We start from the raw sequence: 72089 nt of genomic DNA on the forward strand, positions 1-72089 counted from the left end.
TGGTTTCGTAAGTGTCTAGGGATGTCAATAACCTAGATCAAAAGAATGGGATTCCTTGAATTATGAAAAGATGAGTCCTTTTGTACCATGATGATATCATTGGTGTGGAGCTTGAATGAAAATGAAGGTCTAACTCATTTGGGAAAAGTGATCTTGAAAGAGATGAACTATTATAAGGTTGAAGAAATTTTATCATACAGTATTTATTGGTTAATTGTAGTTTTTTATTCATCATTCATTTTCCCACAAGATAATAGTCTTGACAATCTTTCTGCTTAATATTAACCACCCACAATGTGTTAGGTCTTGGTGAGAGCATTCAAAATACGATCCCTAACATAAGGAGCTCACATCCCAAGACTCACTTTAAAAATGATCTTCCTTATACATATGGACCTACTTTATCTACTTTATTGTGTGTGTGTGTGTGTGTGTGTGTGTGTGTGTGTGTGTGTGTGTAAGTAATCACTACACCCAACGTGGGGCTCAAACTCACCACTCTGAAGTCAAGAGTCAGCATGCTCTGCCAACTGAGCCAGCCAGGTGCCCCTATTGTGTTTTTTTTTCTTTTTAAAGGTTTTATTTACTTATTCGACAGAGAGAGATCGCCGGAGCAGGAACACAAGCAGGGGGAGTGGGAGAGGGAGAAGGAGGCTTCCCACTGAGCAGGGAGCCCGATGCAGGGCTCGATCCCAGGTCCCTGGGACCATGACCAGAGCTGAAGGCAGATACTTAATGACTGGGCCACCCAGGTGCCCTGCCCCTACTGTTTTTTATCTTCTTTCTTCTTTTTTCCATAATAGGTATGTGAATCTCTTAAACTGGTCATTTAAGAAAACTTGATATGTTGATTGGTGAAACTGCCAGCATGTGAGTTTGAATCCTGACTCTGCCATTTATTTGAAAAATGACCCTGAGTAAGTCCCATAATCTTGCTGAACCTCAGTTTCCTCATCTATAAAGTGATAAACCTAGGATATTTATCTCCTAAGCCCGTGAGGATTAAAAATGTGAAGTAGGTGGTACACAGTAAAGGCCCCAAAATGTTCTCTCTTTTGGTAGATTAAGAAAAAATAAGAAATATGGTTATCGAGGTATATTTTTAAAAAAGTAGGGAAGATGAAGTATGAAGGGGGTTAAGTATACCTAGTCAATGTCAACCAGAATGTTTCTGAAATATGATAGTGATTATGTAAGTAGAACAGACTTGAAGATTTTTGAAATGCAGTGTGAACAGGTTAAAGAGATCCAGGGGGGTACGTAAGAGGAGGGTCACAATCATAGCAACAAAGGTTATGCCAAAGAGACGTGGATTTAGGTGTAACTATAAAAACGCCACCTTTTTAGATGAAAATGGTTGAGTATTGGCAGTTTCATATGGTCCACTTAACAGATACTCAGGAGGGAACAAAAGCAGAAAGGGCAGTCCTTCAGGTGTGGTGCAGTTAACCAGGGCTGTCGCTATTTTTAATACAGAATGGCTAGGCTCTTGCAGATGTGAATCAAGCATTATTTAGTAGCCTCTTCTCTTTGTAGAGAAAAAGGGGATTGAAGAAGGGTGAAAATTCATGTCATTGGGTGTAGAAGTCTTTTAGGCCCTTTGACATTCATGTTTCCAAAGGATTTAAGAAAACGTTACAGAAACACATCGAAGATAAAAAAAATGTGAGGAAACTGAGAAGGGAAAATACAGTAACACCCAGATCTCCTACTGTGATGGCAACAGTGGCTAGCACAGAGCTTCCTTCATGAAATCATCTTTGGAAGGAAGAAAGTATAAATGATATCTGGCATGGTGCTTCCCTTCCTGAGAGGCAACTGCAGTTCTGGATTCTTATGTAGTGTGCCAGTAGTTGCCATTGAGTCTGACTTCGACTGAGAAAACAGCTATCTTTTAATTAACACAAGCTGTACTTCAAGATTTGACTACAGTACTGGAAATAACTAAGAAAAGGTGTTCTGTCCAGAGACTATCTCCATCCTCAGCCTTAAGATCTTGCATGACAATCACTCTTTTAAGTGGGGTCTGAGAGGGTCCTCTGAATCTGATTCGTAGTAGTAATACTTTTGGTATACATATCTCTTAAAAGCATTGTATTAAAAGCAGAATAGTTAGCTCTGGTAGGTTATTTTCTTTTCAGAAAGACTAGATGAAGTGTTTTTGCATCTTGTCAGAATGGTCTATGGACCAAAGAAGTTTGAAAATGATTTCTTCATTACAATTAAGTGGTATCAATGAGGAAATAAATTCCTGTGGCCAAATACTTTGCTCTCTATGGGTGGCTGGACTAAGACTTTATAAAAGGGGCACGGAGATAGTATTTTAAGACCCATAAAACACATCGCCACTCCTGGAAACAAACAGCTGAAAATGCCCGAAATCTCTCTTCTAGGGACAGAGCGATCCTCTATCCAACATATCCATGCCAGAAAAATGATAATACTGTGCCTTCCCTTTCTCTCCCACTTGTTTTTACTTCTGTCCTCTTCAAGCCTCCCATTCCTCACCATCCCCATCAGCTTATTCCATGCTTTAATGTTCCTTTAAAATTTAAGTGTAAAATAGTACAGCATTTATACTACTTACCTTTTAAAGTTATTCTTCTATTTAAATAGGAGATCTAAGTTCTTACTATTAGGCAATATCAACCCCATTCTTGGATCCAGAATTTCAAGCCTAGTTTTTTTTTTTTTGCATGTTTATGGATTTTAGGTCATTTCCCTGGGAAGTTCTGTCTTTTGTAAAATTAAATGCCAAATAACCACACAGTTTTTGATCCTATGAGCATAGATCACAAGAATTGAGATGCAGATTTATTTAGTGTCTCACAAATGGGCTAAGAATTCTTTTTAGTTAGCACACACAAAATCTAGTTCAGTTGCTTGGACTTATCGACCCCATCCCCCAGCACAACTTTATCACACAGAATACAATAATCACAATAATTGAAACGCGAATTCTTGAGTCAGCTAATAAACAGGGTTATTGTGGACAATGTTTTCGCTTCTTGAATTTAAACTTTATTGGCAATTAGATCTAAAGGTAATAGGCAGAAATGTCTCTTAGTTGGCAAAACACACACACACACACACACACACACACACACACACACACACACACACAGCCTGAGCATTCCTCCCGGGTGACAGCAAGGTATCAAGGATGAAAAGGGCAAAGGAGTGTTAAACTAATATGTGAAACGAGATTTTAAAGAATAAGTAAAACGTTACAAGAAAAAAATAACTTCGCTGGGAATCACTATTTAAAAAATGTTGGCAATTGTTGATGGGCTTTTTCAGTTGTTGACTTGTTACCAAGACGATCAAGAAGCCGGGAATAATATATGTTTGAGCAGCAAAATGATTGAGTGGATTAAAAAAAAAATTCTGCCCTTTAAATATATATACTCGCCCTGTATTAAATGAAATATAAATGCCCGCTTTGGTGCCACTGGCTAGAATGAAAGCTCTCCTCCAGTAAGCGAGGTGAACTGAGATTTTTGTTTTAAGTGCCTGCCTCCAGGGTACGTACAAGTGGGAGACGGGTTGGAAACCTGGGGCTAAGGGGGATGGGAACGAGATGGCTCTGACTGTGAATCTAAGAGCTGAATGTGTGAGACAGAAAATCCTCCTCCAGCCTCGGAGGGGGTGTCTCCCCCAATACCAGCTCCCTCCCCCCCGGGCTCGTGGGGCGGGTCTGGTTTGCTCAGTAGCTGCAGCGGCCGTAGCAGCAGCCCCGGGGCTGAGCGGCAGCGGCCTCCTGGCAGCGCAGGGAAGCGGCGGCTCCGAGAGCGTGAGGCCCTGGGGAGATCCCGCGGAGGCTGCCGTCGGGATGGAGGAAGCGTCGAGTGGAACCGGAGCCGCCGGGGATGGATTTCCTCCCCAGCCCAGCTCCTTACAGCTTGGCTGGGCCTGCTCCAAGCACCTGCGAGGTGGAAGAGGCCTGCGTCTAAGGCCTGACAGCTGCAGCCGGCGAACGAGGCGGGCACAGCGGGGTAACAGTTGAGCCGTAGCCGCTCTCAGGAACCTACGCCGCCACGGCCGCTTATTGTCTCTCCCCTTCCACCCGGGGGCAAACAGGAAGCGCGCCGGCTGGCCGAGCGACGGACGGGTATTCGGGCCAATGAGCGTTGGCAACGGAGAGCGTGGTGGCGAATGAGCGCGGAGAAGAGAGGCGGGACTTCCGGGCGGGCTGTCACCCTCTTCCCCCCTTTTGGGCTGGAGGCTCCACCTTTTGTGTTTCCCGCACAGTCAATCAAAATAGGAAAAAAAAATCCCCGGACCGCTCCGGCCGTGTCCGCCGCCGCTTCCCGCATCCTCTCCCGCCGCCGCCGCCTTCGCTCCTCACCATGTGTAAGGCGGCGGGGAGCCCCGCCTGAGGTGCCCTAAACACACTATGACCGGTACGTAAAGCCGAGAGAGAGCAACCCTTGCTGCCGCCGCCGCTGCCGCCGCCGCCGACCACAGCCAGCCCGGGGCCGCCGCCGCCGGCTCCCGGCCCCCTGTGTGCGACCGAGTGTCTGTGAGAGGCAGAAAGCCGCACTCCCCTCCGCCTCCCTCCCCTCCCGGCCAGCCACCGTCCACCCCTTAAGCCCCAGCAACGCCGTGTCCCTGCCGGGCCCTGGGGCGGGCGGCCCGGTCCGCCGGGAGCGCATCCCCCCGTGTGCGGGCGCGGGCGGCGGGCGGGCGTGTGTGAGTGACTGACGGTGCGAGAGGAGCGAGCGCGAGTGAGAGCGAGCGGCGCGAAGGGAAAGGGGAGGAGAGGAGAGGGGGCAGGGGCAGCGCGGGGAGGAGGAGGAGGAGGGAAAGAGGAGGAGGAGGAGGGTTACAGGCAGCGGCGGGCGGGGGCAGCAGCAGGAGGGGAGGAGGGATCCGCCGCCGCCGCCGCCGGGGGGCGGGTGGGGGAGGGGAAGGGGACTCGGTCCGGGCTTTCGGAGTAATTTCGCCTCGGCCCGCGGGCCCCCTCCCTCTCCTCCACCCGCCTTCCTCCCCACCCCCACCCCCCCGCGCTGTGCCTGCAGCTCCCGAAAAGCCCGTGAAACAAGAGGAAATGGCTGCCTTGGACGTGGACAGTGGCGGCGGCGGCGGCGGCAGCGGCGGCGGCGGCCACGGCGAGTATCTGCAGCAGCAGCAGCAGCACGGAAACGGCGCGGTGGCGGCGGCGGCGGCGGCCCAGGTGAGGAGCGGCTGAGCCACGGCCCGGCTCCCCCCTAGCGCCGCTTTCTCCTCCCCTCGCCTCTCCCCTCCCTCCGCGGCTCTCTCCTCCCCTCCCCCCGCCCCGGGAGCTGCCCGCCCGAGGCGCCAACGCTCCGACCCCGCCCGCGCTCCCCCTCCCGCCGCCTTTTTGTGAGTGTGTGTGTGAGTGTGTGTGTATGAGAGTGTGAGCGTGCGAGCGTGTGCACCCTCCCGGGGGTGGGTTCCGGGCGGAAGGTGGAGGCCCGGCGCGCCGCCCGCCGCCCGCCTTCCCGCGGACGGTGGAGTCGGTGTGCGTGCGAGCGGGAGGACGCGAGCCGGAGTCGAGCAGGAGGAGGAGGAGGAGGAGGAGAGCGCGGGCTGGCGCTCGCCCGGGCTCAGCCTGCGAGGACCGAGGCGCACTTCCTGTGCGAGCGGCGGCCCGGCCCTAACCGCCACCCCCTCCCCCTGTCTCCCTCTCTGAACCCGCCCATCGGGGGTAGGACACTCAGCCGTCACCGCTCGCCCTGCTGGCCGCTACCTGCAGCAAGATAGGGCCGCCATCGCCGGGCGACGACGAGGAGGAGGCGGCTGCCGCAGCCGGGGCCCCCGCCGCCGCCGCCGGAGCGGTAAGTCTCGCGCGCGCGGCCCGCCCCCGCCAAGGCCCTGCGCCCGCCATCCCGGGCCTGCGGCGCGCCCGCCAGCCCGAAAGGCCTCCCCGGCGCCCGCGCCTTCCGCGATACGGACGGATCGCGCAGCTGGGGCGCCCTTTCGGGCTCTTTCGCATGCCCGTGTGGATCAGAGGCCAGCCCAGGCTTTCTCTAAATTGTCACTGCGGCGCCTCGATCCAAATTCACTACAAAATGAAGTCAGAGAGGGCGGGGGTAGAGGACTCCAAAATGGATGTTTGAGCAATTCATATCAGTGCTGAAAACTCCTTCGCTGAACACTACAAAATTTTCAAGCACAGCCTATCGGCCATAGATAGTATCAACTACAGGGGCAGTGTCTTTAAGTCTTTAGTTTCTAGTATTTTTGAACCTGGAGCTTTTTCTGCTGGAACTTACTAGAGCTTACTGATTTAAATCGCAAATTGCTAAAAAGAAACCAAAAAAGGAATGAAGGTTTATTCTTTGAATTACCCTTTTGTATGCAGCAGTGAATACTTTGTGAGTGCTTTTTTAATGGCCATTCTAAATTGTTGAATTTTAGTTTTTGCAGACTTAAATTTGCAGGAATTTTTCATTAAGTGGAGTAAGTGAAACATTCAATTAGCGGCCGTTGAAATTGGCGAAGTTACTTAGATGATACTTTGGCTTTTGAAATTGAATATGAAATACCAGCGTTAGAAACAAAACTACATGTAAGGAATTGTATTTACATGCATACTAACGTATACTGTACTTACAGTTGAATTTGGTTGGCAAAGCTGTATTTTCATTTTATTACGATTACTGGTCTGATAAGGTGTGGGTTTCTGTAGTGTTTTTAGTTTGGGGGCGGGGGGAGGAGCTGGTCAGTGTGTTGTATGAGAGCTTAATACAAATTAGCTAGACACAATTTTTAAGACTGTTAATTGTGATTTTTATCTGTTTGAATCGTTGCTGTTGTGTTAAACATGTAGGTAGATTCACTTACTAAAATACTAAAAAGCTCCCCCAGTCGTTTTAGGTTTCTTTTGAGGTGGCTTATAGGAAGTGATTTGTGTAGTGGTATTTTGACTGGTCACTATAGACAAAAAAGTATGGTATTTGGCATAGTCTGCAAGAAATTCTTAGTATGTCTAGACACCAAAAGTGAAGCTAATGTTAAGCTGTATTGTTAAATATTGTATTTGTAATTTTAGTGCTTCAAATGATACTGTAGAGGGGTGTGAATAGCTTTAATGTCAAAAATATTCTGGGTTTTGTGCTTTTGTAAGCTGATTAAAATGTAAAAGCATAAAATTATGTTCGTGAGAAGCATGGTTACTTCTAAACAAACTTACGGATTGATAAGCCTTTTTATGAATTATCTGTCTAGCCCCACAGTGCCAAAACAAATGGTTTAACCTTAAAAAACCACTGCACAAGTAAAATTGCAAAGCATATTGCTTCTTCTTGTTTTTTACAGTATTTTCAATTACAACGAAAAACTTCTTGTGACTGCAACTTACCTAGTTTATGTGGCTCACTGATGGGGGAGGGGAGGAGTGAAGGAGGAAGTTATGGGTGAAAAATATGTATATGTACTTGTATATGATGTGAATCTCAGCCTTGGCAATAGAACACTGTCTCTGGTCTTATCCTGCTGTGGTCATATACTTGTAGGGAGGTTGTTTCCATGCCTCTTCAACTCCTCCTCTCAGCTACCAAATCTCTACTGACATCACATTTCCCGCCAGATGAACATGAACTAGAATCAGTAGGAGCACTTTTTTCTTTGTATGTTTGGTACGCATGCATAAAGTTTTTCACTGAGTAGAATTAGTAAGACTGGCTTGAATATGTTTGCCTTAGCAAGTGGCAAAATTAGTTTTCCAGTTTAAAAGTGAATTTCAGGCATGTACATCTCAGAAAATGAAAGAATTTAAGTGATTTTTATGGGCATTTTTTTCTATTTAAGAATGTGCTTAGATAATCTTACTGTAATCACTCAGTTACTGGGAATCAGAGGTCTGTAGAGAGCTTTTTTGTAGCTGTGATTTTTTTTTTAATTTTATTTTGTGATAATTTTATATATATAGAAAAGTTGCAGAGATAGAACTGAGAGTTACCGTATGCTCTTCACCCAGCTTCCCCTAATGTTAGTATAACCATAGTGCATTTGTCAAAACTAGGAAACTAACAGTTATACACTATTAACTAAACTACAGACTTTACTCTCATTTCACTTTTTTCCCCCACTAATGCCCATTTTCTGTTCCAGGATCTAATCTAGGGTACCGCATTGCATATGGTATTGTTGTGTTTAAAATCAAATAGAAATATACACATAAAATTCAAGTTTGTGCTTGTTTAGTTTAGTATTTTAAGATTAATAGGGCATTGAAAAGCCAGTCACCTGCCCTGGAGATTTGTTTTAGGTGTTTTGAATTTAGAATTTGTTATATTATGGTATGGGTTCTTTCTGGATCCTGGCCAAGAATGGTTATCCCCAGTGTAGTGCTGAATAGGTCTAATCATAAACCATTCTCACCTATAATGTCCCACAGCATGGACTCCCACAGTTGGTTTGGTGGCAGGTCTCTTTTTTCTACTTTACTATTAGAAGTTGTATAGTTAATTTTAGTAATAAACCAGGAAATATAAGATGTAGACCTTCATGCAATATAAGTTTGTCCAATCTGTATTGATGTGAATTTCTGGGTTGTTAATTTTGCTTAGTCCATTTGTACTTTAGTTTAAATTGTAATCAGTTAGCTGGGTAATTGTTTTTATTTGAAATTGGTTTTGAGTTCTTCAGTGTTCCTTGAAGATTTTAAGAAACTTGAGTATTTGCCTAAGAGTGGTTCTTAGTTTGTTTCCACCTTAGCTTCATACTTGTTTTTGTTTCCAGTAACACTCTGCCCTTGCCTGTTTCTGGCTTTCAAAAAGCCATTTGTGGGAACTGAGAAGTTATTAATCCTTTCTGAATGCTATGCAATAAGTGGTATGAATTTTTCTTTTTTTCCTTTCCACAGGTATTATCTGAGAAGATAGCCTCTTTTTTTTTTTCCCCCATTCAACTGCCCCTCCCCCCCTCCATTTTTATGCCTGGTTGCACTGGAGAATGCCCTTGTAATGAATTGCTATAGCAACGTCCCAGGGCTACTCTTGGTTTTGGTCCTTTTTACCTTGTGATTATGTGTTTATGTACAGAGGGAGACTCAAGAGTACCTTCAGTTACAACTTTTTACAATAATGCCAACTTCCATGTCAGATGATGTCTTGTTAGTTGTCTAAAAAGAATATTAGAATTATTGAGAGAAACACTGCTAGATTTTTCTTGAGGGTTAGCTGAACCAAATACTAGTTCTTGCTGGGTTATGTGTTTTTATGTCTCTCTTCTTTTGTTTCTATAGTGTTTCCAATAGCCTAACAACAGACATTTTTACAACTGTTCTTTGGTCTCAGATGATTTTCTAATTCATATTTTTTTGTGGTGTACTGCTGATAAAATTTCTCTTACATGGGCTTAGTAAAGTTCTGTAGTTTGGAAATTTGGGGGGCTTATTGTGGAATTATGGAAATAAATAGGTTTAAAATTGGTGTGTAAAGTTTTTCATAGAAGACTAATTATCTCAAGGTCAGTTTTATTGATCAGTTCTATCATTTTCTTTGCGATGATTTTAAAGTAAATACTTTAACTATTCATTCAATAAATATTTACTGATCTTTATGCCAGGAATTGTACTAGGCATTCAGATCATCCTCTGTCCTCATAATCTTACTAATCATAATGTTACCTTAGGATTGTATAGTGCTTTATAGTTCGTAAAGCATAACACTTTTGGTTCTTATGACCCCGCAAGGTAATAATTTTCCCACTTTCAACATAAAATTGAGTCCTGTTCTAAATCACACACAATTCCACAATTCTAGCTAGGACTAGAAGTCATTTCTGAGTTCTTTCCTTTCTAGTGTAATGTACTCCCCTCCCCCAAGCATAATGGTAGCTTAAAAATCATGAAGGTCTAATAGTTTTCTGACTCGATGTTTTCTCTCCGATTCCATTAAAACATTTAATACTTAATAAATTTTTTAAAACAGTAAATTTATTTCATTTAAAAGATCCTCTTTGTTGCCTGTCTTTCTTCTTAAATTATTTGTTGCTGGTTTTCCTCCCTCTGGGTTTGTGCTTCATAAATATTTCTTGTATATCCGTTTCACCTTAGGTTTATTCAGAAAAGTTCAAATACATCATGCTGTCTTAGGTTTGGGGATTTCCCTTCAATTAATGGCCTGCATTGTTGGGAAAAGTGGTACCACAGTTTATTTTTATTTAACTTCCGGAGAGGGGTCCTTGGGTAGTACTTACTCAGATTTGTCATTTGAGTAGCTGTATTTATTTTCACGGAATTTCTTGAATAAAAAGCTGTTCACTGATGGTTGAAAATCTGTCCTTACTACAATTTTGTAAAAAGTAATACTTAAAATGCCACAAATTTCACTTTTTTTTTGAGGATGAAAAAGGATAAAATGCCAGTATTGTAAAATAATCTGTACCCAAGATACTGTATTCTTTGGTATAAGTTGAATAATTGTAAATTTAGTGCTGGTCAAAAAAAAAAAAATGCAACAGTCAATTCTCCAGAGGTAAACAACAACCTTAGGAAAATAAAGATTGGATGTTAGGCATTATATTTTAGTGTAGATTTCACTATAAAGTATAGATGTAAATGTCTTTATTTAAAATGCCAAGAGACTGAAATGAAACATGAATTATTGCTCTGATATTGGGAAAGATGACTTAGACTTCTAATTCCTGTACCAGATAGAAGTTGAAGAATGACATGGAACTTTAATGACTGGTCTTTATTTTAGTAATTTAAGTTTGATAAGTTTAAATGTTTGTATTTAAAAGATGGTTATTTTAGTTCAAGACTATACATTTGTACTGGGTTCCACTCTTTATCTGTCTTTAGTCTCTTCCGGCTTTCTTTCAGTCTCCTTCACTGGGCCTTAGTTATCTTTATAAAACACAGACCTGATTGCACCACTCACTTGCTTAAAAACCTTTTATAGCTTTCATTTACTATCTGTAGGATGAAGTCCAAACTCCTTAGCAGGATCTACAAAGCCATTAACTACAGGCCTTGATAAAATGTCTAGTCTTGTTCCCCATTACTTTTCTCTATGAATATGAGCCTTTTCTGGATCCTCTCTTGAACTCCAAACTACACATTCTTTAGAGTTTCCTTTTGTCTGTGGCTGTTGTTTTTATACCTTTATGAATGCCTCTGTCTCTCTTTCCTAGCTGCCTATGGTGAAGTCATAAATTTTATTCTAAGATTACTTTAAATATCTCTTGTGTGAGATCTTTTTTTTTTTTCCCCATCTTCTGTGTTCCCAAAAAGCGTTTTGCACCACTGTTCACATAGTAGTAGCATGTATGTGTATGTCTGCTTGGATAAATTGGGAACCATTTGAAATAGAGATTGTTTATTTCATGGGCTTACTCATATGCTTATTTCAACTTGGCAGATATGCTCGAATCTCTTGAATCATTAAACTGTGGTTCATCCATTGAAATAATGCTTTTCAACTACGTATCTGCATGAAAATTACGTAGTTTCCTTAAGAAACTCTTAAAATCTTCTGGTTTTATAATGGTTGTATTTTGTGGAATGGATCATACTGAGAGAACAGTGTATGTCTTAACCTTTTTGTGTGGTCATATACCTCCTTTGAGAATATGATGAAACCTTAGATTATCCCTCTGTCTCCCAATTGTACTTTCTCAAAAAGTTGCTATGTTCATTTAGAGGATTCATAGATCCCTTGAAGCCCAGGTGTGGGTCCTATGTTGAGAATGCTGGGCTAGATACGCTTATGTTTTCATTGTCTAGTGATACACAGAGTCACAGGAAATTGCATATAGATCTAGAAGGAAGTGGCATAGGAATGGCTTTATTTTGAGGGTGAGTAATTCATATAGGATCTCATTCCCCCTATCTTTACCCTTGGTCTTAGTGGGAGACAAGCTTAGTATAGAAGCCAGGCTTCTGGAGTTAGACTTGGCCTAGTTTTAAAAATCCTGTCTTGGCCATTTGAGACCTGTGTGATTTTTGTTTCTCAATTATTTCATTTGTGAAATGAGGATAGTGATAACACCTACCTTACAGGATTGTTGTAAGGAGTAGATGATATAATCTTATAAATCATTATCATAGAACTTGGCATTAAGAGAATGGCTCCATTGTGAGACATTACTTTATTCCCTTAAAAAATGTTATTCTTTGACATTGATGTGTAAGATTTTATTGCTTTCTGCTTTCCTTTGTTGGTATTTTTCCACTATTGCCTAATCCATAAAATACGAGGATGATAACTGAGAATTCTGTCACATTACAGAATGCACAATGGATATGTCTTACTGCAAACATAAATAGTAGTAGGTAAAACCATCGTCTATGTCCTCCAGCTTTTAGAGTCTAGAAAAACCTTTCAGATGGAGTGACTTTGCCATGTGGTCACAGGGCAATAATCTTAACTCATTAAAAATTTTTAAGGTCTCTTTTTATTTTTTTCTTGGTAGTTCATGGGAAAAGTAAAGAATTTGATGGCTTGCTAATGGAATAGCCTTAGCCAAGAGTTTACTCTGGAGGACATTAATGCATGCCATAAAAGAGTAGCTTTAATAGTTTGACTTAAGGTTTACAGCAATAATACACAAATCTTAACTTTTCTAACTCAGATGACTTGATAACACTGTACTGGTTATGTTTGTTTTTTGTATACAAATATAATGTACCTAATTAGTGATATATATTTTTAGTAGGTTATATGTATTTTTTTTTTTTTAACTCTTCAGTGTTTGAGATCTTTGGTTTGAGCTGTCCATAATCTTTCCTAGCCACTTATACTTTTATTGATTTAACTGTATGGGTTAGAGATCATAGGTGAGGAATTAGAAGACCAGTTCGTAAAACAAAGATTACTCTGATTGAAATTTTTTTCCTGTTCAAATAGCATGGGTTATCTTTGCAGTAACTAACAAAACTGGAAATAATGATTATTGTAGTTTATATAGTACTGCTTCAGTATTTGAAGTCTGCTGTGTTATTAAGAGAACTTTTAATTTCAGGTAGAATTTCTGTCAGTTTTTAGATTTTTTTTTGAGGACTGGTTTAAATATGCCACAAATATATATCACATAACATTTTTTGTTTTCTTTATCCAGACAGGTGATTTGGCTTCTGCACAGTTAGGAGGAGCACCAAACCGATGGGAGGTTCTGTCAGCCACACCTACAACTATAAAAGATGAAGCTGGTAATCTAGTACAGATTCCAAGTGCTGCTACTTCGAGTGGGCAGTATGTCCTTCCCCTTCAGAATTTGCAGAATCAACAAATATTTTCAGTTGCACCAGGATCAGATTCGTCAAATGGTACAGTGTCCAATGTTCAATATCAAGTAATACCACAGATTCAGTCAACAGATGGTCAGCAGGTTCAGATTGGTTTCACAGGCTCTTCAGATAATGGGGGTATAAATCAAGAAAGTGGCCAAATTCAGATCATTCCTGGCTCTAATCAAACCTTGCTTGCCTCTGGAACACCTCCTGCTAATATCCAGAATCTCATACCACAGACTGGTCAAGTCCAGGTTCAGGGAGTTGCAATTGGTGGTTCATCTTTTCCTGGCCAAACCCAAGTAGTTGCTAATGTGCCTCTTGGTCTGCCAGGAAATATTACCTTTGTACCAATCAATAGTGTCGATCTAGATTCTTTGGGACTCTCGGGCAGTTCTCAGACAATGACTGCAGGCATTAATGCCGATGGACATTTGATAAACACAGGACAAGCTATGGATAGTTCAGACAATTCAGAAAGGACTGGTGAGCGGGTTTCTCCTGATATTAATGAAACTAATACTGATACAGATTTATTTGTGCCAACATCATCTTCATCACAGTTGCCTGTTACTATAGATAGTACAGGTATATTACAACAAAATACAAATAGCTTGACTGCTTCTAGTGGGCAAGTCCATTCTTCAGATCTTCAGGGAAATTATATCCAGTCGCCTATTTCTGAAGAGACACAGGCTCAAAATATTCAGGTTTCTACAGCACAGCCTGTTGTACAACATCTACAACTTCCAGAGTCTCAGCAGCCAACCAGTCAAGCCCAAATTGTGCAAGGCATTACACCACAGACAATCCATGGTGTGCAAGCCAGTGGTCAGAATATATCACAACAGGCTTTGCAGAATCTTCAGTTGCAGCTGAATCCTGGAACCTTTTTAATTCAGGCACAGACAGTGACCCCTTCTGGACAGATAACTTGGCAAACATTTCAAGTACAAGGGGTCCAGAACTTGCAGAATTTGCAAATACAGAATACTGCTGCCCAACAAATAACTTTGACGCCTGTTCAGACACTCACGCTTGGTCAAGTTGCAGCAGGTGGAGCCTTGACTTCAACTCCAGTTAGTCTAAGCACTGGTCAGTTGCCAAATCTACAGACAGTTACAGTAAACTCTATAGATTCTACTGGTATACAGCTACACCCAGGAGAGAATGCTGACAGTCCTGCAGGTGAGTCTTAAGTCTTGTCATGCCATAGATAAGTGATTTGTTGACATGCAGGGGTATTTTTTGCTTTAAGGTGTTTTCAGTATCTATCTTTAAAGGTGATGATACATTTCCCTTTGTTTGTATGAAAAGTAGACATCAAGGTGTCTTCCAGATTGTTCTTTGAAGTTTTGAAGTCAAGAATTCATTTCTTATTATGCCATAAATTATGTTTGTAGTTTTTCTTTAATTTTATATCTGTTTTCACATCTGATTGGTATTATTAAGCATTACAAAATTTTCTTTGGCAAGTAAGGTGTCTTGGTTGTGCTTCTTGTGATCTAAATTAAATATTTTTGCATTATATTTGTCTGGGGAGTCAGGTTGGCATGGTGAAAACATGGCACTGGGAGCCAAGACCATTTATGTTGTCTCACCCACTAGCTAACTGTGTGACTGTGGCCAGATTATGTTTTCTCTTGCAAACTCGGTTGTCTCATTATATAAAATGGGGTTATTGGACTAGGTAACTATATCCTAGGGTACCTTCCAGACTTAAAATTCTTTGAGTCTGTGATAGTTTATTCTTCCAAGTGTGTAGTGAGTATTAACTGTGCTAGTTATATTGTCATTGATAGTATGGGTAGAAATTTCAGAAGTCTGCTCTTTCACTGTTGGCAGAAATTAAATAATACAGTTTAAAAGAGATGGTATCGTCATTACCGTAATGTTCATTTAGATGACATGTTATTGAGTGTTTTGTTGTGCACTAAATCCTTAGTTTTACACTTCTCCTTTGTATTTGGGTTCTTGTGGTGACTACTACTATTATAACCTTGCACTTGAGTCAAAGATTCCAAACTCTTACATTAGGACACTTGAATTTGATTTATTGAAATAATTCCTATCACAATAGAGATTACCTTTTTTTTTTGGAGAAATTTGTCATCTATACTTAGAAAATTGGAATTGTTCTAAAGCCTCAGATCTGTACTTGGCAAGCCTTTAATTGCATTTGAGCCTTCTGAAGCAATGGTTTAGAGCACCCGTTATCAAAGCATGTGGACCCCTGGGGGATCCCTGAGACCCTCTCAGAGGTCCTTGATGTCAGATTACTTTTCTTAATAATACTAAAGTTACTTGCCTTTTTCATTGTGTTTACTTTTTTTTTTTAAGATTTTATTTATTTATTTGACAGAGACACAGTGAGAGAGGGAACACAAGCAGGGGGAGTGGGAGAGGGAGAAGCAGGCTTCCCGCTGAGCAGGGAGCCCCATGTGGAGCTAAATCCCAGAACCCTGGGATCATGACCTGAGCTGAAGGCAGACGTTTAACGACTGAGCCACCCAGGTGCCCCTCATTGTGTTTACATTTTCACAAAATGGCTTGTGTCTTAGCAAAAATGAAAGTAGTGGCACCAAACTATACTACTAGTTGTTGTATTCTTCATGATCATGTACTTGCAGTTAAAGAAAAATGCACTTTCACTTAAGGATGATCTTGATGAACCAGTCAAAATAGTTATTTTTACTAAATCTCGACCCTTGAGTGCTGCATTTCCTTTTTTAAAAAATAGCTTTACTGAAATATAATTCACATACCATAAAATTCACTCTTTGAAGTATATATAATTCAGTGGTTTTTATGTAGTCACAGACTTGTACAGCCATCACCACTATCTTTTAGAGTGTTTTCACAAAAAAACCCATGCCCATCAGCAGCTACTCCTCATTTCCTCTCTCCTCTTAGCCCCTGGCAACCACTAATCTACTTTTTGTCTCTTTGGATTTGCCTATTCTGAATTTGCCTATTATTTCATATCAGTGGAATAATACATTTTGTGGATTTTTGTATCTGACTTCTTTCATTTAGTATATTTTCAAGGTTCATCTGTATTGTAGCCTGTGTCAGTATTTCATTCCTTTTTTGTGGCTGAATAATATTCCACAGTAAGGTAAATGAATAGACTGCAGCATATATCCAGTTGAGGGACAGTGTTTCTACGTTTTGGCTATTATGAATAATGCTGCTGTGAACATTTGTGGACAGTTTTTGTGTGGACATGTTTTTGTTTCTTTTGAGTATATATACAAAAGAGTGGAATTGCTTGGTTGTATGCTAACTGTTCATGTTTTGAGGGACTGTCAAACTTTTTCTAAAGGGACTACACCATTGAGTGTTCCAATTTCTCTACATTCCTACCAACATTTACAATTGTCTTTCTTTTTGATCATAGCCATCCTAATATCCTAATGGGTGTAAAGTGGTATCATTCTGTTTTTGATTTGCTGTTCTTGCTGCTTGTCTTTGTAATATTCTTTGTGATACAATGGGAAGTATGATTTAACAAAGCATTTCTGCTGTATACCAAAATAAGGTGATTGCCTTAAAAAAATTTCATTGTGCAGTTGTAGGAGTTGCAAGGTGAATTATATGCTGTTTTCATGAAAGATTGTTTTTTCTTGAAAGAACAACTGACAAACTATGGTTATTGAGAGATTCATGTATTTAAGAGCAAATATTTTCTCCAAAAAAAAAAAAAAGTGAGCTGGTTACTTAAAGGAAAAAAGCCTGACAGTATTTGCTACCAATGATAAAATTTGGGTTTTCCAGTGAAAATTAGAATTTTGGAAAACTCGAAACTACTACTGTGAATTTGATAGCTTTTACTAATAAGATACTTTTCTGATGAGATGGAGAGTGATATTAATAAATGGGATTTTGGGGGGTTACTGTATTATAAAGAAATGTGCCAACATTTGGAAGATCTATATGATAACTCAGTGAACCAGTAGTTGTCAAATATAAATTCACGTTACAAAATCATGCAGGGGTGAAAAGATCCATTCAAAGTTTGAGATAGACCAGTCACAAGTGTGTAGAAAGTTTATCAGTATGGTTTCAGGTTTTACACTACAACTGACCTATAAGAAACTGCCACTTGTCAAGTTTGGTATATAGTATCAAAGAATGCTGAAAGGCAGTCACATTACTCCCCCCTTTTCCAGGCATATATCTTTGTAAGACTGGATATTCATTTTGTACTTCACTCCAGACCACATGCTGCCAACAGAATGCAGAGGCAAAATATGAGACTCTAGTTGTTTTCTTTTAACCTAGACATTTTTTAAGAGTTTTGCAAAAATGTAAAACATGGTCTTCTCGTTAAGCTTTTGTCTATATTTTTGGAAAATAGTTTTTCATAAAATGTTAATTTGTGTTAATGTAATAGATTTATTATTCTTAAAACAGAAAATCATAGTTTGTCATAATTTTTAATATGGTAGATATTAAAATATATAATCTACATGAACAAAAGCTTTTGGAGACCTCAGTAATATTTAAGAGTTTAGAAGGAATTCTGAGACAAAAAAGTTTCAAAATACTGATAGAATGACAGACTTCTAAAGATAGCGCTGGTAGTTTTTAGAAACCAGTTTTTAAAGTTTGAACAAAATTAAGGTCGTGGAGATCTATACATGTTAAAAAAATCCTAGGAGATTTATTTGTGATTTTTGTGGATTTATGAAGTAGATTGTTACAGAGCACTAAATACTTCAGTACAGTGATTTATTTCTAAAATACTATAAAAATAGCAACATTGTATGAATTAGATACAAGATGGACTTTTTATTTTTCTCAAATTGTACTTTACAAATTTAACTTAGTTTTGTTTTATGTTTTAGAGAGATCAGGGGTGGGGCAGAGGGGGAGAGAGAGAATCTTAAGCAGGCTCCACGTCCAGTGCAGAGCCAAGGTGGGGCTCGATCTCATGACCCTGAGATCATGACCTGAGCTGAAATCAAGAATCTGATGCTTAACCGACTGAGCCACCCAGGCGCCCCTAAAATAGACTTTTTAAAATGGTAATTTAGTTTATTGAATGGTGACAAGGTAGGGTAAAATAAGGAAGTACTCCAGAAGGCCATTAAATGTGAATTTTGTCCCAATTTTAAAGGAATAGGGAAAAAATTTGAGAAAATAAAAGTTAAAGAGAATGAGAATAAATGCTGCATAGTATACAACAGCATATTTAGTAATGGAACCTGGAAATTTTAATTTTGGGAAGATTTGGTAATAGGAAAACTGCCCCTTGGTGTACTGTCTTTTTAATTGGCAAGAAGCCAGATAAATTACTTCAGGATGTGTTTTACCTGAAACTAAGAATAAAGTTTTTTTGTCTGTGTTAGAGCATAGTATGCCCAGAGGAAATGCTTAAAACTTTTCATCATTGGTTTGAATTTTTGTATTTGATAAGTATGGAAATAATATAATAATTTTCACAGTGAATGAGAAGACACAGATTTTTTTACTGGGACTCTGGAATTTCTTTGACTTTTTGTTTTTCTTAAGCTCCCCTTTAACAAAAATGACCTCTGCTTCAGCCTGTTTAAGGCAGTGAGTCTGACTCTGGACCCCCTCGTGATGGGTATGTTTAGTGCCTCTTACCCCTTAGACACCAGATCCCCATTTTCCTTGGAAGGTAGAGCAGCTCATCATGCCCCAAGCTCCAGCCTCACTCACTGTTAATATTTGTTTCTTTTTCACTGAGAAAATGCATGTTGATTTAGAGAACTTCTGGTTTTGAAGTTTTACTTTGTCTACCATTGCTGTGTATTTGAAAATGGGTGGGAAGAGACAAAGTATGGATTTATGTATCTTTCCAAAGTTTTTTCTAGTCAGAAAATTTCCTCATAGTTCAAACCAAGACTTACTCAGTCTCTCAAATTTTAGTTCTTTACCAGATTTTGTTCTATATGAATACAAATTTATCCTTTAAGACTGGGTGTATTTAAAATTCAGTCAGGTGTTTGAGGTAGGAAGAAAAGTTTATGGAAATCATTACTTCTTTAGAGCAAAAAGCCTCATGTTTGGAATTTCCCATTACCCTTGGAAAACTGCATAGTTGTGAACTAATTGGTAGCTGTGCTTTTTAAAATTAATAGTGAATGGAAGCATTACAAAAAGTTGGATTTTTAAAACTTTGTAGTTAATTTAAGTATTGAAGGGCAAAAGGGAGAGAGAGATATGTCAGCTACTGTTTAGGTGTTTTTAGATATGTAATTCTTTCTTGCAGTAATCTTGTTACTATTCTAACATTTGGGTAGGGAAGGAAACTGGCCCAAGGCTTTCACAACAGCCTTTGGGGTTTTGGTGGTTTTTTTGTTTTGTTTTGTTTTTTGTTTTGTTTTTTGGTTTTCTGGTTATCGTTTTTCTATGCTACACTGATTGGATGTTCTGCTGTTTAATTTGCATCAATATGGTTTTTTTTTTTTTTCATTTTTTGGAGAAAGATACTAGGCTATTTTTTCATGGTAAGTAGGGGGTGTCTTCTGGAACAACTTTATTGGCGATTCTAACAAAATAAGAATAATGGTTTTTGGTTTTGTCTCAGGAATCACATGTCAGAACTGCCTGATTATAGGAATGTATGAATACTGCTAAAAGGCCAAACCTATTGCTTAAAAAGTGGAGTGTATGGTGGAAATGCAGTCTTTTTAGAGCTAAAGAAAGAATGGGAAAAAATGTGCTTGTCTGTGATCCATGATGATTTAAAGCGATTGGTAGATCTTTTAGCCCTCTTACACAAATAGGGGACCAATCTAGCTATTGTTTTATGTAGACCTTAAAGTTTTATTATTCAGTATAACTGAGGACCTTTTAGTTAGGTATTGTACATTATACCCTGCTTTGTTCTAATTCTAAGTTCTTCATTTGGGAATCTGTACCCTGTACCTGCATGCCATGGTCTTTCACTAAACTTTTTAATTTTTTTTCTAAAAATTTCTAAAATTTTTATTTCAGAGTTTGGGAAAATCACTCATATTCTGATTTTTCCCCAACTATTTTTTTGTTCATTCGATTTTAGTGTTATTATAATTATGTATTTTCTGTACTTTATTAAAGTTTGCTTTATCTGCTTATAAAGTAATACATGTTTGGCATGGAAATTTTAATGTAGAAAGTGGAAATCTCTAATCTCAGGAATCAAACTTGGTGTCATATATGTTTTTTAATATTATTATAATCATATTGCCTGTACAGTTCTTTTATCCTGCTTAATTTTTAGTTACTTTTTTTTTTTTTTAAATAGGATGAACATACCTGCTAAGTATTTAGGTCAGGAATTATAGCCTGTTTAATTATCTGTTAATATAGATAAAAGTAACCTCACATGAGGAAGAGCCAAGGATCAGATTCACTGCTTAATACCAAGCTGGAGTAGGGCTCCTTTGTGTTAGAGGGGAGCTTAAAAAAAAAGGGTGCTGCTCTCTCACGCCAAGGTGTGGCTTACGTGAGGCTTATCCTTACGGAAACGAGAAGACACAAGGAAATAGGACAGGGACGGAATCTGTGGTCAGCCCCTGAACCGGTCTGAACCGTTGAACTGTTAGCTCAGCGTCTGGATTTGTGCTGTCTCCAGTACTTTCTCTAAAGCCAGTATAAGACGTGGATCTGCACTGGGGCTGGAGAGACTTGGTGGAAGCACTTGTAAAAGTTCCAGACTTGGAGCTGTAATACAGAGAAAAATTTTACTCGATAAGCCTGAAAACCAAAATTCCAAAATACATGATAAACATAAAATCTATGAAGGATAGCCAATAAAATCAACAATTTGGAAATGAATTCATGTCATATTAAAGAAAGAACAACCTATTGAAGAGTTTAATCAGTATGTTTATAATTGTCAATGAGATAAAGAAAGCTGTAGCATTTTTAGAAAAGTTGTGAAAGGACGGTAGATGTGTAAAAGAAACAATCAGAAATCCTAGAAATGAGAAACATTTGCTTCTAAAACACACACTGTTGAACATTTTGATATTTCTGAAATCGGAGTACATCTCACAATTCATGTGAAGGTTCGACAGTGCTTTTTCTTTTTTACTGGTAGTGGCGTGTCTTGTCAGCGTTGTCTTAGATGAAATAGAGAAATTTGCGGAGGGGCGGGGGGAGGGAGGAAACAGGACAACTTTTAGGCTAGACCTAGAAAAAGAGTGAGTCACTAGTAATATGCTAAGGAATTTGCCCAGAGTACAGCATAGAGATAACGAACGAGTAGTCAGGAGACGTGAAAAATAGATTGAGAGCCACCAGTGTAGGAATTTTAGAAAAAGAGAATAGAGTGAATGGCAGGAGAAGTATTTGTTGAGATAATGGATGAGAATTTTCTTGTGTTGAAGAAATACAGTTAGCAGATGAAAATCTTACTTCCAAGTATTAAGATAAACAGAAATAAGTTCACCCCTAAAATCATGGAGAAAGGTACTCTTATATTTGGCAGAAAGAAAAGACAAATTATTTACAAAGAAATTATAGACCTACAAATTTGTCATCAGCCACCCACACAGATCCCAGAGGATGGTTTAGTAATATCTTCATAGTACCAACAGAAAATAACCAGCAGCCAAGAATCCTATATGCAGTTAAACTTCTACTCAAGAGTTAGGATGTAATGAAGACATTTTAATTCAAGGCCTTAGAGTTTACTATTCAAAGACCCTTACTAAACTACTGAAGGATTAAGTGGAAAAATGTTTCAAGAGGAAATGAATGGGAAATAAGGAAATAATAGTGATCACAGAAGTGGCTAAAAAATTAAGTTTATTTTTTTAATTTTTAAAAAAGATTTTGAGAGAGAGAGGGCACGAGCAGGGGGAGAGGGAGAGGGAGAAACAGACTCCCCGCTGCGCAGGGAGCCTATGCGGAAGGACCCTAAGATCATGACCTGAGCCAAAGGCAAGACACTTAACTGACTGAGCCACCCAGGCACCCAGAATTAACAGTTTAACTGACAATAAAATACTTGTAACTTTAAAAGTTATAGGAAATTTCAAAAATACATACAAGCAGAAAAATGTATAATGAACCTTAATGTAACCACCTCCCAGCTTCAGCGTTTGTCAGTATTCTGTCATTCTTGTTTCCTCTATTTCTGCCATTTAAAATTTTATTCTTGCTGGAGTATTTTATTTTTTTTTAAGATTGTATTTGTTAGAGGGTGTGTGCATGTGGGGAAATGGGAGGCGGGGTTGGGGGGGAGGGAGAGGGAAAGGGAGAGAATCTCAAGCCAACTCCTTGTCAAGCATGGCCCTCCATGGGGTTCTTCCCACAACTCCAAGACCAACTGACTGAGCCATAACCGTCCCTCTTGCTGGAGTCATTTAAAGTAGAATTTCAGAATTGTATAATTTTACCCAAAAATACTGATGGAATGCTCAGTGTGTGGTCTGGGAGCCCCTGGTACCCTTTTCATGGGGGTTTGTGAGGTCAAAGCTATTTTCATACTACTACTAAGATATTTGCCTTTTTTACTCTCACCTTCACATATAGTGTGTACCGTGGAGTTTTCTTGAGGCTACACAATTTGTGTTAACACTACAGATTGAACACAGAAGCTGATAGGAAGATCTGGTTGTTTCCCAATAAGCTAGATATTAAAGAGATTTGCAAAAACTTCTACTGTGCTTACTTTTTTGAAAATCTATTTTCCATTAAAATGCTATTTATGCTAACATTTAATGAGTTTGTTATTTTAAAATTAATAAATACAGCTTTAAAATTTTCCCAATTTTGATGCCTAATATGGTAATATGGATATATATACTTAGGTAAACAAAGGCCCTTTGAGGTCCTCAAATATTTAACAAAGTTTTCCCATTTTTTTATAAAGACGTAATTTACATGCAGTAAAATTCATCCTTTTTAATGCATAATTCTGCATTTTGACAGCTGCATGCAGTTATGTAATCACCACCATACTCAAGATGTAGTATCATTTCATCACACCTATCAGTTCCCATGTGCTACTTCATAGCCATTCTCCCTCACCCTGTCCTCTGGCAAATAGGTATAATTCACAGAACAAAAGTTCCTTGACATCCTCAGCAATTTTTAAGAGTTAAAGTGATCATGAGTTTTATAAGAGTTAAATGTTTGAGACCTGCTCTGATGAATAAGGATTTTTAAAATATAAGCACAGTACCATTATTTACTATACCCTAAATTTCTAGTAATCTTTTAATATTACCTAATATCCTTGCAATGTTTAGTTTTCCCCAATCGATTAAAAAAAGTCTTTTCAATAGTTGAAGGGGATTAAGAGGTACAAATTTCCAGTTATAAAATAAATAAGCTACAGAGATGAAAAGTACAGCATAGGGAGTATAAAATAGTAATACTGTAATAACGTATGGTGTCAGGTGGTGCTACACGTATTGTGGTGAGCATTGAATAATGTATAAAATTGTCAAATCAGTATGTTGTACACCTGAAACTAATGTGACACTGTATGTCAATTACACCTCAGTAATAAATTAAAAAAAATTTTTTTAAAGGCCTTTTTAGAATTTGTTCAAATTAGGATTCAAACGGGACTGTGTATTTTATTGGTTGATGTGCCTCCAACTCTCTGCTTCTCGACTAATGTTTTACCAGCTTTTCATTGTCATTTGGATTCATTATTTCATTAAGGTTTGTAAAGTGGTGACAGAAATTTTCTAATTTTCTGAATCCTTTTGTGTTACAGCTTTGAATCTTCCAGAAAAAACTTTCCCTCATTAGCTATTTGGTTACCCAAAAGTACAGTTTGTACAAGAAAGGCAGGATAAACTATTAAATTCATTCCTTTTATCTGTTTTTGGAACGAGTTGTTCTCCTAGCTTCTATCAGAGATTCTCTTCAGTTTTTTGGAATATCATTATGAACTCATTTTATCAATTGTGTTTTAATATATAGCAATTACTCTTGGTAGTTAATGTTTATATTATTGGAGAAGAAATGGAATGCTAAACATGAAAACAAAGGAATCCAGGTGTGGGTAAAGGTCCTTGTCATTTTTAGGATAATCTTTAGAATAGTTTTAGTTTTTTTGCAGAAATTTAAATTTTGATATAAGTATCAAGAGAATAAAAATGCAATTTTTAACTTATAAATTGGGGCAGGAGATAGAAAATGATCAGTCCAATAGAAAATAGAAAAGAAATATAGCAAAGAAGAAGAATCATAGATACAGAAATTCAGGACAGCTCTGAAAGGGAAACAGGAAAAAAAAAATAGTAATACCACAGCCAGTAAAGTTGGTAAATTATTTACTAATATTCTGCTATATAATCTTCCAGTCATTTTTTCTGTGTATATTGTATACTATTAAGTGTCTTGATAAAATTGAGGTTATATACATAACAGCTTTGTAACTTCTTTCAAACAATGTATTGTGTGTATTTTCCCACAGTAGTTTTTTCTACATGATTATTTGGTTTCATTACTAAGTATTTTTGTATGGATGTTCCATGATTTAACTAATCCCCTATTGTCAGGTGTTTAGGTTATTTCTTATTTTTTCCTGTTATATAGAAATCTTTGCTCCCATTTCTAATTCCTTCCTTATGCAGAAGTACTAGAAGTGGAGTTGTTAGGTTAAAGAATGTTAACTATTTAAGGCTTTTTTTATATATTGCCTAAGTGCTCTTGTACTAGCATTGTATGAGTATCAGGTTTTCCATACTTCTTTCATACTGGGATATCATTTTATCAAATGAGCAAAGTTTTGGAGGGTATAAATAGAGTCTAATGCATTCATTTATTATTGGGGAACTTTAACATTTTTGCCAGTTTGTTGGCTGTTTATGCTTGATCAGTTGCCTTTCATGGTTTTTTTTTTTTTTTTGTATGTATCACCCCCACTGATTTGTAAAAAAAATTTTTTAAGACATCTTTATATGTTAAGGACATTAATCTTTTGTTAACACAAATATTTTCTCCATTTGTTTGCCTTTGAGTTTGTTCATGCTGAGTTTTGGGTACATGTAAGTTCTTACTAAAAAAATTTTTTTTTTTTAAAGATTTATTTATTTGAGAGAGAGCAAATGAGCTCGAGTGGGGGAGGGATGCAGGGAGAGGGAGAGAGAGAATCTCAAGCAGATACCCTGTTGATCGCGGAGCCCAAAACGGGACTTGATCTCATGACCCTGAGATTATGACCTGAGCTGAAATCAAGGGTCAGAGGCTTAACCGACTGAGCCACCCAGACATTCCTCATTAAAGGCATCTTTAACAAATGGCTGCTCATGTCTGTTTTTAAATATTTTTGTAAATAGTATATTCAATCTGTCATTAACTGAATTTATTCCATAGTCTAGCCAGTAATAATAATGCAAATTAGAATTCTGGATAGACACAACAGAATGGAAATCACCTAATGTGTGATTTTTTATTAGTATGCTTTCATTGATACATTGATCTATAGTGTCATATTTTAATCTAAGAATAACTTTATTGAAGGTGGTCTCCAAAATACTCGGTCATTTTAGTGGTTCTTGGAATAGTTTTTGTATTCAACTTTATTTCATGAGGGTATTTGACATGTGATGCTTTTCATAAATCTCATAAATTCTCCTCTGATAAATAGTAACATCATCCTCCCAGCAACCTAGATGAGAGCAATCTGTCATCATTCATTCAGTCAACAGATGTTTGAGGGTACGCTAAAGTATTCCAGGTAATGTTTTTTAGGTTCTTGCAATAGTAAAGAGTCCTCACTCTCATGAATTTTATGGATGAAGATAAATAGCAATTTTATTTTTAGTGGATGAAGATAAATAGCAAACAGTAATTTTAGATAATTAGTGTTATGAAGAAAATAAAATAGGGTTATGGAATAGTAGGGAACATGGAAAAACTATGGAGGATGGTGGTTATTTTAGGTCGGATGTTTAGGAAATACCTCCTTATAAGGGAAATGGAATTGAAGTACAGATCTGAACATTAAGAAAAGAGCCTGTTACTGAAATCTAGAGGAAAGAGTATTCCTGGAAGAGGAAATGGACTGAGATAGTTGGAGCTTCGTGAATGAGAGGTGTTGGAAGACGAGATTGGAAGTAGGCAGGGGCCAGATGATATAGGCCATGGTAAGCTGTTTGGATTTTTATTTATCTTTTTTTAAGATTTTATTTATTTATTTAAGATAATTTATTTATTCCAGAGAGAGAGCGCTGTGGGGAGGTGGAAGGAGCGAGCGTCCCAAGCAGACTCCATGCTAAGCACGGATCCCACGAATGTGGGGCTTGATCTCATGACCCTGAGATCACGACCTGAGCTGAAACCAAGAGTCAGACGCTCAACCAACTGTGCCAGCCAGGGGCCCCTTAAAGATTTTATTTTTAAGTAATCTCATCATGGGTCTCAAACTCACTACCTCAAGATCAGGAGTCCCATGCTCTACCCTCTGAGCCAGCCAGGCACCCCTATTTATCTTTTTAATAGGAAAACACTGGAGGATTTTGAGTATGGAAATGATACCATTTTATTTATGTTTTAAAAAGATCACTCTGGCAGATCCTTGTGGCAGATGGGGATGGGATGGGTGGGAGTTGGAATGGCAGAAGTCAGCACAAGGCTAGTGCTGCAATAATCTAGGCAAAAGAGGTTACCGGATTTGGCTAGGCTAGTAATAAGGAAAGTCTGGGGAAGGGTGGAGTTAAGGGAGAATTAGGACTTCTGTTTTGGCTTTGTTAAATATGAAATGCTTATTAGATATTCAGGTGGATGGTTCAGGTAAACGGGTGGATACTCAATTGGGCTAGAGTTAAAATTTGGGAGTCATTAATATAGATAGTTGTGATCAGATGAAATCTTATTTGGCTGCATAATAAGCTCTGACAGGCAACTTTAAAAAAATGCCAACAACTTGTGTTCACTTTCCTCCCAATTCTGATTTAATTGCCCTTCATGAGGTTTAGGAAAGATCTATTTTGAAAGTCCCCAAGTGATTTTGAGGTGCAGCTGGCTTGGAAATAATGTAGTAGAGAAAGAATATAGCTAGAGAAGAGATTGGAAGATAGTGTCGTTCTGAGCTTCGAATTATTTTTCTAGGTTTTCAAATGTGTTGAGCACAGAATCAGAGGTAACGGCATATGAGGAGATGAAACAGCATGAGTGAGAACTGGCAGACAACTGAAGTAAGATACGTTGGAGCTCTAGATACTAGAATTCTCAAACATGGACCAACACAAACTGTTTACTATGATGTAGGAGATAAAAGCCAATCTTGAGCACTTTTTAACAGAGTTAGAGACTGTAACAAAAATGACATAGCAGATCTGTAAAAGAACCAAATAGAAATTCAGTAACTGAAACTTAAAACAGCCAAAATTGAGGGAAATCCTTGGAGCTGAATCCCATACATTTTAGCATTTTTAGGGGGCGAAAATTAGAGGAGGTGCCAGCAAAGGAAATAGAAGTAACTTCCAGGAGAAAGTGATATCCAGGAAGCCAAGTGAATAAACTGCTTAAGAATGGAGGAGATAGTTCTTAACTTTTCAGATATTGTGGAGGAAATTTAAGATTGCTAGAGAAATGGGTTGTCGGTGACAAGGGGTTTCAATGGAGTGCTAGTGAGGAAGGCCTGAATAGAATGACTGAAAAGGAGATTAAGGGAAGAGGAAGTAGCGATAGTAATTACAGACTAATATTTTAAGGTTTTTTTCTGTTAAGAGGAATTTTGAAATAGGAGATGGTAGCTGGAGGTGGACTTGAGGTCAAGACATTCTTGTGAATGTCTGAATAAAGAGTGAGAAATTGATGATGCAGAAAGAAGGTATAATAGAGGAAAATTTTTAAGAGGGCAAGCAAGATGAAATCCAGGACACAAGTATAGGGGTTGGCCACTACTGATAAAAATAGGGATAATCATGTTTTAACACAAAGGGCATAAGATAGAGCTTTGCAGATACAGATGTGTTGGTAGGAAGATAAGGTAATTCTTGTTATATTGCTTCTAATTTCCTTTTGTAATAAGAAACAAGCTGAGATGGCTGAGGAGGTCAGGTGATAGAAATTTAAGAAGGAAGAAGATATGAAATGGTCATCTGAGAGAATTAGAAAGTAAAATTACTGATGAAATACAGAATTGCAGGGTTTACTGGGTGCCCACTGGAGTAATTATTAGCACAATTGTGTTTTTTTTCTCCAGTACTTTGAGCAGCTTTGATGCTGATGCAGGGTTAACTCTTCTCTGTTTCCTTGTAGGAAGTTCTAAGTCCTTTTGGTTTTATCTCTGCCATATTTTTGTGATCTGTTCTTCTCCATTCTTATATTGTTAGTCCGGCTTTTACTGTTCTAGGCTATTGTTTATAACATTTAATCTTTTTCCAAGCCTCAATCTTTCCCCAGGGCATTTAAAATTCTTTTTAAAAAATGTGCTTATTTCTTGAATAAGCAATACCTGCACAAGGCACAAATTCAGAAAGTATAAAAGGATAATTAGAAAAAGTTAGTGTCCTTCCGTTCTTATTTTAGCCCCCCAATTCCCTACCCTAGAGGTAGCCATCATTACCAGGTTTTTTTCTTTTTTTTTACGTTTATTATTGAAGTGTAGATGACACCTTTTTTTTTTTTTTTCCAGTGTATGGGATATCTCTAGTGGAAGGATACATGTACAAACATTAACATACCTATATATTCTCTGCCATTCTTGGAATTATACCATGCTATACCCATTTGTCTGCATTTGAATTTTTTATGTTGGATCTCTTAATACTACAAGTATAAAGCTCTCACATTCTTAGCAATGGCAGCAGCAGTATTCTACTGAGCAAATATACCTTGTCATTTATTTAATAAGATCCTTATTGATGGGTATTTATTTTCAGTCATACTTCAGCTAATATTGCTATAAATATTCTTATATACATGTATTCTTTTTTCCCTTAGAGAAAGTATATATATCTGAAAGATAAATATCTAGAAGCAAAATTCCTGGATTAGAGATTACAGTATATGGATTTTAAATTTTGGAAGATACTGAAAATTGTTCCAATATATTCTTTATTTACAGAAGTTCTCTTCCCTAAACACAGGTCATGCTGTTGCTTTCCTTAAAATCTTCACCGACTTCTCTGTTACCTTTATTTTTTTATTTCAACTGTATTGAGGTATATTTGATACATAAAATTGTATTCCATTGCCTTTAAATTGAAGTCTGTTGAATTCACAGATACTTAGAAAGTTCCTGCTGTGCCAGATGTTGGGGATACAAAGATGCACTAAAGTTGTTCATAATCTAACAGGTTAGACCAGTTTCTCAATATCCACATCATTGATATTTTGGGTCTGATGATTGATTGTGGGAGGGGGGGTCTCCCGTGCATTTTATTTTTTAATTTTTAAAATTTAAATTTTTTTTAATATTTTAAAAAGATTTTATTTATTTACTTGTCAGAGAGAGAGCACAAGCAGGGAGAGCGGCAGGCAGAGCGAGAAGCAGGCTTCTCACTGAGCAAGGAGCCCCATGCAGGACTCATCCCAAAACCATGGGATTATGATCTGAGCTGAAGGCAGATGCTTAACCGACTGAGCTACTCAGGTGTCCCTCTCCTGTGCATTTTATTTTATTTTATTTTATTTATTTATTTATTTATTTTTTAAAGATTTTATTTATTTGTTTGACAGAGAGAGACACAGCGAGAGCAGGAACACAAGCAGGGGGAGTGGGAGAGGGAGAAGCAGGTCTCCTGCTGAGCAGGGAGCCTGATGTGGGACTCGATCCCAGGACCCTGGGCTCATGACCTGAGCCGAAGGCAGACGCTTAACGACTGAGCCACCCAGGCACCCTCTCCTGTGCATTTTAGGATGTTTAGTAGCATCTCTTAATTCTACCTACTAGATGTCAGTTAGCACTCCCTACCTTGTAATTCATGACGATAAAAAATGGCTTCAGACATTGTCAAAGGTCCACAGGAGGGCAAAACTCCACCTTCTTCCCTTTGAGAACCATTGGGTTAGCAGACATGTATAAGATTGTAATATGACATGGTAATGGTATACTAACATTGAACTACAGTACTTTAGGAGCAGAGAGGAGTAACCTGGTTGACATCTTTGAAGGCTTAGCTTAGGTGCTACCTTGTCCCATAGCCTTTTGTGACTCCTGCCTCTTTTAAATTACTGCTTGTTTAATAGCGTCTGTTTCCTTTGTTTTGTATTATAGTTAACATGTCTAGCTTCTTTTGGAATTCAGCAGTCATTTCTTACTCTTTTTTTATCCAGTGTAGACTGCACCTTTATTTTTTTAAAATTTGAATTCTTACTCATTTCTATCTCTGCTTTTATTGAGAATGAGTACATGAAGAAATAATCAGTAGTAGTTACAGAATAAACATAGATTTGTGTAGTAATATATAAGGTAAGTTTTACCTGTTTACTTCTGAAATAGTTAACTTTGTTCAGATGTTTGGGATGCATGGTACCTGTTTATTTCATACCACTCTGAGTTGTGTAATTTTGTTAAATTTATAGCTTTGCAAAGACTTGACATTTAGAATTATGTTTCAGAAACCAGCCTATAAACCTGTGGGGGGGGGAAAAGCCAAGAGAAGCAAAAGGAATTTTAGATTTAGTCCTGCCTGAGTGTGAGGGAGTTTAGAAGAATTAAATGACTTTGCCCGAAGTCTTTTTTTTTTTTAAACACTATATGTTTTGGGTATTGTAAGAATAACATGAAAGATTTTAAAAATATAAATTCTGTATCTTTGAGCAGTACTTAACTGAAGTATTTGTGGAACAAATGTTACGTCTGGGATTTTTTTCAAAATAATAATGGAAGCATGTAGATATAGACAAACAGAATTGTCCCAGAGTTAATTGTTGAAGTTGGGTGATGGGTACATTGGGGTTTATTATATTCTAATTTTGTATATATTTGAGGTTTCTTTATTAAAAAGCTTTTGGAAATGTAGGTCTTATTCTCTCTTGTTTTTGATGAGGGGACATTTTGGATGGCTAAGTTTTTTGGTAGTTGGTTGGTTTGTTTTTGGATTGCTAAGTTTCTAAAAAAGAAATTTAATATATAAGATTGGACTTAATTTTGGTGTCAAAAATCCCATGATATTTGGGTTACTGAGCCTTGTTCACAATAACAGCTTGGACAGGGTGTGAGAAATACTTAGTTGTTTCATAAGTGTCACACTATTTCAGTTATACAGGAATAAAGTAAGGAAGTAAAAATGCTGTTAGACATTTCAAAAAACAAATCCACAAGATTTCGTGATTAGCTATTGGAAATAAAAGATTAATCCTTTGTTTTAAAAAAGGTCATATCATTGGCAGATTTGGGAAGGGAAACTGATCTGGGGGAAGCAAAGGGAAAGCAGTTTTTTTGTTTTCATTTTTTGAAGATTTTATTTATTTATTTGAGAGAGAGGAGAGAGAGAACAAGTCGGGGAGAGGGAGAAGTAGACTCCCTGCTGAGCAGGGAGCCCTATGCAGGGCTGGATCCCAGGACTCCAGGATCATGACCTGAGCCAAAGGCATACGCTGTTAAAACCCACTGAGCCATCCAGGTGCACCGGGACAGCAGTTTTAGTGGATTGAATTTGTAGTTCTAGGTTGAAATGACCGTTGGTACTAGAGATGAAGGACTGAAATTCTGTAGCAGTGATGGACATGGAGTCGTGAGAGTGGATAAAACTGAACAAGAGAGGTGTTTTGGGAGATTTTTAGGGATGGGGAGTCTAAATTAGCTGCTTGTTAACATCAATAAAACATGCAGAAAAACATATTTTCCACCATTTCTAGGACATTCTTGTAGGATTATAAAGTTTTAGTCGGTGAGGGGCACCTGGGTGGCTCATTCGGTTAAGCGTTTGCCTTCGGCTCAGGTCATGACCCTGGGATCCTGGGATCAAGCCCCATGACGTGCTGTCTGCTCAGCGGGGATCCTGCTTCTCCCTCTGCCTCTGCCACTCCCCCCTGCTTGTTCTCTCTCTCTCTCTCAAATAAATAAAAAAATTAAAAAAAAATAAAATTTTAGTGGGTGATTATTTCTTTGGGTAGCAGAAAGACACACATTTGTCTGTCTCATTTCTGGCATCAGAAAATTTAGTTTGGACTCCATAGATTTGGTTTCGGATGTTTTGTTGTTTGGGATTTGGCTTTGTCTGATTATTTTCTCTCAAGGACCCAAACAAGATTATGACCATCATTCAGCAAAGCATCCACATGGATTGCTTATCAGTTCTGTTATCACTTTTGCTTTATTTTAAAAGAGCTTATTTTATTCTAGACTCTTAATAAGTTAGAACACCAGACTTCAAAACAAAGATTTTGTAAAGGAATTAAATGCTATATGAAACCAGTCCACATATATACCAGTGCCTTTATTCCCTAAGCAAAATTTGCTCTTATTTACACAAGCCCCTCCTTGTGATGCTTTTTTATTACCTACTACATATAACTCACTGTGATACGCTTTAATTCCCAGTATTTCATCTAATCCAGCCATTATCTTGGGTCCTCAAATATGCCAAAATTCTTTCTTTGGATGCTTATGTGAAGGTAGAATAGAATTTAATAAGCATTTGTCTATTGGAGGAAGAGGGTTTCAGCCTTAAACCTGTGAAAATAAAGCCTTAGTCTTTGAAGTAGTAATACCTTATATTTTGGTTAAATAAATAGGCAATTGATTTTTATGTTACAGTGTTAAATGGCAGTAAGTTAACTTATAAAGATGATAAGGAATTCTTTTTGAAAAATGGTAAAAATATCCTTAGTTACGAATAGTATTATTTGTCTCGTTTTTCTTTCACCCCACTTTTGAGGAATTTGGCTTTTCCTCTCCCATTTAATTTTTTTTTCCAGCCTGTACTTGTTTCAGCAGCCATAATCACTTAGGCTTGGTACAAGAAGTTAAAGATTTGAAGTACTTGTTTGCCAAAGTGAAGTAAAAGGAATAGTATTTGAGCTCTAGTCTTATCTTTTCAGTTGCTCTTATCAGATCTTCAGAAACCTTGTTGAAGAAAAAATCAAGTTCCATAGTAAAGAAACTGTATGTATTCTAGAGTTCAAGTTTTAAATAGCTAGTAGTAAAAGTAGTTTACTACTTCATTGTTTTTGCATTTTGAAGTAGGTATATACTAGCAAAAAAGAAAAAATTAAAATTCTAATTCCTTAAAGGCTTACTTTGAAAGTGTTAAAATGTGATTTTAAAAAATGGATATAGTTGTCATTAGTGCTATCTGTCTAATAATTCTGGTTTTCTTTCTGGGTACACCCACGTTGGGTTGTAGCCATTTGACTTGCTTTGGCCAGTGAAATATACCAAAGTGACTATTCTGTTAGCCTTAAACTCTTAAGTGAGGAAAGCATGCAGTATATACCCTCAGCTGACTTATCATGGACATGAAATAAAAAGATAAACCACTGAGATTTCAGGGCTTGCTTGCTACTACAATGTAATTTTTGCCCTGCATTTCTAATATGGTAGCTACTAGCTCCCTGATGCAGGTAAGCACTTAAATTCTATACTGTTTACAGGTTGAAATGTAATTATTTTGGGTATATTGAAATATTATTAAAATTAATTCCACTGTTTTTAAGTTTTTTAGGTGGCTTCTAGAAAACTTAGAATTACATATGTGATTTGTATTATGTTTCTTTTGGGCAGCACCAATGTAGCCTATCCTGACTAAAATCAAAATTGATGCAGTAGGGTGCCCTAACAAAAAATCCTCAAATATGGTTACTTTGGTTCGAGGATCAGGCAGCAAGGAAACTGATATTAGAGAATGGGAAGATGCAATGCAGAGAAGCATCTGGTAAAACTTGCCTGCAATAACTTGCATTTTTAGCTTTAGGGGATGAAGTTGGACAATTGTATTTTAACTGCTGTTAGCTCCATTTGATGAGATATACGGAGGAAATGAGCTAGAAAATGATAGGAATGAGAATCTATACAGAGGCCAGAAATTTGGGGGTTTTGTAGGATTGGAAGAAGCAACAGCTTTTCACCTTCAATGAGTAAGAGATGAACTGAGAAGACTTTTGAGCAGATAATCAAAACTGTCTAATGGCAAGGACCCAAACAAGATTATGACCATCATTCGTTGTTAAAACATCTGAATGGATTAAGGTGACTCAGATTGATGCTTTACTAATTCATTTTAGTTAGGGTAAAGAGACTAAAGGTATGGATTCCCTACTAAAGCCAGGTAAAGGTAAGCCCAAGGTACTCACAATTAAGTAGAAGTAGACACAGTCTCATGTGACAGGAAAGCAAAGAAATTTAGTCAGTCTAAGAGATGTATCTAGAAAAAAAGCTGTGTTCTATATATTGGCACTTGGAAATGGCTAGAATCAAATAGATAAGAACCTTCTAAGTTTTTCAGGGAGTTGTGTAGCCAAGGAAACCACAAGCATGAAAAAAGTGTGAAAAAAATTGTAACGAATCGAGATTTAATGTTCTTGGTTCCTGCTCCCTAGCCTTCTACCAGCAGGCTGAGAATCCTGCTTAGCTGAGGGAGGCACATTCTGTGTCTACTTGTGGTGAGGAGGATAACAGACAAGGAAAAACTGGAGGGCAGAGCTAAGAAAGAAGCCCAGAGAACACTGTACTGAGAAACTCCTCCCAGTGATCAGTCAGAGCGTACCCGGTCCTCTGTTCAGCAGGGTTTATGAATTACCACCAACCACTGACTGTTGTGTCTCCTGTTCCTCTTCTTTTGAACGGGAGTGTTTTTTAAGTTATACTTACCTCGTTCTTACCTCATTTTTTATGGTTATACTTACCTCATTAATATGTTTATATATCATTGTATGTTTTATGTGTAGGCAGAGGTAGATAACTTGTTGTAGTAATAGGTTTCTTTTTATTTATTTATTTATTTGAGAGAGAGCCCAAGAGGGGGCAGAGTTAAGAGAGAGAAGCAGACTCCTCGCTGAGCAGGGAGCCCGATGCGGGACTCGATCCTGGGACTCCAGGATCATGACCTGAGCCGAAGGCAGTCGCTTAACCAACTGAGCCACCCAGGTGCCCAGTAATAGGTTTCTGTAAAGAGGGGCCACATCTGGACATGATAGAGAGGTTATGTCCATATCATCCACAGATCCTGGTCTTTGAGCTTGATGGCTGTAACTAGATGGGAGTTCCGGGTTATCTTCTGCAGGGTACAGGTGTATTCCACTTGTAGGAAGGAGAAGAAATTGAATGTTTGACCAGCAAGGGATCTTGGGAGTCAGGATTCTTCATAAATAGTCCAATTCTGTTCTCTTGCCTTTTCCTGTCATTTTGAAGTCAGGCCATGTGATTTATTATGGCCAGTAAAATGTGAATGGAAGTTTAAAAGCAGGATGTGATTTACCACATTCCCTTTTACACTTCCTTGTCAAGGCAGTCTTGGAAGCATGTATCAAGTAGAGTGTAGGTTCCTGAGGGACTGATGAGCAGATCCCCCTCTGCCAACCCGAATCAGACATGTAAAATTAGTGAGAAGTAAATAATTTTGTTGTGTCAAGCCATTGAGATTTTGGGATTCTTTGTTACTACAGCACAACCTTACTAGTCCTGCTTGATGTGGTAGGTTATAATTTTAGTCACAGTAGGTGCTCATTAAATGTTTGAATTGAAGATACTGGAATTTGAGGGCAAAGGAAAATGTACAAATTCTAAAACTGCTGAGATGCAGCTTTTTGGTTTATATTTCTTGTAATAGCCAAGCCCACGCGGTGACTAAGTGCCCTCTTAACATAGGTGATATGGCAAAGAGATTAGGTAGAAGACAAAGGAAAACATAGAAAACAATGAAACTTGTAATATACAACTAAAAATAACTGTTCAGAGTTACACATATGTGGTATGGTTTCCTATTTCTGATGATAGCAACTCAAATTAAGATTGTTGAAAATACACAGAAAGTGTTGTAAATAATCCTTAGGGGAAAAAAATAGGCATTTCTTTTTTTTTTTTAATCAAAGATTTATTTATTTTTAGTGAGATAGTGAATGGGGAGGGGGGCAGCGGAAGAGACTCCCCAAGCAGACTCCCCACTGAGAATGGAGCCCATGGGCTCGTCATGGGTTCGATCCCATGACCCATGAGATCATGACTTAAGCTGAAACCGAGATTGGATGCTTAACCAACTGAGCCACCCAGGCACCCCAAAATAAGCATTTCTAAAACAATCGAGGAAAGGGAATCTTTTAACTTGTTTTTTTTTTTTTTAATGAGGGGGCAGTGGAAAATAAACCCCAAAACATTAGTTTTTCTACCCATATAGTGATAGGCACATTAGTTTTAGTACAACGGAGAGTAGAACCCCTTCCTCCCAAATGCAGTCTCAGTAGAACCCCAGTATATAAAACTGACCCTATGGGGCTGCTCTGATTTATATGAGAACCTGGGACCCTATATATTCATGTTCTCTGCTGATGAACTTAAAGTTTATAGTGTCCTTTAAGGACAGTTTGAAAGCCCCTAAGCTGGAGCAGGTATAGGCACTGTGGTGTATTTTTGGGGGTTTGGGTTTCTTAGGAAGAGCCTCAGATTCTTTAGGCTTCATTTTTCCAGTATTCACATACAATTTTTAACAATCCTGGGGCTGATTTCCAAGTTTCAAACTGGCTTAGAAGATAGACATTAGAAAGGATGATGATGGGTATGTGACTTGGGAGACAGAGAGAGTTGATACCACTGAAGTTGGGAAGGAGGCAAAAAGATACAAAAACAAATTGGAATTCTGGACTTATTTTAGTGCAGTGTTCCAGGACTTGTCTAATACCATAAGTTATTTTTAATAATGAGTTGGAATCATTAAACAAAGATTAAATAACATTTTCAGGTTCCTGCTAAAGAAAGTAGGTGAGTGTGTAATTCTGGAGAGATTTCCATTCAAAATACGGTGGGTAACCTGTAGTTAATCTCGTAAACTACCATCCTAAACAGCTCATGCTGTGAAGGTTTTGATTTTTAGAAGTTTTTGATGTAGGGCGCCTGGCTGGCTCAGTTGGTTAAGCGACTGCCTTCGGCTCAGGTCATGATCCTGGAGTCCTGGGATCGAGTCCCACATCGGGCTCCCTGCTCAGCAGGGAGTCTGCTTCTCCCTCTGACCCTCTTCCCTCTCGTGCTCTCTCTCTCTCATTCTCTCTCTCAAATAAATAAATCTTTAAAAAAAAAAGTTTTTGATGTATTTTTAAAGTGGTATACAAATAATTAAACATTGAAGTAGTAATAATACTCTTCCAATGTTTAATTTTTTAAAAAAACTTTTTATAATTAAAACTTAATGAAAAGAGCCCCAGGGTATTTTAATTTGAGAAAATGAATTTATATTATGCTATATGCCATTGCCATTGTATTTCAAGAAGTTAGAGTATAATATATTTAAAAAGCATAACTGAAATCTGTTCTGTGATGGCTTTTTTGAGAGGGGAGGCAGGGGCAGAGGGAGAAGGAGAGAGAGAATCTTAAGCAGGCTTGGGGCTCAGTGTCACAACCCTGAGATCATCATGACCTAAGCCGAAATCAACAGTCCAATGCCTAACTGACTGATGCCCCTCTAATGGCTATTTTTTTTTTTTAGGAATATTTTAAGAGATGATTGCAAACCATGTAATTTGGAAGAGAGTTTTCTTGCAGCATGAAATGAGATTGGATTAGTAATAAAATCAATATAGAGCTATTTTTTGCATTTTTTTTTAAAGATTTTATTTATTTGACAGAGAGCATGAGCACAAGCAGGGGGAGCAGCAGGGAGAGGGAGAAGCAGGCTCCCCGCTGAGCAGGGAGCCCGAGGTGGGGCTCAATCCCAGGACCCTGGGATCATGACCTGAGCCGAAGGCAGACATTTAACCATCTGAGCCACCCAGGTGCCCCTATTTTTTTGTATTCTTGTGAGTAATATATATATATATGAACATGGAAGAAGATATGTTTTTTGGGTAGGTGGCATGAAAAAGAATAGGATTTGCCAGGTGAGGTTAAAAAAAATCATATGTAACTTGTTTGCTGTTTTTGTATATTCCCCCCCTTTTACTAGACTGAAGAAAAAATATTTTTTTTTTTTGAAGATTTATTTGAGAGTGAGAACATGAGTGGAGGAGGGGCAAAGGAAGAGAATCTCAAGCAGGCTCCCTGCTGGGCACTGGGTGTGGAGCGCCATGGGGGGCTTAATCTCACCCCCCATGAGATAATGACCAAAGCTGAAATCACAACTTGGATGCTTAACCAATTGAGTCACCTGGGTGCCCAGAAAAAGATTTTTTTTAAGTGTAATTTTGTCGTCAACTACTTAGACTAGGAAAGTGTTTGCTTATGCCAGGGATAGAATATTTAGATGATTAGGTGGTAAGGAGGTACATTTCTGTAGGATCCAGTTTATGTTATGGTCTGTTTTGAATGAAGAACAATGTTATATCTCCCAGTTTAATTAATGTTATTCATAATATGTTATTTCAGTTCATCTTTAGTTGTATCCAAAAATTGAATCTACTTTTAGGATGAATGTTTTGGTACTCTTAAGATTTGAATAGTGAGAGTTGTGACAGCTGCTTGTAACAAATCACTTTGTTGTTTCTTATCAGTCAAGGATTATTGGGAACTGTCATCCTTTTTAGTATTTTAACCTGGGGAAGTGGTGGAGAACAACTTTATCTTTTTTTTTTTTTTTTTTAAACTTTAGAGTAACTTTAAAGTAGTCTTTTCTTATCTGAAGGAGAGAGGAAAACTAGTCTCAGACTTACGGGGCGGGGGGGAGGGAGGAGCCTTAGGAAGGAATACTGTCTGTGGTAATATATTGATGTGTTCCTTTATATTATTCTGAATTTCTTATATGTGACATTGAAGATTTTATCTGTGAGGTTCCTAAAATGAAGTCCTCCATGGTGGGAAGCAACAAGGGAGATTTTTCCAGATTTTTTTTATTGTGGTAAAAAGCACATAACATTAAATTTACCATTTTGACATACTTTAAGTGTACAGTTCTGTAGTGTTAAGTATACTCACACCGTTCTGCAACAGATCTCTAGAACTTTTCATCTTACAAAACTGAAACTCTGTATCCATTCTCCCCTTCCTACTCCCTAGCCCTTAGCAACCACCTTTCTGCTTTGTTTCTGTGGTTTTGACTACTTTAGATACTTCATATTAGAAGAATCATACAACATTTGTTCTTTTGTGAATGGCTTATTTCACTTAGCATCTAATGTTCTCAAGGTTCATCATGTTGTATAGCATGTAACAGGATTTCCTTCTTTTTTAAGGCTGCACAATATTCCCATTGTATGTATACACAACATTTTCTTTATCCTCCCCAGATTTTAAGTCACATTAATTTGATTTGATCATACTACAGTTAAAGTTACATATTCATATGTTAGGGAGCTAACTTAAGCTGCTCTTCCTGGGAACTGACCCTGGTAGAGAACTGATTTTTAGCAATACTTGCAGTATGTTTTGCATAATTCTTTGTCTTATATCCTGGTTCTATCCATTTTCAATTATGTGCCTTCTTACTACTTCAAACTACTAACCTTGTTTTCTTATGTAGAAAGTAGGGGAATATATATATTAGGTGCTTACAATGGTGTCTGACAAGTAAAATCTTAAGTGCTAGTTATTATCATCATCATCTGATAGAACACTGCTCCCTTGACAAAGACTTTAGTACTTCAGATGAAATAAAGTGAAGTTAATATTTTACTATTTACAGTGTGTTAATTGTAAGTCGCATGGCCTTTTTCTTATATATTTGTGGTGTGGCTATAACTGAGGTCTTCTGTAAGGTGTATTAGAATCAGTTATTTCTAATTGTGTTTACATCTGTGTGTGTTTATATCCTATAAAAAGTTGTATTGTCTAGATTTACTAGGATGAATAATCCTATTGTATAATCTCCCAATTAGGTAGAAAAGCTTTGAAGATAATTTGGAAAACTGCTATAAAAAAAATAGAAGGGAGGCTTTAAAAAAGATTAGTTGAGATGAAATTAAAGATTAACTTTAAATAGGGGGAAGGGAGCAGTCATAGAAGAGTAACAATCCAGATCTGGGGAGATAGGGTTTGTGGGAAAGAGATTTGCTTCATGTACATATATTTTGTTTATAATAGGTAAAGGAATAAAATTCGGTTTTATAACTATCCCCTAAAGTGTTAACTTCTTTTGATTAAGTTAACGAAGTTGTATTTATAAGAATCCATGTCTGTAGTTGAAAACTCTCTCCTTGAAAGAAAAATTGGAAAAAAAAGACTTGGTAGCTCTGATATGTCCTTAGGAATGTGAATTGTTATGAATGTGAAAATCTAATTAAAAATAATATATGAGATCTTGTAGGATTATCCTATAATTCTGTTTAGGTGATTTTTTTTTTTAAGGCAGGTGAAACTGATTAAAGGGAAAATGTAACATAGACTTTAGAATCAAATGAAGTAATTTCATCAGGGCTTAAAAAATTGAAGGCAGAGAATATGAAAGCTTTTGATAAGACCAACAAAATCCTAATGATATGCTATTGATAAAGAAGAATATCTCATTTTATCAACAGTACTGTAATTCATATTTATCTGTGTTATTTAAATTAAATATGCATATTCCAGACTTGATAAACCAGTTAAGAATGTATCTTAAATATTCTGTTAGCTCTATTGATAAATAATTAGCCAGTTAGTCTTAAGAGGAAGCATTTAGCATTTTCTGGTAATATTTTTAATAGAAATCTAGGCATGCCCTGAGTTATTAATGCTTAACTAATATTGATTATACAGATTACCGTTGGTGCCTTCATTAATTGCATGTCAGCTATGTTTGTGTTACATATGCTAAGCCTGCTCTCTCTCTCACTTTTTATATGCTTTTAGCACGCCTTCTGCATATTGCTGTTTATATAAGCTTGAATTAAATGGATTTATATTTTCTGGTTTGAACTGAATAACCTTCAGAGTGGACTTTAATATCCATGTAAAGAAACCATGGATTGACTAGAAAAGAAAATGGGGGTATCGCTGAACAAGAAAGTGACAGAGTAGTCCCTTTCTATCTGCTATTGATAACATTGAATCTTGCCCTAAATATTTTGTTGTGACATATTACCTAATGTTGAGCTATCATAATTAACAAAATTAAAATTGTTTATCTTTTATATGTATTTGTGTTTTACGATATTTTATAATCAGAGTGTATATGCTTAATTAATATTTATGGAATTCCTATTCACAGCTTTACTAATAGTGCCGTACAGTCAGAAAGATTTGGAGACCACTGGCTGGCTTTATCTTCCTGATACACAAAAGCAGTCAAACTCTTTAAAGTCAACAGTGCTATATAGTGGTGGCTATAGGAAGTTAGTTTCATCTAAACCCTCACCACACTCCTGTACCCCAGGACATTTTGCTTCTATCACATTCTTTCTCCTTTTTTTTGGTATTTCTGTACTTAAAGTGTATTAATAACATGTTCAGGTGTATCATTCTCTCAGTTTTGTGTTTGTCCATAGGCTATACAAGAAAATTAGTCTGTGTAACCATATCGCATGTGTGTGTGTCTATGTCGCATGTATTTCATCATTTAAAGTCCCTGTTTTCTCTTTTCCTTCAAGTCTTGCCCAGATACATAGGTAATTTTTTTCATTTCTGTATCCCTTTGTTTTATTAGGGTAGGCCTTGAAAACCACCATAATCATGAGATAGTACTATCATATACCAGGCCAGATGAAAAGGAAATTTAAACGTTTTGAGGTAGAGAGTAAATATAATTTTAAAAAAATAGTACTGTTTATAAAGTTCTTAAATGTGTATGCAAATCTATTTGCATTGCTTAAATTTTTTTGCATTTAAACTTCTTTTTCCTTATGTACCCAAAATCATGTTTAAATAAGCATATTCATTTTTTATACTGCTGGTGTATATTATACATGTATTGCTACTAGACATGTTAAATCTGCCTTTGTTGGGTGGCTTAGGAATTTCAGTGACATTTTTATAATGCTTGCTTTCCCAGCAAAGCTCTTGGGAAGTGTTGTATATACTTGTTTCCAATTCATCTTCCATTCTTTTGAATCTACTCTAGGCAGGGCTGTGTCCTAACTTCTTTACTGCAACAGCATTTGTCAAGATCACCTGTGATTATCACATTTTTACATCCAAAAGTCATTTCTTAGTCTTCATTTTACTTGACTTATCCCAAGCATTGACACCTCTGATTCTGTTCTTCTTGAAATGATTGCTTCACTTGCTTTCTGAATTCTAGTTTCCTCCTGTCTCACTGGCTGGTTCTTTTGAATCTCTTCTACTTGTTAACTTTGAAGTGGCCCAGAGTTTCCTCCTATCTGTACTCTATTCCAGGTCACTCTCAATAACCAACTATATATGTTGATGATGTCCAAATTTATAACTGCAGGCCATATACTTTTGCCTGAACTCCAGACCCACCAACTGCCTGAGTAGCATCATCACTTGGTTATTTCTTCGGCACCTCAAAACTTTCGTATCCAGTAATGGGCCCTTGATTGGCACCCCTTTCCCACAGTCTTTTCTACTTCTGGTCTACCCTATCTCAGTTAATGGCACAAGAAAAAACCCTTAGAATTGTCTTTAACTCCTTTCTTGTTCTCACACCTCACACACACACACACAAAAAAAACCCTGTTATTAAGCCTGTTAGCAATGTCTTTGACTCTACCTACAAAATACTTACTCTGACCAATTCTTACTATTGCCTCATTAACACCTTAGTTTTAGGCCACTATCATTTTTTGCTTTGGTAATTATATAGTAGCTTCATAATTTAGTCTCCCTACTTCTGCCTTCGCCTCCCAGCAGTCTCTTTAGTGCAGTAGCTAGAGTGATCTTGAATTTATTTTAATAAAAATGTAATTTATATATCACCCCTCTACTCTTAATCCCTTGGTGGCTTCCCTATGTAAAGTCCTTATAATGGCCTGTGAGATAATATACAATGTGTAACTCATGTATATTTTTATCTCCCCCATATTTTTACCTTTGTGATCTTATCACTTACTATACTTTATTCATAGTCATTTCATTCTAGCCCCACAAGCCCCTTTGCTTTTCCCTGAATACACCAAGCATACATCCAACTTGCTTTTCCTTCTGCCCGAATACTTTCCTCCACCATACTTGATCTGTTGCCTCTAGGCAGTTTTCTCTGACCACTCTAAAATAGCCAGTACCTCACTCCTTTTACTTCCTGCCTCTCTTTACCATTTTTTCCATAACACTTTATCACCTAAAATACTGTGGATGTATTTACTTGTTCTATCTTCTTCCAACTAAAAAGGAAGCTTGATAAAGGTATGAACTTCATTCATGTTAACTGTTTTATCCTTAGAACCTACAACAGTGACTGGCACATTGTTGTCATTCACATACTGAGTGAATAACATTATATTCTAAACATCAATTTATGGACTTATTTTTTGGAGCACACTCATCTTAAGGGTTTTGTTTTGTTTTAAATTCCTATGTTGGGGGAAGGTGTTACAATTGATTATATAGGAACTAAGAGATGAAACCACAACAAAAGAAGTTGACCAACACAGAATTCCTAAGTAATCTCCTATAGATTACTAAAAAAAAATTTAGAATAATACTTATATTGAAGTATAATTGAATATAAGTGTATTGAGTATAAGTATATTGAATATACAGAAAAATGTAAAATCATATGTGTATAATTTGATGAATTTCCATAAAATGAACACCTAGGAAAAATTACCATCCAGATCAAGAGAATAAGATATTACCAACAACCCAGCAGTCTCCCTGTCCCCAGCCATTACCCCTCTTAAAGGTAGGCAGTCACCATACAGTAGTTTTACCTGTTGTTTTGAGCTTTATATAAATGGAATTTCAAGAGAGTGAAAGCATGTGCGTGTGAGCCTTTTGTTTAAAATTATGTTTGTGACATTTGTTTCTTTTGCATATAGGTTGTTAATTTTCACTGTTTTAACATGTTTCGTTGTATGAATGAATATATCATGATTTATTTTCCATTCCAATACTAGTGGATATTGGAATTGTTCCATTTTTAGGGTGAATTTTTTTACTTTTGGTGTCATGTGTATGCATTTCTGTTGGAATAAAATTGCTTGAGATACAGGATATACATAGGATTAGTTTTAGAAGATGTGGTCATAAGATTTTCCAAAGTTATACCAATTTACACATCTACCAGTAGTGTGGGAGAGTTTCAGTTCCACTACTTTGCCAGCAGTTGCCCTGGTCTGTTGAATTTTAGCCGTCTAGGTGGTATGTAGGATATCTCATTGTGATACTAATTTTTATTTTCCTGATACCTAATGTGTACTGTTTCATACTTTTGTGGGCCATTTTAATGGATTATTATTTCCCCTTTTTCTGAGCCTTGTAAATCGTAGACTTCTAAGAATAAGTAGGTACCACCTGTCGGACGTTAATAAATAGAGCACAGTAAAAAATATTTTCCTAACATCTACACTAAGATATTGAGGAAGATGTAACCTTGACCACCTAGTACTGGAGACTTATTTTTAAGGTGTCTGTAATTAAACTGGTATGCAGTTGGCAAAGGGGAATTGTTTCGGATTTATTGGATTAATTAATATTATCATTAAGATTCTAAAATACCCCAGATTGTGTATGAGCAAGTGAAGTGATTAAAACTTGGTGTAACACTTGTTGGGGCAATTAATCTATTATTTTTAGTGAGCACTTTGTAGTCCTGCCCCCAGTAAATGGCTCTTAATCTTATAAAAAATCTCTTTATTATTTGCAGATAGAAGGAGCATAGAAAAGTAGAGGGCAAAGTCTTTCCAGGTAGATTATTACCTATATTGGAAGTTCCTCCTTAGGGAAGATTTGTTCATTTAGTTAGATTGTATTTTCTGAGCACCCTGGAGTGAAGCATTCATTATCTAAAGGGATGTATGAGCCAATACATCTAACTACCATAAGTATATATAAAGGAGATGATAGTTGAACTAGCCTTGAAGAATAAATGGAGGTTAGATGAAAAAGGAAAGAACTAGAAAACAGTCTAGGCAAAACGCACACACAAGAGAGTGTCATTGACAAAGGGCATATATTTTGAAAATGAGAATTTTAGTGTTTTTAATACTGAAGTTGGAAGAGCAGGTTGGGGCCAGATTGAGAACATTCTTGAATACCAAGTTAATGAGTTTGGTCTTTATACTGTAGAAAATAGAGAATTAGTGCAAGTATGGTTATCAGGAAAGTGATGCCATTAGATTCTTATTTAGGAAGAAAATTCTAGAAGCTGTGGAGAAGGTGGATTGACAAAAGAGGAAGATGAGAGGCTGGGAACGGACTGACAGGAGTCACCTAGAGTTGATAGTTTGAGCAATTAGGTGGCTTATAATGCTGTAAAACTAAGGAGGATGCAAGGAGAAAGTTTGGTAGGTGGACAAGATGTGTTCAATTTATATGTTAGCTTTTATGTGCCTGTGTTGTGAATACTCATGTCCATGACATATCGTTTAAACATATTTTGTAGGTTCCAGGAAGAGAATTAGCAATAGGAGCAGGAATGTGTTACAATACCCTCATCCCCTCGGTCAAGTTGCCCTTTCTCATCAGTTGCTTTTTTTGTTCTCTTTATGTCTGTAAAACTTTTCTTCTGTCTCTCTAGACTCCTTTGTCCATTCTTGATATTAGTATTTTGCCCTCCTTTTTACTTGCTGTCTTGTCACAATAATGTAAGACAAGCAGCTTTAAAAACATCTGATAAAATTCCTCATTTTATGGACTTCAAACTTACCCAACTTTGGATATATGTTATCCATATATTATGTCTTTTATTTAACTCATAAAGCTAGTACTGTGCAGTGTTTGTGCAAGTTACTTAAGTATTTTGTCATAGTGATGCAGATGGACATCTGATTATAAAGGAACAGAGATCAGTACTCATTTATGTTGTGTATTTGGAGGAATTTTATACATAGTCTAATTCTTCATTTCACTGAGGAAAGAGAAACCAATTTTCCCTTAATTTCCAGCTGTCGAATTCTCTCTGGGTCTGGAGTCTAGCACAGTTCATGGCACATAGTAGCTAATTATTTACTGGACGAATGAATATGGTCGTATCTTTTCTTACTTCATGTAATGGAGGAAATTGTGGCTAAACCATTAGCTAAACCTGTAAGTGCTGTGGCTTATCATCCCTTCCTCACATTTTAGGGATTTCAATCCTGTATTTTCAGCCTGTCTGTAATGGATCTTTCTCATAAGCATTTAAACATGTTCAGGTTTTTCCTGTCTTTAAAAACAAAACACTCCTCCCCTTAACTCTCCTCTTTGGTCCCATTAAGCTACTGCCATGTTTTTGTCTCTCAAACCAGACTTCTTGAAAAACTTATCTGTACTTTATATTAAACACTTTCTCACTTCTTGCTCATGTTCTTAGTTTAGTTTCTTCATTTATCTGCAAGATTTGATGTTGACTACTTCCTTTCTTTCTTGAAATACATTCTTTGCTTTCTTTGATGTAGCACATTTTCCTGGATACTAATTTCCTTTGCAGGTTCCTCCTCTTCTGCTGGTTCCTTAAATGTTTGTATTCCTCATAGGCTACTTTTTTTCTCATTCTATTTACAGTTGTGGAGTGATCTCACCTACTTCTTTGGATGGACTCCCATCACTGTATATATATGCTGAGAATTTCTTTTTCTTTCTTTTTTTTTAAGAGTTATATATTTATTTTAAGAGAGCAGGTGTGCACACGTGGGGGGAGGGGCAGAAGAAGAAGGGGGAGAGAATCTCAAGCAGACTCCCCACTGAGCATGGAGCCTGATACAGGACTCAGTCACACAACTCTGAGATCATGACCTGAGCCAAAACCAAGAGTTAGATGCTCAACCGACTGAGCCACCCAACAGCCCTATACTGATAATTTCTGTATCTAGCACTTGCCTTTTTTTTTTTTTTTTTTTTTTTTTTAAAAGCTCCAGAGCTGTAGGTCCCAACTTCTTTGCTTGTATGTCTCATAAACAGTTCAGGCTCTGTGGTCTTGAACCGTGAACTCATTAATTGTCCTTCTTTACCTCTATTTGGACCTTCTCCAGTATTCCTGTCTTAGTGAATGGTACCACTATCTACCCTGTTGCCCAGGCCAGACTCCCCTTTCTTCCTACTTTTCTGCCTGATTCTTAGTTGTGGTTATTCTGATAAAATAAACCAGTTTTATTTATTTATTTATTTTTAAAGATTTTATTTATTTATTTGAGAGAGAGAGAATGAGAGATAGCACGAGAGGGGGGAGGGTCAGAGGGAGAAGCAGACTCCCTGCTGAGCAAGGAGCCCGATGTGGGACTCGATCCCGGGACTCCAGGATCATGACCTGAGCCGAAGGCAGTCGCTTAACCAACTGAGCCATCCAGGCGCCCAAAATAAACCAGTTTTAAACTGTTTGAGGCATTTTTCTTGATTGTTGGCTATATATTCTAGTTTTTATTAGTTTAAATTCGGGAGTTACTAGGCACATTTGATTTTTTTAAGGCTATTTTTGCCCCAATTATTAGTGACTGATTTAGATCTAAAATAATAAGTTTCTGTTTTACAAGAATTTGTTTTACCAAAGATGGTTATATTCAGTATTTGTTCTAAATCCTGTATTATTTCTTTAAAAAAGTTTTCTGAGATGAAAAAACCTCTTTGTTTCACATAGAAAATGATATCGTATCATTATCAGTATAAATAAATATGATTGGCTCTGCTGAGAAAAATGGCATAACTTGCTGCCATGTCCGCTCTTCCTTACCATTGCATCCTCATTCTGTTTCCCAGTCTGGTTTGTAATAAAACTCCTTGAAAAAAGAAACTGTCTCATAGTTCTGTACCCTCTCGCACCATGATGTTATGGCTATTGTAGATATTTTAGTAATGATTGACTTAATTTAAAGCTTAAATTTGTGAGTAACAGATTCAAGTGAATGACCCCTTCTTTTGCATTCACATAGTACCTATAGGTAGGGATGATTAATTGATACAGGTTATGAAAAAGAGGTTTAAGGCATTAGAATTTGTTCTGATCTGAATTGACTGTTGGATTTCTTGACTAGTTGAACAATATATAATTGAAGTTTCAAAATTGATGATTCAGCTTGCTAAAAAAAATTGTTTTTCTTATAAAAAGCAAGCTCTCATGCTGGCTTTATTCCCTTTTTTGGCTGAATTCTTTGGTATTTAGAATAAAATAGAAATAGTTTTAAAAGAATAAGTCACAATAAGGACCAATGGTTATGTTCCACAAACATGAGTTTTGACTTTTACATAGATAAGGTGTTATCTAGGGGCTCAGATCTCATGCTTTTTGGGCCAGTGGGCTGCTTCTCATCTGTATTTGCTTTTTTCTTTAGATATTAGGATCAAGGAAGAAGAGCCTGATCCTGAAGAGTGGCAGCTCAGTGGCGATTCTACATTGAATACCAATGATCTAACACACTTAAGAGTACAGGTGGTAGATGAAGAAGGGGACCAACAACATCAAGAAGGAAAAAGACTTCGGAGGGTAGCTTGCACCTGTCCCAACTGTAAAGAAGGTGGTGGGAGGTATGCACACATGAAACATACTCTTTTTTTTTTTTAGGCTGCTAATATCATCACCCTAATTTTTGAAATACTGCATGCTGTATCACTTAATTATGGGAACTTATTCATTACATGATCATTTTGTGTGTATGTCTGTATGAGTGTGGCAGAAAAAGAGAACAAATATGTAAGATAGAATTTTCAGATATAAACGCCTTTTCTGAAATTAAAGTTACTTAATTTGCCTTAAAAAAAAAATGTAGCAGATGCCATTTAATAGGCCCATATCAGAAATTAGCCTATTTGCAAACCAGCAATGAGATTTGCCTAAATAAGATAAAGTTGATTTTTAGCTTGAGAATAGCAGTCATATAAAAATGAGTTCAGAAATAGTTGATAAGCATAAACATTTTCTAAACATTTTCTATTTTCAACAGAAATGAATAATAAGCCTAATGATGGAATTTTTTAAAAAAGTGGAACTGTAGTATTTCAATTTAGTGCTTTAAAAAAATAAATGTTAAGACAGAATAACATGACAGGAAAAACTAAAAACAGATTACTGATTATATTAAATGTGGATGGATTAAGCTTAATAATTAAGAACTTGAAACTCAGATCATATTTAAAAAATGAAATCCAGCCTTATGTTGATTATAAGGAACATCTCAAACTGACTGGCACAGGAGTGTTGAAGATAAAGGGATGGAAATAGATATATTATGCAAATGTTAACAAGAAACCTTGGATAGCAATGTTACTATTAGGCAATGAAGGATTAAGGTGAATATCATTAAATGGATAAATAGGGGTAGGTTTCTTAATACAAAATTTTCACCATAACTTTGAAATACATAGAGCAAAAACTGATAGAACACTGTAAAGACATAGAGATCAAATCCCCAGTCCTAGTGAAAAGCCTTAACACATCTCTCCCAGAAACAGTTTAAATTTAGACCAAATATACTATTAATTCAATTAATGAACTTCATCTATTAGAAATAGCCTTTCTTGCTGCCTTTGAGTTGGTGCTATTAGTTGATTTGCACATTGGCCAGTCCACTCGCAGTGATGGTAATAATGACTAATAACTGCTAACATTGAGAGTTTTAGACCGTCTCATAAGTGAGGCACAGAGAGGTTGAATTGCAAGTGAGATTTGGACCCAGTGTCTAACTCCAGAGCCTTAACCACTAAACTGTACTTACTGCCTCACAAGTGGATTTGCTTCTGCATCTGATCCTTAGGTATTTGTATTTACTGGTAATCTAATTGTTTGAAATATTTATTCTTTGAAATGTTTTGGTCAATTTAAATAAGTGAATGTGGAATTTTGGTTAGGCAATAACTTTTCTGAAACTTACTCTCATTTTTAGAATAACTTTCAAGATAAATTGTTCATGAAAGTCAAATCTAATTGAGGGTCAAGTCTGGCCTATGTTTTACTTGTCATTTTCTTGAAAATCCTTTAGATTTGTTTTTATTAAACTAAAACATGCACATAAAAATTCAGAAACACAGAATAATGTTAAAAGAATACCAAACTTACCCCACATCAAGATAATCATTATAACATTTTTTTTATTTATCCTTCCACATTTTACGTATCTTTTAAAGTGGAACCATCCTATTCTTACTGTTTTGCCTGTTTGTGCTCTTATTTTGAAAAATTTTGTGACCATATTTCCAAGTCTATATAGAGTCTACGTCAATTTTTTAATGGCTGTTCTATTATTGTATGGATGCATAAGAATTTAATATCTTTTTTGAGAGTTTATTATTGTCATTCCAATCCTTACACATACATTTTTGCACATTTGCCTGATTACTTTATCAGTGTACGTTGGCAGAAATGAAATTGTTGGATGAAAGGGAATTGTCTGCTTTTCTTGTCTGTATCAAGTTATACTCCTACCAGTGTTGTATGAGAGTATCTGCTTTCCCACACCCTTGCCAACAATGGATTTCACATTTTTTTAATACCTTTTAAAGTCTGACAGATGAAAAATAATTCCTCATTATTGTTTCATTTAGTATATTTTTAGTTACGTTGTGAGATTCATTTTTTGGGATGTTATTTTACCATTTTAAAATTTCTGTTGTGAATCTGTTAACAGTTTGTGTGTTTAACTGTCATATATGCAGATATTTTGTTCCTAGTTTTACATCGTCTTTCAACTTTGTCAGTGGTTTGCATAATGCATTGTTAATACAAGTAAAAAAAGAAGAGTTCCATCACTTAATTTATGCACAAAATTTTTAGTTGGTCAATCTTTATGAAATACCTTATAAGGAGACTTGACTTTAAATTTTTTCTAGAACTTTTGTGAATTTTTTTTTAAAAACTTATTCTAAGCAATCAAAATTGAAGTCCTTAAGAAAAAACTGTATTGTTTCTTAGAGCTAATTTGAACAAACTTCAACTAACATACATGATAGGCACAATTGTGTCATTGACAGTTGCTGCATCTAATTAATAGAAGCATAGCATATAGTAAATCCAGAACATTCCAAAGTATTCTGCAAAGGTGAAGTAGGGAGTACTTTAAAAATTTTGGAATATTGGCCTTTTTTCCTTAGCCATATTCTTTACACACACACACACGTATATGTATGTACAAAGTGACAACTTTAGAGAACAAAATTTTGTTTACCTTCTTGAGCAAGGTGTAAAATATAATTATTTTATATTTATATTATAAAAATATAAAATATAATTAAATATTTAAAATTGTATTTATCTGGGCATTTAACCAATATTTATTAAGCAGAACCAGCCTTCAGAGACTTTTTACTCTAGTCGGAGAGACAAATAATTTTAATAGAGTAAATTCTAAAGGCATTATTGTTATGTGGGTTTTGTGTGGATTAAACATTGATCCATATTTTAAAAATTTTCTTCTCTGTCAGCATTTCAGTTGGTGTCTCATTTCTCCCATCCCAAGCAAGAGAAAGCACTTGATATACTTAACTTTTAATTCCCATACTGAGAATTAGCTTTATTTATTCTGTGTCACTCTGTTTTGGCATTGTTAAGTTATTGAGAAAAAGTTTAGGCAATCAGGAATAGAAGCTTAAAATTGTTTTTTTCTAGGTTGTATATTAGGTATTAGTGGTCTGATTATGTAAATCAAGAAGAAAACTTATAGCCAAATCTTTTATTACCTTTTTATTTGTTGAGAAAGTCAGTGCTCCTCCTTCATATCACATGCCATAAATCCATATCTAGCATATATAGATATTATCTTGAATAACATTTTCTTTTTAAATAGAAACTTGGACCCGGGTATTGGGCTTTTCCTTTACATTACATATATTTGTGTGCATCCCTGTCCCCATTTTTTTTTTCTTAGATGCCTATCCCATTTTCAAAGAGCATTTTTGTTTTCTTAAATTCAGCTGAAAATATCTTTCCCGGGCGTTTTGGTTCTTGAGAACCCAGATTCATTACTGTAATTTATTACAATCTTGTGCTTTGTTAGTGCTCTTAAGCTAAATTTTGCTAAGTTAGTAAAATAGCACTTTTGAGTTTATAAAAGCACATCAATTCACTCGAGTGGTATGCTTAGCATAGAGGCAAGAAGTCATGAAAAGAAGAGTGAACTGAATTGGGTTCTCTGTGAAATTGCTATGGTGAACACAATATGTAAAATTGGTTTGTACACCAATAATCACAAACATTGCTCTTTTTCTTAGGGCTGTTTAAGAATAAAATAAATTTTAAAAGCTAAATTAAATGGAAATATTGGCTTTGGTTAATACTTTGGCATTGCAGGTGAGCCAGAAAAACCTGTTTCACTCAACTCAGCTCTTGGAAAAGAGTTGTAGAAATTGGGGGTGGACTGGAGCAGAAACTAGAATTGTGTTAGATTATGACGTCCTTGCCCTTAAGACAACAGCATGACTCCTCCTTGTCTTTACTTATGCTATTCCTCTGCCTGGAATGCCTTCCCTCCTTTCTATCTAAATCCTACCCACCTCTTCCACGAAGCCTTCTCTAACTACTGGAGCCCACATTGATGTCTCCCTGTTCAGAACACCTATGGCATCTAACAGCCAGCACTGCACCGTTTAGCACTGTTTGTCCTATGGCAATTTCACATGCTACTGAGTGTGAGTACATTAAAATATAAATGTGGGGAAATATGCATTTTTCCAGTAAAATTTGAAAAACGATAGGTATAATATATAAAGGAGGATTTGCAGGCTTATGGAAAGTTCACAGGCTATACCTAGACTGTGAGATTGTGGGAGGAGGGGAAGTCGGGGTTCTTAAATGTACCTTTTTTTAAATCTCAGAAACATTGCAAAGTTTATATTATTTTGACAGTGAGTCTAAAATGTCATGTTTTTTGTGAACTCATTTTTATTCAGTAACTAGCCTATTTTTTTTTTTTTGAGCTTGAGTAACAACATTTTCTATAGTGTTTAATATTTATTTGAATATCAGTTCTGGAATCAAAAAAGTTTTCTTCTTGCTTAGGCCAAAATACTTGTGTTCATTCATCTAATAAGCACATATCCCCCAAACCTTGTTCTTGGTATCAAATACTAAAATGTAACAAACGTCAAATTTTGCGCTGTGGAGAACTGTATTTTTATTATATCACTGATGTATATAATTTGGGATATCTTTGCATGGTTAATATGAAGGGAATTTTAATTGTAAAGATAATTTTGATTTATATTTATTTCATATAGTGCTAAAGGAGCTGAGACAATAGCTTTGTCTAGATTTTTTCCTTTGATTTTTCTCCAAGTCAGTGTATACTCAGGGTGTGGCTATACAAATACATGAATAAAATGCTTAAGTCATGTTAAAGTCTGCTTAAGGTGCCTATCTGTTTTTAAATGTACCTGTGATTAGTTTTGCAGTCGTTTCTTGGTTTTAATTTTTAAATTAGCTGACATCGTGACTTTGAATAGATCATTTAGTTTCTTATACAGCTAACATAATGTGGTTTGGGCCTATGCATCAAATTTGTGAATGGTTCTGACAGAATAATAAAAAGCTTTATTTATACATTCTTTATGAAATGTCCTTTTAAGTTATGTAATTCTTGAGCATATTTACATTTGGACAGCAATCATATTAATTCTGAAGTAAAATTAATATGTAATACTTATATGTTTGAGACATACAAATTTTTATTTAAATTGATTTTAAATAGTCTTGGTTTCTGATTGACCTCATGGTGATAATGTCTTCTATTTGAAATTCAGCACGGGAATATATAAGTGGTAATGTTTATTTGAATATTTTCATATAAGTGTATATTATTCTTTGTGTGTTTTTTAGAGGTACCAATCTTGGGAAAAAGAAGCAACACATTTGTCATATACCAGGATGTGGTAAAGTCTATGGGAAGACCTCACATCTGAGAGCTCATCTGCGTTGGCATTCTGGGGAACGCCCTTTTGTTTGTAACTGGATGTTCTGTGGTAAAAGATTTACTCGAAGTGATGAATTACAGAGGCACAGAAGAACACATACAGGTTACTAATATTTACTTTTACCAGACAAAAGTGAATTACAGGGCTACATACTACCTTGAAGTTTTTTTTTTTTTTTTTTTTAAGCATACTTTACTGATCTGTATCTTTTAAAATATGACCAGTTAATCCATTTTTTATCTTCAGCAATACCAATTTAAAAACAATTCCGGGCCCGTGGGTGGCTCAGTCGCTAAGCATCTGCCTTTGGCTCAGGTCATGATCCCAGGGTCCTGGGATCAAGTCCCATGTTGTGCTCCCTGCTCAGAGGGGATCCTCCTTCACTTTCTTCCTCTGCCTGCCGCTTCCTCTGCTTGTGCTCTCTCTGTCTCTGTCAAATAAATAAAATCTTGAAAAAGAAAAACAATAATTCCAAATAAGCCAATATGGCTTACCTTGTAAAATAATATTTTATTTTATTCGGACTTTGGTTAGCTTTTTCCTCCCTTTTTAGTTAGCTTTTTTTGTTTTGCTTTAACATCATTGAATGTCTTAAGCCACACTTAATGCTATTGTTGTTTGTTATGTTAACATTTTAAAGATTTATTTTATTTCTTTCTTTCTTTTAGAGTATGGAGGGGAGGGGCAGAGGGAGATGGAGAGAGCATCTTAAGCAGACTCCTCGCCAAGCGCGGAGCCAGATGCCGGGCGATCTCATGACCCTGAAATCATGACCTGAGCTGAACCCAAGAGTTGGCCACTTAACTGGCTGCACCACCCAGGCGCCCCCTATATTAACATTTTAAATTAGTTGTCTGCTTTTACTCTTGACCTTCTTACTCTTCTTCCTCAATACTACAATAAAGAGTAATTCCTTTTTTTCTGATAAATTCAAGCATTTCACCTTTTCTCGTTTTAATATCTGTGAGGTAAGCAAAAAACATTGCATTGAGGATTAACCAAGATGTTATTGATGGAAAGACTCTTTGATTTAATTGTTTTTACACGGTATTCTGTGGTTATGTGGAATGAGCCTAGGAATGACACAAACTAAATCCTAACTTAATATATCTTAGAGATAGTTTTCTCTTGCTACCATATGATGGTCAAGGTAGTCATCAGTCTATGCTCAACACTGAAGAATTGAAAAATCTGTATTTAGTCACTAGAGAGCTTAGATGGAAGAAGCATGGTGAAATGAAGACGGTGTTGGTTTTTGAAGTCTCCTAGATCTGGATTCAAATCCAGGTTCTCTGTTAGATTAGGCAAATAAGCTGTCTCTCACTCTGCTCTCACACCTCCTACGTTCTCTCTAAATATATAAAATAACCTGTGAAGTATGTAGTAGTATATATATTACATGTTCTACTTGTTTTATTTTCTGTCTCACTTGTTAGGTAGGTAGATGAGCTTATTATTAAACTGTTTGAAACTGCAGCAGTGTAGGAAAGTCAATAAAGTATGCTCAGAGGCAGAGATCATTACTGCTTAGGATAGTAAGGGCTTATTGGGTAGTGGGCTGGGATAGTAGACTTTAAGATGGCCTGATGACAGAATTTTCATCTGCGGAATTTGATCAGCAGGGTATAAAAAGGAATAATGTAAAAGGAAAAAAAAAGTTGATCAAATGAATGTGGGAAGCACTTGGTTAAACAGGGTCACAGCAAGTACCTTCAGGGCAGCACCTCTTAGGACCTTTAATTGCACGTTAGCAAGACTGTATCTGTAAGTGGGGAGATGTGTAGTATGCGTAGCATTTCCCAACTTCCTCTGATTGTTGTGCCATTTTCCATGGAGCATCTTTCAAGATTAATTCCAAGAGAAACTTTGGGAAATAATTTCCTGGAAGAATAGAATAGTATGTGAATAGAAGAGGTGAGAGACCATTTGCCATGAGTGAAGATGAGAGTCTGTACAGCACATTTCTCTTAATAAGTAGGATTGAGCCACAAAGAGGTCCTTTTAAGTTAGGCAGTAGAGAATTTAAACTAGTTATCTGCAAGTTACTTTTGTATTCCCATACCACTTAGTATAATGATGGAATTTTACACTGTAAAACAATTTGGTATTTAAAGAAGATTTGTCTGGCATTGATTTATTGGATTGGAGAGGGAATGACTTAAGGTGTCATCAGAGCGTAGATCAGGCATGAAGCCTGGTGAAGACCTACTTAGGGTGGAGGTGCTGGAACGAGATCGGTAAGAATTTTAAAGGAAATTAATTAAGAACATACATGATTTGTTTATTGATTGATTTCTCTTTGGATTCCCTTTAGATTGGCCTTTTGCTTTATCTTCCAGTAATTCTCTTACATAGTAGGTCTCCAACATTAAATAGACTTCCAGCCTGTCTTTTGTATTTAAAAAACGTATTTCATTCATGCTGGGAAATAAATTTAGGCATGAGGGTCTTAAGTTAACTTTAATATCATGATATATCGGCTTGCTCTTCACTGTTCCAGCTAAAATCAAGTCATATAGCCATCTCCATTATTCCTCGGATTACTCAGTCTTAATGGACCTCAAGCTTGTGTTTTTGCTTTAATCTCAAAGTACTCTGCATAGTTACTTGAATTCACATTTAAGAGTTGAAGGTTTAGTTATCATGGATATGACATGTTAATAATATCTTAAATAACAGTATACTCTTTAAAGAAGTCATTTTTTAGCTGTATGGTATCTTTCTTGTAACAGATGCTTCAAAACTATTGGCATAGTTGAAATATTAAAGTCTTATCTGAGTATCAGTCTATAATGTTTGAAGATCGCTTCTCATCGAAAAGTAAAGATGACAGATTTATTTTGAGGGAAAATACTCTAAGAGAGAAATCTTGCAAGGGCAGCTCATGATACTAATACAGTTTTAATTGAACTCTGCTTCCTGTCCCTGTCAGTTAGGTTGGCTTTCTTTCTCAGCAAACGAGCAGTCTATTAATGTTGAATTTAAAAAATTGAGTAACAATTTTTTTTTTAACAGGTGAGAAGAAATTTGTTTGTCCAGAATGTTCAAAACGCTTTATGAGAAGTGACCACCTTGCCAAACATATTAAAACACATCAGAATAAAAAAGGTATTCACTCTAGCAGTACAGTGCTGGCATCTGTGGAAGCTGCACGAGATGATACTTTGATTACTGCAGGAGGAACAACACTTATCCTTGCCAATATTCAACAAGGTTCTGTTTCAGGGATAGGAACTGTTAATACTTCCACCACCAGCAATCAAGATATCCTTACCAACACTGAAATACCTTTACAGCTTGTCACAGTTTCTGGAAATGAGACAATGGAGTAAATATTACACAAATACTTATTCATTGTGGTTATTTTTATACAGTAGTGAGAAGAATATTGTTCCTAAGTTCTTAGATATCTTTTTATTGATGTGCAAAAATTTTTGGATTGACAGTAACTTGGTTATACATGACACTGAAATGCCTTACTTTGTATGATATTCCATAGTATATTAAAAATGGTAAAATTGCATGGGTTTTGTAGGTACTTTTGGAATCTAGAAGAAATGAAATTTTACCAAGTTATATAAAGAGAAAATTGAATTTAACAATGCGAATGGTAGTCTAACCAAATGCATCAATCCTGTGTGGTTTAGTGTAAAAATGAGAACATGTTGGTATTTATCTATTGTAAGATAAAAAAAAGTTGGTGGGTGAAAGAAATCATGTTATGATAAAAAAAATTTTTGTAATTTTCTTGATGACTGGAATTTTTATTATGCATAACTGACAAATCAAGTTTCCAAGCAAATGTTACATAGTGTAGGCTTTACTTAGCTTATCAATTTGTCATTTTGAAGCTAATTATTTTAATTAGGTTAACTATGTACAATATTTTAAGCATTACTCTTGTAAGATTTTGAAAACTACATTTTAACATGGAACTCTAGGGATAGTCACCTTTTAAATCCTGTTGAAAAGCCATGTTTAAGATTTAATTTGCCAAAATAATGTCTTGTTAATATTCTTTCAATAACGAAGTTGGGCAATATAACCAATGTTTAAAAAAAAAGTTTAAAATGTATAGGTTGAGGCATTTGGGTGGTAAGAAAATGTTACAGTGAATTATCCCTTTTCTTGAATATTGGAGGACCAAAAAAATAAGGTGTATTGCGTCTTAGCAGTGATTTTTTTATCCAATCTTGTTTCCAAAAACCATATGTCTGCCAGGGCCTTAAAAGCCATCATGTAAATTACCAGTAAAGTATAACATATGCAAACATAACAAAATCACTTCCATAGTGACGATACTCCAACCATATGGATATTAGTCATAGAAAACTAGAGGTTTATGATATTTTTTTAAGTCTTTTTTTTTTTTGTCTAGGTAGTCAGTCTGCACTTAAATATCAACCATTTTCCTTTTTTGCTTCTTCCCTTTAAATTTATATGTATCCAGTACATTTAATTGAGAAATGTATGTTTTTTTATTATGCTGTATTTTCTTTTTATTTTTTAATTATTGTTTATATTTTCAATTATTAAAAAAATGTACAAAATGCAGTTTCATTGCTGGTCTTGTAAGAGCTCTATAGTTTTCCTAAATGTACACCTATAACTGCAGCAGTTCACCTATTTCAAAAATTTGGAATTCTGTTCATTTGTTATTCTTAAGACCACCTCAAATTTAAAGGCTACCTTATTGTACGTTTAAAGTGTATTATAACAGTGTGGTAGTTAATAAAACACTATTTTTTTTCTTTTGAGTTTGTTGTATTCCTATGCATTTTGCAGTGGTATGGGGTAAGAAAAATCTGTGTGGTTTATTTTCTTCATCTTAGTCTTTTGTTCACAGATTCTTGATTTCAGACACTAAAATTACTGTGAGCAGATATATTTACTTGGAAGAGCAGGGGCACTAACAGATTACTAATTTTTCACCTGAGAATGAACTAATTATTAAATAAAACTTTTGAAAAAATCTTTTAACTCTTAAGTCCACATTGATTCATGTTAATTGTAATAATGTCATTTTGCAAACCTTGTTTCCCTTGTTAAAGCAGTGCAGAATATTTTGATTTATTGAAAACTTGAATTTACATGAAGATTCTTGAAAACTTGGTAACATGTTTTGGTAAACCATGGCAAGAGTTATTTGAAAGTTATGTTTCGGGTTTATGTATGTCTAACGATAAAAGCAGAGTAAGAGGAAGGGAGAAGTTAATAGTGACTTTATTTTAGATATTTTAAAACTAAAAGTCCCAATTACTTTCCACATGTGTACAGTGGGGGTAAAGATTAAGATTTCCATTGTCTCTTTTCCGGGCCCAATCTGATACTGTCAGTAATATCTTTGCATAGGACAACTCTAGATACACATAAAAACACAGAGTTTTCTTAAATATGAGACTTAAGCTTGTGATGTGCAATAGGAAGTATTACTTGAATTATAGAAATTAATGGAATATACAGTTATTTTGAAGTTAACAAGGATTAGAATTTGAATCTTTAAACTCCTTCAGATAATTTTTAGAATTTTTTTCACTATTGAGGATGTGTGAAGATTATGTGAGAGGGTTGCTCACTTGAGCAAAATACCCATTAAGTCAGGAGATTAAAAATCTTTTTAGAGTGTGATAGAGATGTTTTAAAATAATATTGAAATTCTACACTAAGTTTATAGTTTTTTTTTTTTAAGATTTTATTTATTTGACAGAGTCAGTGAGAGAGGGAACACAAGCAGGGGGAATGGGAGAGGGAGAAGCAAGCTTCCCGCCGAGCGGGGAACGCAATGCAATGCGGGGCTTGATTCCAGGACCCTGGGATCATGACCTGAGCTTAAGGCAGATGCTTAACGACTGAGCCACCCAGGCGCCCCTAGAGTGTTTTTGATCCATGAGTTTCCAAGCATATTTTACCAGTTCTTAGAGCATGAATACAATGAAGAAAGTAAGTAGTCCTGAAAATAATTAAGTTTTTGGATTTTAAAGAGTGCCCACTAGGAATATGTCAGTGAGCTTTGAATCTCTGCCTAACAAAAAAATGAGTATTCCACCTCAGCCTAGGTGATTTCAAATATTTCTATTTTTGTATTTAAAAATGCTGAATATATTGATTTTTTTTCTAGTTACAGAATCAATATTGAGTATATTAATGCAAGTATACTCTTTAATAGGTGTTTCATCAATTGCTTTATTTTCATGAAGGCTAGAGTGCATATTCAGTGTATTTACATGCAAATAATTCCTGTTTATCAGAACATACTCATCTAGTAAGCTAGATGTCTGTACTCTGTATACCTTAATTTAAAGAAAATATCACTTAAGAAAATTTTATTTTCTGTATCTTGAGACTTAATGACTTTGAGAAGTAATTCAGTTAACCAAAAAGCACATAAAGCTTTAAAGGAATAAACCTGTTGCAAAAAGTCGGGTGCCCTGTAACTGGGCAAAATAGTGAAAATGCTCAAGATATTTCAAAGTAGTGAAAATGCTTAAATAGTAATAATACATGTATGCGTAAGTTGAAGGCATGTCAAACATACTTCATAGAAAATAGTGCTTAGCCATTATTGTTAGTCAGAAAATGCTGGGAGCATTTAAAAACCTCCACAGGTCTTGGTGCATTCTTGGCTTACTAACTCTACATTTCTGGGAATGGAGAATATATATGTGTTTTGTAATCACTCCTTAAGTGGCTCTGATAAACACTCCTGGATTAGAATCACTTAAAAAGAGCAAGCATCTTAGTATCTTAATAGTTCAAATCCTAATACTACTCTCATGATCCCAAAGTTCTTGTTTTATTAAAAATCTTGTATTCAATATTGTTTGAACTTCGTGATTATTATTACTAATAACATTTGGTTTTAAAATATGTAAGTTGATGTGTCGGTTGTTCTACCCTATCAGACAATTTGGTTTTTTAATTGGTAAGAATTGCTTTCAATGTAAAAGAACTATTTGTTTCACTAAATAGTATGTTTAAAACTTTTTGTCATAAATCAGTAGGAAGTCTTGTTGTCTGATAATGAGCACAAAACAAATTGGTTGATATCTTGGGAACAAGATTTGGTATTTTAGTGAAATACCTCCTCTAGTGTTGGAGACACAAAGATACTGATTTGGTCCTTTGGACAGATTTGTATATAATCAAATACATTGTGGTAAATATATACTAGCGGCAGATGCAAAGTGCTCTAGAAATGTAGAGGAGGGAAAATACTGCATGGAGAAATCTGGGAAAGTCAGGCAGAGGAAATGGCATCAGCAAAGGTATGGTGTGGTTTGTTATGCATGATAGGGGAAGTTGTGAGGGAGGAAGGTGGTCAGATTGCAGAGGAGTTCAGAATTTAATCTTTACCAGTGATTCCTAAACTTTTCGGAATCGTAGGTCTTAGAAAAAAATGCACATTAGCTCTCATTCAAATCAAGGTTGAAACACTGCATGGGAATGTTTGAGCTCAAGGCTGAACCTTGGAACACTTGGAATACTTAGGGAACTGGGGGAGAAAGAGTGATCAAGGAGGCTGTCAGAAACCAGAGAGTGTCATGATGGTGATGAACATTAAACAGTGGAGAGGTTAAGTTGGATGAAAGGCAAGAAAAGGCTATTGGTTTTGGCAATAAGGAGTTGCCTGCTGATCTTTGTAAGCAGTTGAGAGTATTTGGGTGAAAGACTGGTTGAGAGCATAGGAGAAAGAAGAGGCTTTGGGGACAAGTATAGCATATTCTGTTAAATTTGGTGGTAAAGAGCAGAAGGGCAGATGCTGAGTCAGGAAAGAAAATTGTTCAAAAGTGGTACATTTTTATACTGATAAATATTAAAATAAGAGTACAAATTTAAGTGACCTCTAAGCTGGAGTTGGAATTTTTAAAGAGCTGCATATGCTGTCATGTATTCTTACCATTTCATCAGTTTTTAAATTTAAATGCAGTTTTTTGATGTTAAATGCAGTTTTAAATGCAGTTTTTTGGTATATTTAAATGCAGTTTTTTGGTGTTAAAAATGCTGAATGGGAGGTCTCTGTTTCCTTCAGCCTTTCCCCGCTCCCCAGCTTTTAAGTCCCTTGCTTCTCTTCTGAATCCATATTAAGCTGTATACTTGATGTGTGAAAACAGATGGATTTCTTACCTTCTTAAAACCCAATTTTTATCGTCCATAAAAAAGGGATAACTAACAGTGGTGTCCCTCATAGGATTGTTGTGAGGATTAAAATGTAAGCATTGAACCATAGTGTCTCTAGCTTACAGCAGCAACTCATTTTTTTTCTCCCTCCACATCTGTTACTAACTCTGAAGACTTCGTTTTTCTGTGGTAAGGGGGCCAGTTTTGGGGGGTTTCCATTGTTTGACTATGGTTCGTGCATTGATTTCCTCCTTCAGAAAGAGGGCATCTTTTAAATAAAAAAAAAGTGAAAACTAGAACCTAAGTTGGTGGACAGTGTGTCAAGTGACTGCCCCATCAGGAAGGGTGGAAATAAGCAAAGAATGAAGCACAGAAAAGTGTCCTCTTAAGGAAATTACACCCTGATGTAGAATTCTGTCCCTATTTTAACATTCCTAAGAACTAGCCGAAGAATCTTTCGTTCATTTTTATTGAATTTAGCAGTCAGTGGTTCCAACCTTAAGAAATGCACCTTATTTCTCCAAGAAAAGTCTAAGCCTCCAGTAGACAACAGAAATAAAGGAAATGTTACAGTAGATAACTTTTAGAATATCTGTCCAACTTCTGTGCCATTTTCTGAGGATTACTTCTGCCGCCTTCAGAGAGGAGCTATTCAGAGGATTGGACAAGGGGTGGACATATGAGCCAAATAGGTGATTTCTTCTGAGAATTTGGAATTGGAAAACCGATGTCCTGGGAAGCTGCATTTGGAACATGGATGTGAAGCAGAAAGAGGATCAAACAAAGATGAGAGACTGTACAACTCTAGAAGAAAAAAGATGATGAAAACAGCTGCCTTGATTGCTGATAACTGCAGTTTTTTCCCCAGTGTTTTGTGCCTGTCTGCATTGCTGCTCCTGGGTTCCATAAGTTATCCTTAAAACCTTACAGAGAGACTGCCCCCCCCCACCTTTAGTTCTCAAGGTTGGGAGACTGTTCTTCGCTACCAAATGCGCAACTAAAACATCGATAAAATTCCTTCTTGCATAAAATAACAGCGGTCTGAAATAGTTGATGACTTGGTCCTGTAAAAATACCACAAAAAGTCATCATAGTTCCAGATAGTCAGGTTCCGATGAGGGAGAACAGTAGAGAGCCTGAGTGAGTCAGAAAGGGTGAGCCTTGAAGGGCCAGTCAAATGTACCCAAGGGAACTGATTAAAAGGCCTGAAAGTCCGCCTGCAGTCTGAGGACTCTTCTTTTTATTTTTTAAGATTTTATTTATTTATTTGACAGAGACACAGCGAGAGCAGGAACACAAGCAGGGGGAGTGGGAGAGGGAGAAGCAGGCTTCCTGCAGAGGAGGGAGCCTGATGCGGGGCTCGATCCCAGGACCCTGAGAGCATGACATGAGGCAACGGCAGACGCCTAACAACTGAGCCACCCAGGCACCCCAGTCTGAGGACTCTTCTTATGAAAGGGCTGTGTATCTGGGGTTAAGGAATACTGGTTTTCTTGCCAATGCCAGCTTTGTCGTTAATGTCCCACACCATATGTTCTTACCTTTATATTGTCATTATACAGATTCAGGTTTAGTTTGGGCCTCACTTTTAATTGTGTGTACCCAGTTACAGAGTCTTCCTTACACGCTGATCCCTTAAAAACCTTCAGTTAGTTGCCTCTTTCCCATTTTTACTCTTGGTAAATTTCTGTGGCTTTTTCATGTTGAATCATTTAATAAAGGTGAAACTTTTCACATTGTAACACAGTGCACAGATTTTGGACTTAGACATTCCTGGGTTTCCATCCTGGCTCTGCTGCTTACTAGCTGTGTGACCTCAGACTCTCATCATTCCACGCCCAGCCTCAGCTTTCTAATCTGTAAAATAATAGCATTATCGTCACAAGGGTGATGGAGGAGATGAAGTAAGTTAATGCACGTAAACCACTGTTCACAGTGCCTGACGCATAGCTAAGAATTAAGTAAATGTAAGCCTTGGAGGAATCTATCAATACTTTTTCTACACTTGGAAATAATTATCTGCATTTTGTATGAATGTGTTTATCCACTTTGATCTAGTTAGTTCTCTGTCAGCAAACGTTAACAAGATTGCTATTTGTATTGTGCCTTTTTATTATGAAGCATTTCAAACATACAGAAAAAAATATGGAAAGCCATATAAATGAATACCCATGTATCCACCATCCAGCTTTTACAGTCTTAATATTTTACACACATTTGCTTGTTTCTTTTTAAAAAGTTAAAGCTACAGTGAAATCCATACAGCCTTGTCTCATTCAATTTCCTTCCCTTTACCCATAGAGGTAACTGCTGCTCTGTTTATGTTAATCAGAATGGTACCATGAATGGTTTTATATGCTTATATATATGCATATATAGGATTATCTTCATGTTTTTGAAGCTTTATATAAATGGTATACTGTAGATTAACCTTATGAGACTTGTTTTTTCACTCATGTTGAGATGTATCCATGTGAACACCTGTTTCTCTAAAGTATTCATTTAAAATGCTATAGTTCATTGAATAAGTATATCACAGTTTCTCCATTTTCTTGTTGATGCACGTTTCGGTTATTTAAGATTTTTCACTATAAACAATGCTGCAATGAAATACTTGACACGTTTCCTTGTGCACTTGTGTGTTTGAGGTATGTATCATGAACTTCAGTCACTGGCCAATAGAATATTCTTATCTTCAAGTTTATCAGTATTGCCAAGTTCATCTGTACAGTGTACATACCAAATTAAGTCGTACTGGCAGTGTATAGGAGTTCACATTTTCCCATACCCTCTCTAACCATTGGCCTTGGCAGATATTTTTTCCAATGAAAAACAATGCAATTTTATTTTGAAATTTGACAAAGTGATTTTTGGGAGAAACGTAAGTGTAAAGTTAAAAAGGAATTGGAAAACCTAAGCCACATATATATAAATAAATTGATACCAGTAGGCATAAACAGACATTTGTCAAGTGTAGCAGAAACAATGTGTGTTTTCTTACAGGTTCCACCTTTTAAACTCTCATTCAGCCCCTGCCCTTGGATGCTACTCCCCACAGCCTCTCACTGTAGAGGTCTCTACACAGTAGACCACCCTCTTGGATCGAATATTGTAAAAAAGTCTCCAGCCCAACTAGCTGTCTGCCATGGTGTTCACTTCGTCCAGGGGCTGGGAGTATAGGCTATTACTGCCCCGGGGCCTCGTGTCTGCCCTGTTCTCTCCACTTCTTCCCCTGCATCCCTACCCCCACTCCAAATCAAGTACCCCTAATTGATCAGCCTGTCAGATGCATAAGCCAACTTCAAATTGGGGAAACCCTTTCTTGCAGCTCCCCCGCATTGCCGTATATTCCCACATGATGGATGTGAAATAACTCATGATTTTGATTCTCATTTCCCTGTATTCTGGTGAGGTTGCGCGTATTTTCACTAAGTTTACAATCCATGTTCCCTCTGAAGGGAATTACCTATTTGAATCCTTTACCCTTTTGCCTTTTTGGTTATTTGCGTTTCTGCATCGATTTTTAAACATTTTTAATAAATTCCAGATATGTATTATTTTAGAGATACATAGGCTAATAATATCTTTTCCCAATACGGGGCTTGTCTTTTAGCTTTATGGTGTTTTGTGTGTAAGTTGTTGTTTTGTAAGAGTTTAATCTCTTGGTTGCAGCTTTTGTTTCTGAAGAAATTCTCTGGTGTCATAAAAATATTTTCCCCTAAAAGTTTTAGGATTTTGTTTTTCAGTTTAGCTTATTAATCCTATTTAAAGGTATTTCTCATTACGGTGTGAAGTCTCTAGTATTTTCCTACGAATGTCTTGGCACATTACTGAATAGCCCAACTTTCCCCCCATTGATTGTAATGCTACTTCTGTCATGTATCAAGTTTCCATTTGTGTGGGGGTCTATTCCTTCAGTCCTTCCTGTCTTCCTGTGCTCGGATCATACAATCAGTACCATGCCTTTCACATCTCCATATCTGGTAGGGCAAGTCTCTGCTCACCCCTGACCTGTCCTTCAAAGTAGTTTTGACTATTCTTGAGCCCTAGCTTTTCCTGTGAGTTTAGGATTAAAGTGTCAAGTACTGTTGAAAAATCATGTTAGGATTTTTATTGGGATTATGTTGAATGTATATATTGATTTGGAGGAAGAACGTTATGTTCCTATCCGTGGATGGTCTGTATCTTCACTTTAATGCTTCTTTTATAACCTATTTTCTCTTTGAAAGGTCTTAAACATCTTTCTACATTTTTTTCTCTGTAGCTTTTTATTGTTGTTGTTGCTATGGGGATAGGTTTTTTCTTTTTAAGTTAAATATGTGAATTGGTCAATACTGGTCTATATACATGCTATTGAATTTTATAAACTGATTCTAACAATCCTACATAATTCTCTTGCTAGTTCTAATACTTTACCTCTGGATTCTATAAGATTTTTTTTATGGAGGTAGTCATATTACCCTCAAATAAGAAAAGGTTTGTCTCTCCATTTCCAATTCTGATACCTCTACTTTTTAAAAATATTGCATTACATTGGTAGCTTAGTGTTAACTAGAAGTGGTGCTAACAGACAACTCGCCTTGTTTCTGACTATCATTTACTTTTCTTTCCCACATGTAACCTTATTTGATCCTTGTGCTATGTGCTTGGCACTTGGGATAAAAAAAGATGATCAATTCATAGCTTCTGTCCTAAAGGATAATAGAGAGGCTGATGACATTCTGACTACAATGGCCTTTCTGACTTTTAAAAAATTCTCTCTCATTAATCTAGTTTCCTGTACTTTTTCCATTATAACAACACATTCCCTTTATTTCAAAGTTAGTGGAGGACTAGCTTCCCCCCCCCAAACATTATCCTCCAAGAGCTCCAGCATAACCCTGCTAAGTGTCCACAGATGTGACATATGGAACATCGTACCCCAAGTATGCAAGAGCCTGAGTGTAGGCCCTGTGTCTGCTTGGCACAGGGTTATAATGCACGAGGGCACCTAATAAACCTTTTATGACATTCAGAGAAAGAACATAGGGGCTTACTTGCTCAGGCTCTAGCGTTAAGCTCAAGGCTTGCTTGATAGGCCAAATTTGGGGTGGGGAAAAGAAACAGAAAAGTTGCTTATGGGGGGTCTTTCTGGCTCAAGTCTCCTCAAGTCTACCCTAATACTGGAGACAGTGAGTCAACCCTGAAACAGAAAAACTAGAAACTAAGGGCAGCAACATATGCATGCAAACAACTTTCTAATCACAGTTCTGAAGGAAAGAAAAAGTAATATTCTACCCATAAAATCATTATTTGACTGATGACATACATTGGCAGGAGCAGTAGGTATAAACACCACCCAGAACCAGGGGACTTGTAATATCTGGGCTCCTCTCTGCTGGGCTGGTCTTTCTTCAGTTGGTGAAGGATAAAGGGACAGTTGTTGGTATTTCTTCAGTCCCAGAATTTGAATGAGGACACAGGGAGGAGAGGCTTGGAGGAAGGAGGTGAACAGTGAAAAGGAGTGTGCAGGGGAATAGTGGGGCGGGCTCAGCCTTAAGCATTGGCACTGGGTGTCCTCTGCTGTCGTTCACAGGAGCCAATGACTTGATGCTTGTAGAGAGTCTTAATCTTATTCTAAGATGGCATTTTGGATTCCGACCCATTGGGATCATGCCTTCTGTGTACTTGAGGCTTTCCCCCCACAACTTGAGAGCTGCTGGGAAGCAAGCTGCAAACTTAAGTTTCTCTTTGGTTTTGCTCTGCAAGGGTGGAGAACACTGTCCCTTTGCAAACAAGTCACAAAATTAGCAGGATCGCAGTGTGGCTCCGGTCAAGTTGCTGGACACTCAGGCCTCCAGCTGCAGAAGGACCTCATCCTGCTCTTCCCTGGTCTCTAAACATTAGCAGCACCATGTTGCTAACTCCCTTGTTTTGGGCAAAGTCTCTGCTGCCTTCATTTCCCTCTTGCCAGATGGGCAGTGAGGGTGAGTGAAGTCGGGGTGTGGCTTGTCTCACGATCACTGCTGCACACCTTCACAGTCAGCTTCTTGGAAGAGCTGTCAACATTTTCTCCACCTCTTCTTCTCGGTTTACTCTCATCTGCTTTCTGCCCCATCACTCCACTGACAAGCTTTGGAAAAGCTTGATATTGACCTCCACATCATAACCATATAACACTGAAACATTCACATCCTGCTTGACCTCCAGAGTGTTGAGGTCAGTTGGTGATTCTCCCGTTTGTGAAGCCATCTCTTGCCCTGACATCCATGGCCCTCCTGAGTTTCCTTCTACCTCTTTCCACTTCTCTTCTCCTTTGCTAGCTTTTCTTCTTCTACCTGACACTTAAATGTTGGCTTTTCTCAGGGCCTGATCTGAGCTGAACTCTCTCCTCATTTTGCAGTCTTACTGGATGATCTCGTTCATTCTGGTGATCTCCTTTTACTCCAGACAGGACAGCACCCAAGTCTTCTATCGCTGCTCTGTTCCTCACTTGAATTGCCACCAAGATATTGAACTCTTTGTTGGAAGTTTCATTTGTCTTCTCTGTTGAAAGTTTCACAGGTACCTCAAAATTTATATCTTCAAGACTCCATTTCACAATTTCTGCCCCTGACTGTGGACCATCAGTACCTATCTTAATGAATAGATATCCTCGTATGCATCTAGATGCTCATGCCAGAAAAGTGAAAGCTAGCCTTGACCGTCCTCCCCTTCTCATCCCCCATATCAAGCCTGTTGATATTTTGAGTGTTTCAGAGCCATGCATCCCTCACTAGTCCACTCTCCAAAATAGCAGCCCAGAGTGATTTTTTTTTTTTTTTTGGAAAAATACCAGTCTCCTTAAAATTCTTTATTGGCACTTCAAATAGCATCCTGAGTCTTCGCCATGGTTGGTCCCCCGCCAACTTCACCAGCCTCCTCAGTGAGTCTGTCCGTCATTTGCTGTGCTCCAGCCACCGTGCCTTCTCTCACTTCCTCAGATATCTCAGGCTCCTTCTGGATTGCCTCTGGCCTTGCGGATTCTGTCAAGGCTGCATGATGGCTCTGGTGCGCTCTAGGCGCTTTTGCCTTATGGGCCGCTTCATAAACTTTCTAAAAAATTATGTCTTATGATAACATTGGTACAAAGATAAATATAATCCAGCTTGGATTCATTTCTTCTTTCTATCAAGATAAAATTCACATAAATTAACCATTTAAAAATGTACAATTCAGTGACATTTAATATAATCACAATGTTGTGCAACCACCACCTCTATCTAGTTCCAAAACACTATCTGAAAAAGTAACCCTGTACCTAGTAAGCACTTACTCTTCATAACCCCCTTCACCTAGTCCTTTGAGAACCACCAATCTGCTTTCTGTCTCCATGGATTTATCTCTTCTGGATATTTCAGATAAGTGGAGTCATACAATATGTCGCCTCTTGTGTCTGGCTTCTTTCACTTAACACAATGTCTTGGAAGTTCACCAGGGAACATTATCAGGACTTTACTCCCTTTCACGACTGAATAATATTGCATTGTATGGGTATACCACCTCTTGTTTATCCATTCGTCCACTGGTGGGCATCTGGTGGTTTAACCATTTTGCTATTGTGACTAGTACTGCTATGAAGGGTCACGCATAAGTACTTATTCGAATGCCTATTTCAATTTTGGGGGGTATATACTTAGGAGCATAATCATGGATTCATTATTCACCTGATTTTAAAACGAATTAAAAACATTTGCGTGGACCCCTAGATGTATTGTGAGCCTAGGCACTGTGCCTACTGCGCCTGATGATTAAGTGGACCCTGTGTCCCATTCCTTCCATCTGAGATGCTTCTCTTGCATCTTTGCTGCACCGTGGGAGGGTACCAAATGCCCATTGGGAAGAATGGGTGTGCCTTGCAGAGGAGATGGGACCCACTGAGTAAGATGGAGAGTGGATTAATCTCAATTTTCATCCCAGGGGGAAGTAAATTGATGGCAGTAGTCATTCTGCACTCGAAGGGAAGAACCACTCTGCCCATCTGTGTAATCAGCTCACTCTCCAGCTCCCTCAGCTGGAGCCTATCCCAGCTCCCCGGCTCCTGGCACCAGGGTCCTCTTGGTCCGCCTGCCCTCACCCCAGCTCACTGCCTCCCCTCGGGAAGCCTGACTTTAACAAAAGAAAAATAACTCCCGCCTCTAGTCTTGACTGTGGCACTGGTGGTAGATAGTAACATACCACCAAGTTATTCTGACCTAATTATTTTTTTCAAGACGTTGGGCTATTGGAAAGTCTCACGTAAAAGGTGAACTTTCTGAAGAAAAATTCCAAGAAGAATAAAGTATAAATAGGCAAAGTATAATAGAGAGCACGGTGATCTCCCTGGTACTCTATCATAGATCCCCTCTGGTACTTTTGCAGGAGCCTGGTGGTAGCACAAGAGAGAGGATCGCCGTGTTTTGTTTGAATGTGGCTTTCTCTTTTTATGTTAACCTCAAGTTTTCTTATTTCCCTTCTTTTTGCTTCCTTTTTCTTGCATATTAATTCAGCTAAAGACTAAAGGGGACTAATACAGGGTTTTAATCAAAGGGGATGAAGTATCTAAATTTACCAGCCTTACCATCTAGACTTACTTCTTTCTCGCTATTTGTCTGCGTACCAGGTGGTTAAGAGGGAGAGCCCGGACAGATCTGCCATTGTTTCATGTTCTTTGCATCAATACTTCCTTATGCTGACATTTGTAACAAGAGAAGATTATAGTCAGAAAAAGTCCCTATCCAATTTTTTTAGGCAAACCCACAATATTTTCCATTCCCCCTTTTAATTACATCTGCTCTGTGGTTTGGGTAAGCAGACCACTTTGCTTGCTGCCTAAATTATTTTCCAACTACCAAATTGCTCTGTCCCTGCACACATCCCCAGATCATCTCCTACATGTTTTCAGGCAAGCTGTCTTTTAGTACATTGAATTATATCCTCTATCATGATATATAATTACAGCATCAATGTCTGTACACCTTTTGTTACAAATATATGCTAATTATTTTTTCCTGTTTCAAGATTATTAAAGCAGTTCTTAGGCATTAAAGGATACTGTCAAGAGAGTCAATATTGAGCAGAAGACTGGTTGGGGGGAGAACAGAAGTTTCCATAGATGAACCTAATAACTTTACACTTGCCATGATGCCTCTTAATATGTTTTTGATAGTTAGTAATTGGTGGATTCTCTCTACTTCCCTTTGAATTATTTTGTGAAGTCAAATGGGTCATTATGAAGCCTAGATACTCAGTAATTTTATTTTATCATGTCAAAATTAGCTCCATTTGGAGATGTGCAAATTGTATTTGTCAGTACTTAGCAAATGTTTCACCGTGACGGAAAATTGCCTCTACTTTTGTCAAGAGCTCAAGATTATAATAAACGCCATGGTAATACAGAATGGCTAATGGGTCTGGAAAACCTGAAGAAATGGGCCAAGACTATCATGGATTAAAAAAAATGTAAAGAGGAGAAAGAGTAAAAAGGGTTTCTGAATCCAAGATTCTGTGAATTTCCCCAAGACTCCCAATTTTATGAGAGAAGCTAGACATAAAAGGTTGTCTTAGCCTGTCTGAGATTTTTTTCTCCTCTCTACTTTAGTTTTCCATCTTTCACTATGAATTATAGGTCTGGTTTCAATTTCAAATTTTCAATGTGGGACCTGGGACCTTAACAGTCTTAATTCTCAATTATAGGATCTATTCACCCAAATCATTCTGATGTCCCAGGAATGTGGAGGAAGACATGAGAAGGTACCTTGTTCAACTCAAAAATAAAATCTAGGCTAGAAGTCTCCTGGCAGGAAGAGCTCTGGCTCTTTGCCCACTGATTCTTGGAAACTTGGATGAAGAAGGCACTTGTCTGTGGGAGCAGGTGTTCATGGCGCACCTAATGAAGATACGAAA

The 72089-nt window shown here is 37.2% G+C and overlaps 1 protein-coding gene across 1 annotated transcript; it reads left to right on the forward strand.

The window, feature by feature from the left end:
- Positions 1–4219: 4219 nt before the first annotated feature.
- SP3 (Sp3 transcription factor) lies at positions 4220–58825 on the forward strand. Its single transcript, XM_028121884.2, has 7 exons — positions 4220–4403; positions 5022–5176; positions 5676–5801; positions 13036–14395; positions 48503–48695; positions 53974–54170; positions 57084–58825. The coding sequence occupies exons 1-7, from the start codon at positions 4397–4399 to the stop codon at positions 57398–57400; spliced, it is 2355 nt and encodes a 784-aa protein (XP_027977685.2). The 5' UTR covers positions 4220–4396; the 3' UTR covers positions 57401–58825.
- Positions 58826–72089: the final 13264 nt, after the last annotated feature.

The sequence above is a fragment of the Eumetopias jubatus genome, unplaced genomic scaffold (genome assembly GCF_037043125.1).
Source record: "Eumetopias jubatus isolate StellerSeaLion01/CBP00866 unplaced genomic scaffold, mEumJub1_p1.0 scaffold_3, whole genome shotgun sequence".
In the NCBI taxonomy this organism is placed as follows: domain Eukaryota; kingdom Metazoa; phylum Chordata; class Mammalia; order Carnivora; family Otariidae; genus Eumetopias; species Eumetopias jubatus.

Excerpts from the sequence above, each read along its gene's own strand:
- SP3 (XM_028121884.2), top strand. Across the intron at positions 5,177-5,675 it reads CGGCGGCGGCGGCGGCCCAG|GACACTCAGCCGTCACCGCT; the intron begins GTGAGGAGCGGC and ends CATCGGGGGTAG. Across the intron at positions 14,396-48,502 it reads GAATGCTGACAGTCCTGCAG|ATATTAGGATCAAGGAAGAA; the intron begins GTGAGTCTTAAG and ends TTTTTTCTTTAG.